Source organism: Tachypleus tridentatus, chromosome 10 (assembly GCF_004210375.1).
Source record: "Tachypleus tridentatus isolate NWPU-2018 chromosome 10, ASM421037v1, whole genome shotgun sequence".
In the NCBI taxonomy this organism is placed as follows: domain Eukaryota; kingdom Metazoa; phylum Arthropoda; class Merostomata; order Xiphosura; family Limulidae; genus Tachypleus; species Tachypleus tridentatus.
In genome coordinates this window covers 102,238,020-102,310,108 of record NC_134834.1, presented here as the reverse complement: position 1 = coordinate 102,310,108, position 72,089 = coordinate 102,238,020, and the positions used below count along the sequence as shown (strand labels likewise).

Genomic DNA, 72,089 nt, shown 5'->3' with positions numbered 1-72,089 from the left:
GTTGAATGACTTTATAACTGTGTATTATATGATTCTCTAAACAATTAACTATAATTTAAGTGAATAGCTATATTAATATGTTTGTGATCAAGAATGTTCAATATTTATTTGTCTGAGTATTAGATGAAAAATTTTTGGTTTTAAATAGTCCATACAGTTATACTTTTGTTGTTTATGCTAATTAAATATATTAAAAATATTCACCTCCATACAGAAAAAAACATTTTGAGTATATAAACTTGGTTGGCTAAATATTGAACTTTACTTTGGAGGTCTATGTTAGACTAATAAATATATATATGTGTTTTTTTTTCATAGATAGTACATTCAGTAAGTTTTTGGGTTCAACTTTAATTCAAAATTTTTAAAATGAAGACTGTTAGCCGAAAAATAATAAAACAAAGCTTACTCACATTGTAATCAGCATCCAAACATAATAATTTAAAATAATTTGTTAAACTGATTTAACTAAATCAAAGTTCTCGGATCATGTGACAACACATGTATTACTTTTGGAGCGATCAACCCTACTTAGCTTCTCCTTTATCTGGGCATGAATGAGATCAAAATGTGACTTTAATGACACTATTGTTTTTAGTCAAATGTTATTGGTTTTTTTTTGTAGTAAACTGATCTGACAAAATACAACATACAGAGACATTTACATATAAAAAGATGACAGCAAAAGATTTTCCTTTCAACAGTGATACAAAAGCTTACATCATTCATATAAGAAATGAATCAAACCAGACGGGTATAAGATCTGAAGTACAAAAATACAACCTGTACGCAAAATATGTTACCACGTTTGTACTGGAATTAATTCACATTTAACAGAAATGCTTTCTAAAAAGAGGTATGGTCAACTGTCATTTGAAAATGTTAAGCACATGGCAACTTTGTTTCTTTATCTTGTGTTTTTAATGTGCCATCAGTACCATGGCCAGACTGAAAAAAAAATTGATTTCATTTTGAGATAAGAAAGCCATGTAACCTTGTCTGTGGCGAGCACAGTATCAAATCAAATTTGGACACTTATTAATTTTGATTAAAGTTAAAAAAAAATACCTTTACATTCTGAAGAAGCCATAAATGTATTTCATTGGTTTGAATAAAAATATATTCTTTTATAGTCATCTGGAGTTTAAAGGTCATTTTTTCATAACTTTTATTAAAATGTTTTAATTCTTTTAGACAGTTGTAGCTATTTAGACAAAACAGCCCAAAATAAATTGCATTTATATATCCATGTATCACAGTTTAATTTACTAAAAAAATGTGAATCCAAGTAACGCTATGCAAAAGCAGTTTTATATCACAATGTAAATGAAAAATGTAAAATTAGGAACATCCCAAACACCCTCACTTGTACATAAAATATATTATGAACTCATATGTTACATCTAAAAATGAAAGATGCAATTTTTTTTGTATTCTACAAATGTATAAAGAATACATATATAAAAATTACTATACCACAGTTTCTTCATTTAGTACACAACATTCTGAGTCTTGAATTAAGCCCAAATGCCAATCTATGATGCAACATACACCTTTTATTAGTAGCATGCAAACTTCTAGATATAAAATACACAGCTTCTATCTTCAGCAAATCTTTGAAAATATCAAATTGAACAATCTATAGTATAATTACTAATATGAAAATACAATGAATAGTTTTAGGACTTTATAAAACATGATAACGTAGTCTTGTCATTTCTGCCAACATGAAGAAATAAAGTTGAAATAACAAAGGAAGGAGCAGTTTACTACAGCTTGAAGCATGTTAGCAGATCTTCAAAACTACTTCCTGAAATAACTTCAACACCTTCCACAATAGTATTAACTCTGAATTCTATATTTTAAACATACAAAAACTCTATACACTATCTCTCTCTGTTCATCCTGATTTTTAACCTAAGTGATGTTGTACATCATGAAACCTACAACATGCAGCTAGAGATCTAAACTTCTACTTTAAATTACCTCTAAATGTTAGAATCCCAACCTGTATTAAACAGTACCAGCACATTTGATGTTGGTAATGTTATTAAAACTATAATAAAAACAATGTTGCTTTATCATCTGTCTACAAGTTTAACTGTCACAGGACTCTCTTTCCTTTGTCAAGAGAAGAATTCTTAACTCTTAAAAGAACTAGCTAGCAATAAGGATAACATAGTTACTTCACCTGATAAAATTGCTGGATATGTATTTATAGACAAAGAGGGCAATTCTAAGTTTTGTCTTGTAAAGGAGATGCTAGTTATTTGGGAGTTGGCAAGGTTTGGAATAGGTTTTATTCTGTCTGAAAATCAATCAGAAACAAGAACTGAAAACTACTTTAAAGAATATAAGGATCTTAAAAGAAGTAAGACACTGAACTAGAAAACAAAACAAAAAACATTTTTTCAGAATACTCTCTCACATACCTGGACAAAGCAGACAAATCATTTGACATTGGGACCAAAGATACAGTTCAAATAATAAAAGTGCAGCTTCAGATCCAGTGATGATAAGGAAGAACATATTCTTTATTTACAATATTGCAGAAGGAAAAAGTAGTGATGTTGGAATGTTACAAAAATATGAGGGAAAGATAAAAATAATAAAAATATTGGAGGAAAGGATGAAACAGTATAAACAGGAGCAAACAGCAAGTCTAATTTTTGAAAATGGAAAAGAAGAGCAAGAGACCAGTTTAAGTGAACACCAGACAAAAGATGATGTTTACATCACACATGATGAAAATAAAGGTACTGATCAAAGTGACAGTTCCAGCAAGTAAAGTGTGGCCCTCAAGTAAGAACATGTAATCCTAGAAGTAGCTTAGTGTAATCTGTAGTATGCCAGATAACACACAACATACGCTGATAGAAGCATTTAATAATACATGCATGTGATTTGTTCTGATGGAGAAGCAAATCATAAACAGTGGATTATAAAATTTAAAAAAATAAATGAATATGGCATCCAGTAAGGATAAAGTAAATTACTTGTAGGCATTAATCACATTTAAGTACTTCCAATTAAATATAAAAAGATGACATATTTGGCTACTTACTTTATTTAAATGTTAATTCCATCCTACTTTCCTTTTGACTAAACAAGTTTTTTACATCTTCATAGAAACTATCAGTCTTAATTTCCAGGTCATTCTGGATTCTGTTTGACAGGACAGAAAAAACACTCGATTTCTTCAAATGAGATTTCAATAATCGATCATATTTCTTGCACAAATTTACCTTATCCATATTATTTAAATAACCAAATCTACTTGAATTCCATGTCCCAAATTCACTGTTAAATAATAAACATCGCCAGCACAAAAGCTTTTGCAAGTTAAAACAAACAGTTAACCAAGTTGTCCTGTCATATTGCTTTACAATGAATTTTCGAACCCACTGCTTTGTTCTTAGTTATGCTTAGATCTGACATCAGTCACCCTTTACTGATTATGTTTTTTTTTTCACTAAAACTTGTTCACTAATAGGCTTTCAGTTATACAGTTACATTTTGAAGGGTGACAACAAAAAATTGTACACACAAACCATAACAGTATCATTTAATACAATGCCCGAAGCCCTTGCACATCACGTGACATCACAGAGGTAACAAACAGCTATGACGCAAGGTGCTGGTCGTGAAATGTTTGTTTTGAATTTCATACAAAGCTATCTGCTAGCCGTCCCTAATTTAGCAATGTTAGACTAGAAGGAAGACTAGTTAGTCATCACCACCCACCGCCAACTCTTTTACCAATGAATAGTTGGATTGACCGTCACATAATAAAGACCGCATAGCTGAAAGGGCAAGCATGTTTGATGTAACAGAAATTTGAACCAGCAACCCTTGGATTACAAGTCGAATGCCTGAACCACCTGGCCATTTGCTGATGAAAAGCTAGAGAAATCATGAGTAATTGGTAAATGTGTAAATCATTAATTTTGTAGTTAATTTAGATTCATGATTTGTAGAAATATATTTATCTTTTAAGTGCAAAACTCTTTAAACAATTCTCATGAAAAAATAAATTCTTAAGTTTCCAAATTAAGTAAAAAAGGTTTTTTCCTATTTGATTTGTTTATTGTAGAGTTTAATTTATAAAATAATAATTACAAAACGACAACTTTTCACAATTTTTTTATTTCGCTTAAATTTTTAGTGATTTAAATAATTTAATATATAGTATAAACAGTCAGTAAGTTCCAATTTTGCATGTATTTTGAAGGAAGATTTGTTTGTTTGTTTTGAATTTCATGCAAAGCTACTCGAAGGCTATCTGCGCTAGCCGTCCCTAATTTAGCAGTGTAAGACTAGAGGGAAGGCAGCTAGTCATCACCACCCACCGCCAACTATTGGTCTACTCTTTTACCAATGAACAGTGGGTTGATTGATTGATTGATTTAGTGTTTTATGGCACAAAGCAGCGAGGCTATCTGCGCCAGACATTCGGTAAGAATGTAAAAAAAATAATAAAATAAAATAAATAAATGTAGTAATAGACATAAATGGAAATGAAGGTAAAACAAAAAAGTATAAAACCAATGTTGAGACCTAGTCTACAATGTTAAGATAGAAGGCAGAGTATAAGAAGTTGTAAGGTATTTACTCTAGCAAAAAGGTAATGATCATAACCCACCAGGAAGATTAACAGGTAAGTTCAAGAACCACTGTCAGTCACCTGAAGTTGGTCTTTCCAGTCCTGGTTCTGGGTTATGTGTCATAGCAACTAGTATAAAAATGTAAAAGAATAGAAGTTTTAAAAGATACATAGCAAAATTGTAACAATGAGTAGCCAAATGTCCAGTAAAAAGATAAAGTCAAGTAAATGGAGTAAAATTTGTAAAAGTAAATGAAGGTAAACACAAAACAGCAATTAAAACAGAAAATGGTGTAAAAACCAATGGTGACATCCAGTCTTCAAAGTTGTAAAATATTTACTCTAGCAAAATGGTAATGATCATAACCCGCCAGGAAGACTAACAGGTAAGTTCAAGAACCACCGTCAATCACCTGAAGTTGGCCTTTCCAGTCCTGGTTCCGGGTTATGTGTCATAGCAGCTATTATCAAAATGTAAAAGAATAAAAGTTTTAAAAGACACTCTGCAAAATCGTAATAATGAGTAGCCAAATGTCCAGTAAAAAGATAAAAGTCAAGCAAATGGAGTAAAATTTGTAAAAGTAATTGAAGATAAAAGCAAAACGGCAATTAAAACAGAAAATGGCGTAAAACCAATGTTGACATCCAGTCAACAAAGATGTAAGGACTACCTGTAGCAGAATGGTAATGATCATAACCCACCAGGAAGACTAACAGGTAAGTATAAAAACCACCGTCAGTCACCTGAAGTTGGTCTTTCCAGTCCTGGTTCCGGGTTATGAGTCAATATGGCCAGTACTAAAAAGTAAAATAATAAAAGTGTGAAATGATATGCAGCAAAAGTATAATAACAACTCGCCAGGACGACTAACAAGTAGTTCAAACGGATAGTTCAAACAGTAGCGTTAGTCACCTGAAGTTGGCCTTTCCAGTCCTGGTGTCGAGTTATTTAATGTTCTGGCCATTGTCCAATGTCAAATTGAATGAGAGAGATTAAAACTGTAAAAAAGGAACCACAATTAAAAAGGTGTAATTAATAAATATGCAACACTTAAATGAGATTAAAGGCCATTAAAAAATTAAAAACATTATCAAGGTGGACAGAGTCACCATCACCAATAACTCTGTCCAATGTTACAGACTGACCCTGGGAAAAAATATGTTTAAAATATTGCCGTCGTTGAGAATTGTAACGATGGCGAGAGAGTAAAACGTGGCTGATAGTGATTTGAGTGTTACACAAACTACACATTGGTGCATCAATTCCAGATAAAAGAAAATGATGAGTTAAAACTGTGACCAATCGTAGCCTAGTGAGAACAACTTCCTCCTTCCAAACTTTACAGAAGCTAGATGGCCAAAGTCCAATTTTGGGTTTGATTTGAAAAAGTTTGTTGTCGCGTTGCTCACTCCAAGTGGACTGCCAGCTGGCACAGAGCCGAGCCTTGAAGATAACACCATAGTCATAATGAATATCATCAGGTCCAACAGACGTACTGGCAGACCGATGAAGGCCAATTTTTGTTCCAATTGGGTAAAGGGACAATTATAGTCAAAGAAACAGTCAGTTTGAAAGGAAAGAGGTGATCGCTCTGCCCGAGTCTTGATGGCCAGGAAGGTGGAGGAACAAGCAGAAGTGCTAGATACCCGGCAAAAGCTTTCACCTAGAGTGTTAGCGATGTTCCGAACATCAGTCACCTCCTGACCATCAGAGAGTAAGATCGAGAGGGGGACAGAATTGTAGTGCCCATTAACCTTTCGAATCCTGTCCCATATGATCTTGGAACTGGTGGTAGAAGATATGCTGGTTGTGAACTTAATCCAAGATTCCTTCTGGCTTTGACGTCTTACCCACCTAGCATGTGCATGGGCCCGTTGGAAAGCAACCCGGTTTGAAAGTGTGGGATATCTACGAAAAGTATCCCAGGCCCGCTTTGAGCCTTCGTGCTAAGTGGCAAGCAGGATTCCACCATGGACGAGGATATCATGGAAAACGTGTCGAGGTTTTAGGAATACACTGAGCAGCTGCATGTGTAATACAGTCAGTTACCACTGCTACACAGTCGTCTATTGATGGCTGATTTACGATGGCAGGATCAAGTTCTGCGAGAGCAGTGAAAGTGGACCAGTCTGCCTGATCCAGCTTCCACCGGGCACGCTGGGTAGGGTGGCATCAACTACGGCCAGTCTCTCTCAAAGGATCGGAAAATGATCACTGCCTAGTAGATTACTGTCAACCCTTCATGAAAAATGAGAGAATAATGAAGGGGAGCAAACTGAGAGATTAATAGCGGTAAAGGACTGACTAGGTGCATGAAAGTAAGTGGAAGAACCAGTATTGAAAAGAGAAAGATTGTGATCAGAGAACATCCGCTCTACAGATCGGCCTCCCATCAATAATAGCACTTCCCCAGAGGGATGATGTCCATTAAAATCCCTAGGATTAGAAATGGAGATGGCAACTGTTCAACGAGAGCATCATGATCTGATTGATCATATGTATCTCCAGGGACAGGTACAGAGAACAAACAGTGATGGTATGACCCAAGGAAACACGGATGGCTACAGCCTCCAAGGGTGTGTTGAGTGACAAAGACAGGGTGGGCACGTGTTGATCAACCAACAGTGCCACCCCTCCATGTACTCGACCATCACACAACCTGTCATTTCTGTACAGAGAAAACTGCCGAATGGAGACAGTATCAGCAGTTTTGAGAAATGTTTCTTGTAAAGAAAGACAAACAGGATGGTAGGAAGCAATCAGCGTTTTGATATCATCCAGATTAGAACGTAAACCTCGACAGTTCCATTGTATCAAGGTGGCCATTTTTAAGAACGGGTAGGTGAAGTGGCTGGAGAACCCTTCAGTTTATGACCACGTCTTTTTTCTTTACTGTCTTTAGTCGGAGGAGGTCTATCAACCTCCATGGATCCTGCTCTGGGTGGGTGGGCAGGTTTTGTTATTGGAAGGGGAATCCAGTGACTGAGGACGCGAACGAATAATTGTTTTGTCTCTTGTGGTGGGAGAAAAAGATATATCAGAAGAAATGCCTGTATTTGAAACTGAAGGATGTGGATCTTGAGGTTTGTTGGAAGGTATGGGAGGAACAGAGATGGGTGTGGAAGTCGATTCATCAACCTTTTTAACCATGGAGGTCAAAAGGCTTTTCATTTGTTTTGAAAACGATTCTCTTGGAGGCACAGAGATCTGTCTGCACTCCCACTATAGTTGTGGAATGAAGTGCAGCAGCATATGTCGAGATGGAGTTGTGGACAGCAATTTCGAGCCTCAGGATAACTAATGTTATGTGTCGTTTTCAACGCTGCACCTCTTTTCCTCCTACCATTTTAGGCAAGAATGAAAGTAAGAGGGGTGAGAACCATTGCAGTTTACGCAACGTGGGTTCATGTCACAGTCATAGGCATCATGGTCCTTGCCTCCACAATGAGCACATGTCAGGGAACCATGACAAGATGTCTTTGAGTGGCAGAATCTCTGACATTGGAAACATCGAAGAGGGTTTGGTATGTATGGCCGAACCCTGCAAATGAGATAACCTGCCTTGATGGTGGCAGGTGCACGTGGTGAAGTAAATGTTAAAACGAGGGTATTTGTTGGCAGTGTAACTCCATCTTTGCAGTGGAGATGCCTCACTGCAGAAACTCCTTGAGTGGAGAGACCAGCGAGAATCTCTGACTTGGGAACGTTCTTCAAATCCCTTTCAACAATAACTCCTCGTGAAGAATTCAAGGTAGCATGGGGTGTAACCTCAATAGGTATATCCCCAATTGCCTTTGAATTCAAGAGGAGTTCACTGTGTTGGGATGTGGATGTTTCAACCAATATGTCACCAGATCGAAGTTTCTTTACTGACTTTGGAGAGCCACAAGTCCCTCTAGTCCTTTTGAATAAAAGGGGACATTTGCCTAAAGGTTTTTCCGAAAGAGAATGTAATATAAGAAAATGAGGTACGTGTGTTACTGATGCTGAAGATTGCTGTTCTGAGTATTCAAGACGTGGTCACTTACCCATTGACTGTTTTTTTACAATTTTATTTAAATTTTTGGAGGATCCATAGGAAAAGAAAAATTTCGGTACCCACTGACCCCACCCACCATGGAGCCCTACAAGGGGCCTACAAAGTCATGCAAGGACAATGCAGCAACGCCAGGGTTTTGTGAGCACTATACCAAAACACCAGCATCAGGCACAATGTCCACAACACCCGTTGAGAACTTCCAACACTGGTACTTGGTTGACTCTAGCCCAAGTGGACCAGCTGATTGACCAAAGGGGGGCCACCCAAAGGCCGCCCGTCTACAGGAATTTGAGGCCAAAGTGGTGTGTTAGGGTTGGACCCCTCAATCACCAGGATCCACTCCTCCCCTTCACGGGTCGCCACGCACGGCAAACACGTGGGTGGATGTTTAGATCCCAGAGAAGGTAACCAGATAGAACAGAACCTTCCATGGGAGGTCCCCTCACCACGTAAAGGAATCCACACCGAGGGGACGAATAGTGGGATTGACCGTCACATTATAACATCCCCATGGCTGAAAGGGCGAGCATGTTTGGTGCGATCGGGATTCAAACCCAAGACCCTCGGATTACAAGTCGGACGCCTTAACAAGCTTGGCCATGCCCGGGCCCTTTGAAGTAAGAAGAAATGGTAATTGCTTCCTTTATGCTATAAAAATAACCAATATAGTGTTCAATATATGTTATTTTAAAAAATACAGGTATGAATTTGAAATTGTTTATTCAGAAAATTATTCATGTAAAAAGTATTTTATAGTTTAAATAATATATGTAACAAAAATATTTTTAGTTAAAAATAAAGCCTTTTTTAGTAGGAAAAAAACTAAAATGAACTCGACTTTTACGGTAAGAAGTAGAAAAACAGAGTTGACTAAATTAGTACAAACACTGTATGTGGCAGCAAATAGGCAATTCAGGTCATATTTTTACCTTCTAGTAAATTGTAGAAAGTATTGAGTAAAATTGAATGAAGACTGTCTTCACACTTTACGTGTGTTTTATATATGTGGTGACTAGATTTATATGTATTATACATAAGCTACAGTAATAAATATCCTATGAATGTTTGTAAGGATACTATTTGAAAGCAACACACAGAATGTTTAACTATATGGAATAATGCATTATTATTGGCATTAAAGAACTCATTGGCATTAACTGTGGAGAACAAGAGTCTTGCATAGTTAATTAGCACACAGAACTGACAGAAGACGTATGAAAGTGTATAAAGGGACCTGTTAGAGTATGTGAGCCTAATTCAGGAACTTATTCAATTCAAATAGTGTCTTATAATTATGTGATATTTGTAGGCATCCAAAATAAAATAATAGAGTTATGCGAGAAGAGAGTAATCATTCCAAAACTATGATGACGAGAAAACCCACTTCTAGAGAAAATATATCTGTAAAAAGGCTCCTCTATATAAAAATTAGTAACACTTTATTTAGTAACATTCCTAACAAACATATTGTTTTATAGGGCACCAGATAAACTCTGATTAGGATACTAAGATTAGATGGATTATTAAACGAAATTAGAAAGATATAAAAAAACAACATTGAATTTGATGACAGTGAGACAACAAATTTCAATTAGGTTATAAAGAAATTACTAATGGCGAATCTAAGAACGTAGAAGATGAGAAAATGTTAGTAACATAAATTTATAGGCAATATGAACATGATTTTTATATACTTGATTCTAGATGCTTACATAATCTTATATTTTCTTTTTTCATTATTTTATGCACAATTTGAATGTTTATATCTTCAACTTCCTATTGGCACAGCAGTATATCTGCTAGATAACTGGTTTTCGACACCCATTGTGAGCAGAGTTCAGAGCCCTATTCTGTAGCTTTGTGCTTAACTTCGAAGAAACAAATAACCTTCTCTAATTTTCCTTCTAAAGCTTGGGGATAAACTTACATCTTGTCTATGCACTGAACAATTTGTCATTAATTTTAAATAAATACCACATTTAATTGTATTGTCATAGTTTCATGTGGGTACTGACATATTATGGATAATGATATCTCATCTTTGATAGTAGAGAACCATGTACCACATGTCCGACTTCTGTACAAGTAAAACGGTCTTGGGGTAATGATTCCATTTTCATATAACCCTGACTTCTTATTCTGAATTCCTGAAAATATCTAATTATATGATCGTGCAGGTACAAAACAAATTTTCGAATCTGGATTACACACTGGTACAATTATATATCTTAGGATATTTTTTTTCAGTTATTTCTAGACAAGTGTGTTGGTCATTTCAAATGGATATGTTTAATTTAACTCATCTGTTTGTTACTCCAAGGAATATCTCTGTCATAACATTTTCTTATCCTCAGCAGTCTTTACCACCGTGCCCATGTATAGCAAATGTAGTTCATGATAAATAGTGGTCAAATTTATAAGTTTGATGGAAGTCTTCTCTCTCTCATTGAGGTAAAACTTAAAAGGATAAAAAATATAAATTTAGTTTCATATCAACAACCAAATTTAGTGCTCAAACTGACTTGGTTAATTCTGTTATGCTATTTCCTACTGTAATTGTTGTAAATTATTCGAAAAGATCAGGTGGTTGGCAATGCTTGATTTGTCTGTGCTTAACTTTTCTGCAAGCTCATGTACTGTTGTGCGAGGGTCTCTCTCAACTGCTTCCTTTAATCTCCATGTTGAAATATTTGGAACCAGCTCTAAACTGTACATTCAGTAACAGATCAACAGCCGAATGCTTGGTTGATGTTTCGTCTAGCTTCGATAGTTTTTTGTTAAAGTTTGAAATCATAGAGAGAAATCAGACAAAAGTCCTTCTTGTCCAGGCTGCCTTGGGGGATGTGAAACTTATTCTGAGTAGAGTTGAAACAGCAGACAGTTATGATACATTGTAAGTGACAAATGTTGGATTAAACCAACCAAACAATAATAAGTTCCTCAATATTCAGCTTCTAAGTATCATTGTAAGAATTCTGACATTTATTTCGGACAACCTAATACATTATTTTCTAGTTACTACTATTACATTATCTGTATCTGTCGAGCATATTGTTAACTAGTTGGATTATTCCATCTTCTTAACAAAACTTATGTAAATTTGTGATAAATGAAAGGTTATCAGAGAACATGAAAAAATTGCTTCCCTTATATTTCATTGTAAAAATGTTAAAATTGTAAAACACAAAGTGTGAGACTGCAAGTTTGCCTGCATCTCCGCATGGATCCAATAAATATTCATGCTAAATTTGCTGAAGACCCATCGACAGTGAGCGAAGTACTGATTAAAAATCTCAAAAACACTTTTAAAAACTACAAAACACAAAACCAACAACTTGCATGTATCTCTCCATGAACCAAATGAACCTCCATACAAATTTTGGTGAAGATCCACCCACACCTTGCAAAATGGCTATGTGGATGTACAATAGACAACAAATTGTACTATTATATTTATATTATGTGTTTTATATACTTCTTCGACTAGTGTATTACTTGTTTGTACTTACTGACTTTATATTTTCTATATCAGTTATATGAAAGCAATCAGGTCAAATCTGATCTGTCCTAGTCTCCTAATAAGTGGGTCCGAGTCCCATGGCTGATCTGTTATGGACTGACATAACCTCATGTTATACTCGTGTGTTATTCTAGTTAGTGTTGTCTCTGTTGTGCCTATACTAAGGGTCATTCCTTAGATGTTGACTTATTTTATTCTTTTGTCATTCAATTGGTTACAAAAAAAATATATTATTTCTCCCCGCTTTGTGGGTTGTTTTCTATCACTGAGTACTGTAACAAACAAAATTTATATCGCAGTATGTTGACCCTCTGGGCAGTAAACAGTGGGGAAACAAATCAGAGAGTTCAGGGTAAGAAGTTTTCGATTATTCTTGTCTTAAGAAACTTCCAATATGATAGCATCAATCTAATTATAATTCTTTCTAAACAGATATTATTTCTTCAGAAATATATGAACAATAGGTAAACATAGAGGAAGTAACCATGTTGTTTAATTTTATAGAATTATTGTTTCAATTACATTTAGATTATGAATCATCATAACAAATACAAGAAATATATTTATTATTTTATGACTTACATAATAGTCACTGTATGGTATATATTTTTTCTTAGTATAGATAGGTTTTTTTTTCTTTGAAATTAACTTTTTATACAACTTGGGATACTTTTGAGGAAATATATTTTCATTAACCTTAGAGATGGATAAAATGGAAAAACCTTAAAACATAGACAGAAGTAGAAAAACAGAAATCTATGAGAAACAGTGTTCCAAATAACATAGAATCTGGAGTAGTAGATATAGAGATTTCCCCATTGCCCAGCAAAAACAAAAACAGACTTTCCTGCTAAACAATGTTTCAACAACATGATAAACACAAGTTTGATTTTAAAAAAATGGGATAACTGAGATTTATTTCATAATTTTAAGTGGTGGTTACTGAGCCAGTCTAATCCAGTGTAGAGTGATGACAGACAAAATAACAGATACAATGTAAAGTGTTTCTGAAGAAAAACATTTTGTATTTATTTAGGAAATTTTAATGGTCATGCAAATATAGTTTGAACATTTTGAGAGCAAGGAAAGTATTCTTATTTTAACATGAAAATCACTTTGTATCATAAGCAGTCAATTCTTTTACTTCCTGTATTTATGACAAATTTTTATTAAAAATCCTTTTGCTTTCTGGCATCAGATAAAAACCATATCAGCCAATATGGCATGATGCTTTATCAGATGGCACTAAGTAAACAGTTTTTTTTCTTAATTGTAAAATTTCTATTTTGGACTTTTTTACTAGAATCATTTAATTGAGATAATGAAGTTATTTAAACAGTATCAAAATGTGTTATAAACTTTAAAGACATGTGGAATTACAAAGTAAATAGGTCCCAGTAGTTTATCTTTCTTGTTTGTCTGTAGGACACCCAGTTCAAAATCCTTTTCAATTGTTTCTCTATTCAAAAACAAACTATTTGAAACTGTCTATGGTCTGTTATCTTGTGGATCAACTATATTCAAGCCTTAGAACAGTTGAAACAACCCTGTGATAAGGTCAAAGGTCAGTAATACACGCAAGTTATAAGCCAATAAACTTTTATATAAAAAGTAGGATAAATGCTGTAAAATGCAACAAAATATAAAAAAGGAAAATGTGTCACATATAATTTTTATAGATAATAAAATCATATGTTTTTGGTATGATACCTCTTCATAACCAATAACTGTAAAATTATTCTCTACATCCATGTTTTGTTGAATAATTATAAAGCAAATTTTTGTTATAACTAAAATAATGAACCAATCAGTTGAGGCTATATACAGAAATAAATGAATTGAAATTATTAATGTGAATAAGTCAGTGAAATTCTATCACGGTAAATCCGTCAGTTAATACCACAGTGTAAATAAGTTGGTTGATTACTTACTATAAACCAGCTGGTTAATTCCATTTTTTAACATTTTGGTTACTTCTTTAATATAAACCTGACTATTAAGTGTATATTAGAAACCAGTTGGTTAATTCTTTACTAAAAACCAGTCAGTGCATTCTATATTATAAACCAGTCAGTTAATTTTATACTATAAACCAATAAGTTAATTGTGTAATATAAACAAGTTTCTTCAGAGTAGCTTTAGAATCTGTAAAATAACAGGTTAATTTGAGTGTTTTCTTTCATGAAGCATATCCCAAATTTTCTCTGTCCTATTACTGAGTTACAATAAATACAATAACAGTCAAAAAATTCTTAGAATCTACAGTAAACACCATTTTAACTTGGAGTTAACACTGCTGTCATGTGCTATATTAAGGATTTATCAGACTGTGGAAATGTTCCTGCAGTCCAAGGTTTTATTATTCTAGAGAAAGACACCAGTGAAATGTGTTAAAAAATTAGTGGATATACACATTGTAGTATAGTCAGATATTAGTAAATATATATAAAAATAGAACTTATGTGTATATAACTGAGATCCCATCTTTATTAGTGTACGTAGTTGTTTGGTATGATGTTAATATTATAAATATTCAGTAAATACATGTAGTGTACATTAAACGTTATTAAGTTTTCACTTTTTACCAAGTTGTGTGTTATTGTAAATACATGTTCATTATACTCCAGTATACATTCCAAAAAAATCAAAATGTTTGTACAGAACAAAAATTACAGGAAACATTATTTACAACCAAAACAAACAACTAAGCACTCTGCTATTGTTCATATCGGTTTGTATTCTCTTCACAGCCCCCATGAATGAAACTCACATACTGGTGGCTATCTGGATCGTAGTAATACACAGGTATACAAGCTTTACAAGGATCTAGGTCGGGTGTAGATTTGCAGTCTTGACCAGTGAAAATATGAAGCAGTCATTAACAGGTGAAAAGTGTGATTAACCTCAGAAACATAAATATATGGTATAAAAAGTGTTTCATATCCTGTAGTTATAGTTTATAATTATAAGCCTATCATTAGTTGGTATTTCAGCTAGGGTATTATTAAACAGAGATATTTTTCAGGGTAATTATGATATAAAACATTTCTATTGTAGATAACATTGTAGACAATACAATTAAACATTGTTACAATGTGTATAGTTGATATATCCATATCAAAACAAAACATAAAAAGAATTTCTTCGTCACAGATACCATAATCGAAGGATATTAATACCATGCAGAAAATGTGGAAAAAAAATTATCCCATTGTGTTTTCAATCCCACGGTTCTTTTATTATTTTATTTTATTTTATTTTGTGATATGAATATGTTGTCGTGTTCTTGTATTTTCTTTTTTTGCACGAATGGTTTCTAGTTTTTCTTCATTAACTTTCGGTAAGTGTTAAAAATACCGCTAAGAGGGTTACATTATACACTGCTGCATGTGTTAGGTTCTGAAATTAAAGAGTACATGATTGACATTAAATCGAGTAAAACACATTTGCTTAACTTATTGCGATTAGTGGCAACAAACAATTATGGATAAGATTATGTAAAGTTAGACTGACAAACAGCTAAATTCAGACACCTATAAATAGCTTCCTTTTTGGGAAAACTATGCTATTTATGAATGAACAAACGTACAGTATGTTCGACTGAGTACAACACGACAGACCCCTTGTTTCCTGAAGCCACACCCACAAATAGTCATGAGTTTCAATATTTTCCAACTAACATATATCTTTAGTCAGATATTTTTATGTAATATTTTTCTAAATTTCCCTCCAGTTTCTGAGTGTAATTTTGACATTCTTGTTGACGGATGTGCTAATCGTTCTAAACATGTAAAACATAAATACTACAACCTTTGTTTTAACTCTGAAACAAGACTGGGTTTTCTATAAACTTTAGGAAAGCAGCCTATTGAAAAGACAATACAGAAACCAGTACTACCATGTCGGCCATTGGTTAAAACGTGTAACTTGTGGACATCTTACTTTTTTTTGTTTCACTAGAGCAGTAGTTTCCAACTCTTTTAGTCTGATGCTCTCTTGATATGAATAAAGAAGATTTGAGGCCCCATCAACCTATACCCACAGCATGAAGATTGAAAAACAATGCCGTAATAAAAACAATAACATTTCATTTCAACATGCTATATCATATAATTAATAAAATATCACAACTTTTATTGACTCTTTATTTGCCTAAAATTAAAACTAAATCAGCGTCTTTGTTTTTTGTTTCCGGCCCATTATTTGGTGCTCCATCACTGAATTTATTAGCTCTGGTTACCATGGTGTTAATGTGACTGATGAAAATGAGTTGTCTATCAAAGTTTAGTATTTCTAAAGTACTTTAGTGTTTCTTTCAGAAGGATGCCACTGCTTTAAATGGTTGCTAATGGTTTATCTTTAACAGTACGTCTGTTACTGAGTGTCCAAAACTGTGGCTTTTGAAGGATTGGTGACTATTCCTGGGTCACTGAACCACTTGCTCACCTTGCTAGTTCAGATGTTGAAGAAGACTAGCAATATTGGTGATCTATGAAGCATACTGGCATTGATAGTGATCTGTCTGATTACCAGATTTCATGATTCAGGGTACATATTACAGTAAATAGTGAGGCTACGACCAATCTTAAATATGCTGCATGATGCACCTTCTGAATATTTTATCAGCAAAAATGGGCAGCTGGAGTTTATTGTAAGCATCTTCTAAATCTAAAACCACTGCCAAGATACTTGACCATATTTCAAGCCTTCCTATATATATCATTTTCAAATTCTTTTCTGTCGCAATAATCATCTGATAATGAGACTAAAAGTAATTCAATCTGAAAGGACAATCTAGCTACAGCCCTCTCTGGAATATTAGCAATAATGTTTTGTAAGATGATATTTTGATTACTTTTAAAGCAACAGTGATCCTTCAAGGGCTGGGATAAGGATATGATAAAGCCATCAGTCCATATCTCACAGATGATACCTGTTGCCTAGCTACATTGATACTCTCTGACACTAATTTCAACAGGTTGGTGTCTTACTTGAGATTTATGACTGAGTATCTAGAATAAGCTAAGGATGCTTATATATATGCTTGTAGTTTTAATTTAATCCACTTCTGCATATCATCATGGTGAAATCAGTTAATGTATCAGTGCAACTAGGCCTTCCTTTGCCTTTATGTATACAGAATGGAGTACTGTCATTATCTTAAATGAATGTTTGACATTATCATGTATTTGAATATTGTGTTATCTATGAGCTTGTGAAAGTGTCAGAAGAGTCAGGTTCTATATTTTGTAACCATTGACTCCTTTGCACAATGTGGGTCTTACCTATTCAATATAAACTAAGTTTGAGCTTAATTGTTTGTTTTTTGTTGGGTTTTTTTTTAATTTCTCGCAAAGCTACTTGAAGGCTATCTGCGCTAACCATCCCTAATTTAGCAGTGCAAGACTAGAGGGAAGGCATCTAGTCATCACCACCCACCGCCAACTCTTGGGGTACTCTTCTACCAATGAAAATAGAGGGATTGACAGTCACATTATAACGCACCCATGGCTGAAATGGCTGGTTGCATGTTTGGTGCGACCGGGATTCGAACAAGCGACCCTCAGATTACGAGTTAAACACCTTAACACGCTTGGCCATGCTAGGCCCTTGAGTTTAATTACAATTAAATTCAATGTTTGTTTCTTTTGTTTCTGAATTTCATGCAAAGCTACTCGAGGGCTATCTGCACTAGCCATCCCTAATTTAGCAGCGTAAGACTAGTGCAGCGGTGTACAAACTTTTTGAATCAGGGGCCACAAACAGACTTCTCGTAACCGTTGGGGGCCACAAAAAAGTGAAGATTAAAATCGTCCCACAGTTGTTTCATACAAGATGGACATCACATTTAAGAACACACAAATAACGATTACATCAAAGAGTTTGGACATTATTCTAAGAAATGTTATGATACGTCAACTGTCACAAATTCAGTGTGATGGATGGTGCTGCATGTCATCTATGAGCTTAGAAATGTCTGGCTTGATGTTCGACGTTGAAAGACGCAAGACTGCTTCTAGATGATCATCAGTCAGCTGATTGCGAGTGTTGTTTATGTTCAGTTTCATATGCGAGAAAGCCTGTTTGCAGCAGTACATGCTGCCAAATATGCTGGTTGGACAAGTGCGTTCTCTTTCAGATTAGCAAATGTATCAGGCAACGTTTTGTAGAAGTCAAGAAAACTGTTTTCTCGGTAAATAGCACACAGTTCATCAGATGCCTGGAGATCAATAAGTTCGAGCTGATATTCTGCTGACAAATCATCCACTGACACACTGAACGGATCAGCAGAAAGTTTCATCAACAATCTGCATTGGTCAAAATCATGAAACTGTGAGTTGAAGGATTGAATCAAGGTATCTAGCTTCCCAACATAAACTTGTGTGTCAATGTCCTGATTCTTCTGTAGTTGTGACTGAAAAGTGGGAAAGTGCTCACTTGGAGATTAGATGCTAGAAAGAAAAATACTACATGGGAAAGAAGGATGTAAAGTGTGAAAAGTGGTAAGTATCAATCAGAAATACATTTTATTGGTAAGAAAATTATAAGTTCCAATATGATTCCTCACCTTTGCTGAAAGCTACAATCCTACACATTGACCTGGTGAAGGGAGTGGTGTAACATTACGAAGATTATCCCTTTTCAAAATACATCTAAAAAAAGGCCATGGAGTTTATCAACATCTCTGTTTAGTAAACACACTAAAGGGAGATTGAACCACATCTGAATCAGTTTTACTCTTCACTCTTGATGAAAAACATCATCACTGAATGGACAACAAAGAGAAACATACGATAAACAGCAGTAAGTAAAAGTGTCTGAGACTTTTAAAAGATAGGGCAAGCCCACTCAAAGCTGTGTTACCAATTCCATCCTCAAACCATTGGAACTGTGAATAATATATCCAGTTCACAAAAGAAGGTCACTGACCAACTGTGACTTGACCTGCCATTGATACAGCGTGGTTGAGGCACGTCAGACCACAATTGAGAGATCAACTATAGCTTCATACTATCTGAACCAATAGTGATACATCTAGTCCTAGAAGAATGATGTCCTCAACCAATCAGATTGAGATGCACACCTAATATAACATGATGATGAAGCTTCAGACTGCAATCAGAAAATCAACTCAATAACCATACCATAAACACCCTGAATGTTTCATGTTGTTTCTGCTGCACTATTGCCTTTTTTAAACTCAAAGCCTTATATGCCTAAAGTGCTCCTCAGACACATCCATCTTCATAAAAGTTTATTTGATTTATGATCTGAAAAAGTGGAGTTGGGTTAGTTTATTTTATTTGTCTGAACATTTTTATATATGCCCTACTACATATTTTAGTCATTAAAGCCTTCTACAAAAAGGGAAATGAAGATGCACTTTCTGTATTAAATTTTTGGGCATTACTTATGGGATGACGTGATACAAATACAGTTAAAAAAAAGCCTTAACAACAAACTGTGTGATAAGTAAATTTTTATTGTTGAGTTACAGAAACTGACATGACTGTCATGATACCTAGATCTGTCAGTAGACATGTGGTATCTGAAGATGTAATTTCAACACTTTATTGTTTCAAACTTCCTTTTTTAACTACTGTTTTATCAAACAATATTTAAATAAACCTAAGTCATTGATGTTTACAAAACAAATTATAAGTCAATGTGACAAACCTCATTACTCAATTATTGCAAAGATATACAGTCTATATAAAACAAGGCCAAACTAAGAATGAACAATAAAAAGAAGCAATCAGCTTTTTTATAAATATTATAAAATCAATATGTATACTAAATAATTGTCTTTTTAAATTATTAATTGATAGCAGACTCTCAAGTTAATTTATAATCATGTATCTTTATATATATTTTGAACAATGTTACAGTGCTTGTTCATTCCAGCAGACAATGTTGTAGTCATTTATTTGTTCAAACAAGTTTCTGTATATCTCACAACACTAACAATATTTATATCAAAGGATATCACATCACCTCAAACAACACGGAAAGTGTAATTAAAAGTACAGTATATAAAAACTTTTTATTCCTTATACACTTACTATTATTCTAGTCTTACCTTCTCCACAAATAATCCAGAGTGAGACACAACTATCTGAATGACTCCTCTTAAAGGAAACCAGCCTGAAGAGCTCAATTACTTTCTGGCATATTTTGTGTTATGAATCTTTTATATTAACAAATGATGTATCATATAAGTGTTTCATAAATAAAAGTTGAAAGTTTACTGTTTGAAGCACTATAGTAACCCAGTTTATTTTAATCAATACCAGCAATACTTAACTCTGTCATACATTTAAAGATAAACAGGTCAGTTACCTTTGTGAACCTGACGATGACCGAAGAAGGTCGAAACGTTGTTCGCTCTTCTATGTAAAATATTTTCTCAACCCAAACGAGCCGTTTTTGCATATAAATTTCTCAACAAGTGGGTTTCTCGACATCACTGATTTGTGTACTTTAATCGAACCATAAAATATTTGTAATTCTCTCTATTTTTATATTTCATATAACACATACATACAGTATATATGTAAAAGGTTAAAGTTGTATGTATAGAATAAATCTACAGACGACAAATAAACGTTGTCACATCAAAAAACTTGTTGCTTTAAGATCTACACCAACAAATCATCATTCCTGTGATCGCGAGAAACAAACCTTTATTTATATTCTATGTACACTTTGTTAACTATATTTAAAGGATAAATTTTCGTTTTCATCACTCAACTATGAATATCATCTGACTTTTCCCGCTGTTATCCCCACTTATCAGTTTTATTTTTCTGTTATTTTCCTTCTCTTTTGCTTACGTCATTTCATTACAACAACTGATTCAAGCGTATTGTTACACTGTCAACCAATGTGAAGAAAGACAACAATGAAATGGGACCACAATAATACTGAATATTTGCACATAGTAACTATAGAGACGAGACATTAAATTAAGCGGGCGTACTTTGAGAAGAAAGAACAAAATTTTACAACAAAAAATTACCCACCTTGCATTCCACGGGTATTTCGACCAGTACAATTTGTTGGTATAAAGTTTTGTATAAATATTTTAGTTGCATATTCACATAAGGTCATTTTATAAAAATGAATTAAATTCTTGAAATGAGAAACAAAAGTCAGATAAATAGTAAGAAATACTCACTTTACAACCTGTTTTAAAAAGCGTCGTACTAAAAAAATTGGAAAAGGGACTATTTTCTAAGATAAATATATTCTTTTTTACGGTAATTAATGCAGTGCAAAACTGTTTTTATTGTGATAACACAAATACTATTTTTGATCTATTAAGTGTGGTACCGTTTATTCAAAAATCAACAGTTTTTGTAACTGCATTCCTTAAAAGTATATTGATAAATTACATCAATAAAGATATAATCAAACCTTTAGATTTAGTCTCAGTGAAAGTAGAGTTCTTGTGAAAAAGACAGTACTTTAAAATTCTGTTCTTTGATAAACAAAGGCTTGTCGAACGTATCGTAGTTATTTTTTATAATTGTATGAATTTAGAATACCAAAGTGGGAATTTTATTATAGATTTTTGTTTGTGGTGCAACTAAATAGGTAGTGACACAATGTATTTATTATTTCGGTCACATAGATACAGATACGCAATCCATGTCCTTTTTATAACAGTAAGATAAGAAAATATCACCTAATTAATTCTTTATATGGGATTTACCAAAAATATATGTCTTCAACATTACACAGCAGGCCAAAATCTTAAGGCCAATGAACATAAAAACAAAATATGCATTTTGCGTCGTAAGACTCAACTATTTATTTGAGTAGAGCTTCGAAAGATGAACGCCCGCGTGGCGCTAAACATGCTCGCCCTCCCAGCCGTGGGGGTGTATAATGTGACGGTCAATCCCACTATTCGTTGGTAAAAGTGTAGCCCAAGAGTTGGCGGTGGGTGGTGATGACTAGCTGCCTTCCCTCTAGTCTTACACTGCTAAATTAGGGACGGCTAGCACAGATAGTCCTCGAGTAGCTTTGTGCGAAATTCCAAAAACAAACAAACAAGAAAGATGAAAATAAGAAAAGGGAAAATAAAATTTAAAAAAATTAGCATTTAATGAAGAAAATGTGAACACTATGAAATTAACCTAAATACTAGCTGATCAAAAGTTTAAGACCATAGCAAAGGGAATTCCTAAACGCCTAACAAGAGGTCTCAGTCACGAGTTGCATGGTCGTCATTGCAAATAACTTCAAACATTTCCTTTTAATACCTAGTGGTTGAACTAATAAAATACAGAAATAGTCACGAAAAGTTATTTAATGTTTGAGAAAATAGAACATGACTGTTTAACTCTATAAACAGGGGAAAATTACTGTCTACAGTACCATGTATTGAAGCGTCATAAATCACGAGTAAGTCTTCTTCCCAATTTTAGCTAACATATATTAAATAGAAAGGCCGAACTTTCTAGCTATAGATTATAGCTGAAATGAGCTTGATCGATGTTTACAGATGTCCTAGACACACGCTTCCAAAACTACTGCTTTAATATTTTTCTGGTCTTTTATCATTGTGAATTTCTTTTGCTGCTCAAGAGTTTTACATCCAAAGTAAAATTTGCTTTGCATATAACATTTTTTATTACAGAAATAAAGACAAAAGGTACAACACAATGTTCATCTTTTTTTTTTTTTCATATTAACTGTCAGGAGAAATATACTCTTCAAAAAAAAGAAACGCAAAAGGCAAAATATGAGATTAATTGTTAACAAGTTTATTCCGGGTAGTTCTCTATGACATGTGTGAAACTTTGCACATTCACTGCTGAACATCCAAAGTCTGCAAAGGCGAAGTCCACGCTCACTGATGAAGTTTAACGTCACTCAACGTCAATAACGAGTATGCCCTCCGTGAGCATCAATAACTGCTTGGCATCTCTTGCCCATGGAAGCGATGAGATGACGAATCACATCCTGTTGAATGGCTGTCCACTCATCCTGCAAAGCTACTGCAAGCTGAGGTAGAGTCTGCGGTTGAGGTTGTCGCCGTCGCAGACGTCGGTCCAACTCGTCCCAAAGATGTTCGATGGGGTTTAAATCTGGTGATCTGGAGGGCCAGGGAAGAACATTGATGTTGTGGTGTCTCACGAAGACAGTGGTGAGTCGGGCTGTGTGAAGACGGGCGTTGTCATGTTGAAAAACGTCGTTGACGTTTACCGTGATGGGTTGCACATGGGGCCTAAGAATCTCGTCGACGGTTGCGTACGGTCTGATCGGAAATCCTACGCCGCCCTGGTATGGTTGAGGCAGTAGACGTCGCAGTGGTGGTCCTATCCCGAAGGTGACGTAACCGGATGTTGCGATCTTGTGCGGACGTGGTCACACGAGGTCTGCCAGATCGTGGACAGTCACGAGTTGATCCATGTTGTTGGTGACGATTCCATAGCCTTGTGATGGTGCTTGGGTAGACATTTATAGCTCTGGCAACATCTGATCGAGATTTGCCTGCTTCCAAACGACCAATGGCGTTGTTGCGTTGTGCTTCAGTCACTCTTGGCGTAACTGTATTGCGTGTCGGTGGCTTAACACTGAGCTATGGAAACCGAGAACCCGTCACTTTTATAGGGATTTTGCACACGTTGCACTTGCAAAACATGCAGATCTCTCAAACAAATTTATTGGACACGCATGCGTTTTGGCGAAAAATCCGATGTTTTCCTCCGTTTTCAAAGTACACAACTTTTATTGTCATTTTGGTCTGACAATCAGTGCCTTAACACGTGTAACATTACATACTCTGAGCTTGTAACGTTATTACATATATTTCTCTTTAAAATAACAAAAATATCCCTTTTGCGTTTCTTGTTTTGAAGAGTATACTTATAACGTGTACTGAGAGTTTGCAAAATGTCACAGACATACATAAGACCTATTGATACAGTACTCTCGATGTCGTCATGGTAAAGTGTTTTACGTCAGTATTTTATAACCTTGTTTTAATACCTAGTGGTTTAATTAATTAAATACAAAAGTAGTCAGAAAAGTTATTTAATTATTAAGAAAATAAAATGACTATTTAACTCTATAAACAAGGAAAAACTGCTGTTTTCAGTATCATGTATTGAAGTGTCATAAACAACGAGAAGGTCTTTCCAAATTTTAGCTAACCTACACCAAATAGAAAGACTGAATGTACACCCTGAACTGCCCTCAAGGAAGACTGTAGTTTTGATTTGGGGTACTTAACTGTGCGATTAGGCATAGTGAATACTTACTAAAGAGTAAGTAAGAGGCACAAACATTGAACACCCATTACAAAAGCTACTATTTACTTACTAAGAAGAAAGTAAGAGGTACAAACTTTGAACACGCCTTAAAACAACTACTGTTCACTTACTAACAACTAAGTAAGAGGTGCAAACATTGAACACGCTTTACAACAACTACTGTTTACTTACTGACAAGTTAGAGGTACAAACATTGAACACGCTTTACAAAAAATACTGTTCACTTATTAAGAATTAAGTAAGAGGTACAAACATTGAACACACTTTACAACAACTACTGTTTACTTACTAACAAGTAAGAGGTACAAACACTGAACACGCTTTTACAAAAAGCTTGATCGATGTTTACAGATGTCCCAGACACAAGCTTCCAAAATTACAGCTTTAATATTTTTCTGGTCTTTTATCATTGTGAATTTGTTTTGTTACTCAATAGTGTTACATGGAAAGTAAAAATTACTTTGTATGTAACATTTTCATCACAGAAATGAAGACAACAGGTAGTATACAATGGCCATCTTCCTTTGATGAATTTAACTGTTAGCAGAAATACTTATAACGTATAGTGAGGGTTTTCAAAATGTCAGACATGCACAAAACCTTTCGATACAGTCCTCTCGATGTCTTCATGGTAAGTACTTTTACGACAATCTTTTATCAATTTTCTTTTAATACCTAGTGGTTGAATTAATTAAATACAGAAGAAGTCACAAAAAGTTTTTTAGTGATTGAGAAAATAAAACATGACTATCTAACTCTATAAACAAGGGAAAACTGCTGTCTGCAGTACCATGTGTGGAAGCGTCATAAACCACGAGAAGATCTTTCCAAATTTCGCTAATCTATACCAAATAGAAAGGCCGAACTTCATCCTGAACTGCCCTCATGGCAGACTGTAATTTTGCCTTGGGGCACTTAACTGTGCGATTAGGCATCGGGAATGCATTGTTTCTCCTTTCAAGCAAGAAGATGAAGAATAAAGATGTGGGTGGGAAGTGGTGGTTAATACAACGAAAAATAGGTATTTGGGTATCAGATATGTAGGAGAAAAATAGATATTTGGTTGTCATATAGTTAGCAAGACCACTGGATGTCAAGTAGTTGGTAAGAAAATGTAAAATGGAGATATGAGGAATAGATGCTTAGAAAAAAATTTGAATAGAGATTTGGAACTCAAATTCTTGGCAAGGCATTGAAGAATAGTGATATGGATGTGAAACAGTTAAAAGGTAGGTGAAAAATAAAGATTGGATGCCTGATTTTTATAAAATATGAAAAATAGATACATGGATTTCAAAGAGCAAAACGAAGAAAAGTAGAGATGTGGGTGGAAGTGGTGGGTAATACATAGAAATATAGAGATTTGAGTGTCAAATAGTTGGGAAGAGGTTGGAATATAGAGACTGGATGTCAAGCAGTTGGTAAGAAAATGTAAAATGGAGATCTCAGGAATAAATACTAAGAAATAAAAGGTATAAATAGAGATTTGGATATCAAATACTTAGCAACGTGATGAAGAACAGAGATATGGATGTGAAACAGTTAAAAGGTTGGTGAAGAAAAAGATGTGGATTCACATTTTTATAAAAATATCAAGGATATATGACTTTCAAATAGCAAGACAAAAAAGAATAGAGATGTGGGTGGGAAGTGGTGGATAATACAATGAAGAATAGATATTTGGGTGTTACATATATAGAATGGCAAGAATAGAGATTTGAGTGTCAAATAGTTAGTAAGACGATGAAAATGAAAGACCTGGATGTCAAGCGTTGGGTAAGATGATACAAAATGAAGATCAGAGGAATAAATGCTTAGAAAAAAAGGTTTGAATAGAGATTTGGATATCAAATACTTAGAAAAGGCATTGAACAATAGTGATATGAATGTGGAACAGTTAAAAGGTAGGTGAAAAATAAAGATGTGGATTCCAGATTTTTATACAATATGAAGAATAGATACATGAATTTCAAATAGCAGACAAAGAAACATAGAGATGTGGGTGGATGTGGTGGGTAATACAAGGGAGAAGAGAGATTTGGGTGTTAGATATATTAAATGTCAAGAAGAGAGATTTGAGTGTCAAATAATTAGGAAGAGGATGGAATATAGAGACCTGGATGTTAAGCAGTGGGAAAGATAATGCAAAGTGAAGATCTGAGAAAGAAATACTTAGAAATGGTATGAATAAAGATTTGGATCTCAAACACTTAGCATGGCAATAAAGAATAGAGATATGGATGTCAAAGAGTTAAAAGGTAGTTGAATAATAAAGATCTGGATGTCAGGTTTTGTAAAAATATGAAGAATAGATATATGATTTTCAAATAGCAAGACGAAGAAGAACAGAGATGTGGGTGAGAAGTAGTGGGTAATTCAACAAATAATACAGATTTGGGTGTGAGATATATTGAATGTGAAGAATAGAGATCTACCGGGTAAACAAGCGGTTCATGCATCACATTTTTCTGTCCTGGAACTAACTTTTTTACGGAGTGGCCAGCTCTGTTTAGAATAATATGACTCTTTGACACGACTGTCCCATTCACAGATGAAACAATAGTACTTTGTATAGCCGAGCTGCAGTCCCAGTAACAGAGCAACGACTTTCAGATCTCCACAGATATTCCAGTTGTACTTGCTGAACTGGATGTGCTACAGCAACATGTAGCACATGTTCTTGTAGGTTTCTTTCGTGTGTGCTGTATAGCCAACACATATTGAAGGGTGAATGTTGTCATTGTGTAACAGAACAGCTTTGAGGCTTAACATTGAATCAATAAAGAGATGCCACTCTTGCGGGTCATGGTCACAACTCAAAGCAGAGAACAATTCTTCGATGTCAACACAGAAACAGAGACTGTCAACTTGTGCAAAGAATTTGGTTATATCATCTTGGCGGCTTCGAAAAAACAAATTTTCGTACCTGGTGACAGCAAACACTATTCCTGCAGTCTCAAACCCAGCAATTCGGCTTTTGCTGTTGAGAGACCCAAATCTCTGACCAGATCGTTTAATTCTGACTGTGTTATGAGATGTGGATCACCTGAGGAGCACGGTTCAAAATCTAGATCAATGTCACTGGCAGTTCCCTACATTGCAGTTTCTTCATCTGGTTCATCTAAGGTCCATTCCTCTGGTAGTTTGAATTGAAAGACTATCGTCATGTGGCATGGGCCTCATTGCTGAAGGCAGATTAGGGTATTCAACTGATTTCTTGTTTTTGGCAGAGAAACCAGATACATTAGTCAAACAGAAGTAACAGTCCATCACATGGTCTTTCTGTTCTCGCCATATCATCGGGACAGCAAGCAGCATTGTCTTTTGAGTGCCTCTGAGCCAAGCTCTCAGATAGACAGCACATGTCGCACAACAAATGTGAGGTACCCATACCTGGTCTTGATCACCAATTTTACAGCCGCAGTACAGATGATATGCTTTCTTCACAAGAGCAGTCTTTGAGCATCTCTGATGAACAAGCGTATACTCGCCACAAATATAGCAGAATGTATTGCAGCTGTTATGACATTGACGAGACATACTGACCGACGCCAATCATCCTGTAAAACGTCTATAACACCAAACTTACTTGTTACAGTGCTTATGAGGCAATGCTATATTCTGAAACAATATGTACACACTATAAGGTCTATATTAATCCAATGAGCAGCATTGTGTATGCAAGCCACTTTTATAGCCTGCTGAGACAGTGTCAAGCTGGCTCCGGCCTGCCCAGGAATGCCCGGACTGCAACTTCCACAGAACAGCTTCCAACCTGGCTTGATTTCATGCCTGGACATGCCCAGACTGCACAAAACATTGTTCATAGGTCTCTTACAGGAACGAAAATTTTTGGACATAAAAATATACAAAAAAACATTACAAAACTGAAGATATTGATGAAATGGTATATGATGGGCAAATTTTAATTTGATTTTTGTGATCAGCAGCCAAAAATCTATCAGTAACACCCAACAGTGTTCAAGAAGCAAAAACTTTGTTGTGCAGTATTATCAGCCACTGGTTATTCTGATATTAGTATAAGCATGATACATTTGTAGAAAAGGTTTTTACTTTCTTGTATAGGTAACAACAGAAATTGTAATTATCAGAATATCAAAATTCCTACTCATTCCTTCATGATATGATTTATAAAAAAGAGGTGATTTATATATTTATGCAAGTGATGTAAACATTTAAACAACAACAAAATTAGGAGAAAAGTGGTTCTTTTAATAAAATACTTTTGGCTACATTCTTAAAAATATACAAATTGTGAAGGTGAATTAACAAAATAAAATAACATAAAAGCAATCACAAGTAACAGTAATGTTAAAAACTGTTAATATTAACTTTAAAAAAACCAGCAAAAACAATTTCCATTTACATGATCCATTCAGGAATAGATTTAATCTGTGTTTAACATGATTCATGTTTTCTTCGGCTCAAACAATAATGTGAGGTGACAATGTTTTCTTTATGATCTACATATGATCCAAGTTTAACACCCAGGCTTTACTTCAACAAAACTCCTGTAAAATACATCAATAAAATAATAAGTTTAGCTCTCAGCATACAATAATTCAGTCTATCTCATACGTACCTACCACTGAATCTTATGATCAAGGAAAATAAACACGTTATCCTAATTATTTTAAAATGACACTGGTTTAACATATGATAAAAGTAATAAACAAAAAATAGACTACATAACATTTCCTCACTTAATAAAGTCGAATAACTTATACAATATAAAAATATTGAAGCAAAGTTTCACTAAGCAGTCTAAGTAATTATATGTCATACAGTCATCTTCATACATAAACACAAGACTACATTTACCAGAATCTTTCAATACAAGTTTAACATTTCTTCAAAAAATTATTACCATTTGCAACTCCAAATATCTAAATAAACAAACTCTTGCTGTATTGACCTAAACATAATTACTAACTATAAAATATGTTTAATAAACAAACTCCTGCTGTATTGACCTAAACAGACATACTGACTATAAAGCATGTCAAAATAAACAAACTCATGCTATATTCACCTAAACAGAGCTACAAACAATAAGGTATGTCTAAATAAACAAACTCCTGTTGTATTTACAAAACAAAAACTACTAACAATAAAGTACGTCTCAATAAACAAACTCCTGCTGTACTTACCTAATCAGAACTACTAATTACAAAGTACATCTAAATAAAGAAACTCCTGCTGTATTTATTTTAACATAACTACTATCTATAAAGTATATCTAAATGAACAAACTACTTCTGTATTTACCTATAAAAGAACAACTAAGTATAAAATATGTACAAATAAACTCCTGCGCTATTCAGCTAAACACAGCTAAAAACCATAAAGTACATCTTAATTAAAGAAACTCCTGCTGTCTTTATCTGATCAGAACTACTAACTATAAAGTATGTCAAAATAAACAAATTGCTTCCGTATTTACCTGTGACAGAACAACTAAATATAAAGTATGTATTAATAAACTCCTGTGCTATTTACCTAAACAGAGCTCCAAACTATAAGGTACATCTAAAATAAACTCGTGCTGCATTTACCTGAATGGAAATACTAACTATAAAATAAGTCTAAATGAACAGAGCTGGTGCTGCATTTACCAAAACAAAACTACTAAGTATAAAGTATGTCAAAATCAACAAACTCCTGCTATATTCACCTAAACAGAACTCCAAACTATAAAGTACATCTAAAATACACTCGTGCTGCATTTACCTGAATGGAAATACTAACTATAAAATAAGTCTAAATGAACAGAGCTGGTGCTGCATTTACCAAAACAAAACTACTAACTATAAAGTATGTCAAAATCAACAAACTCCTGCTATATTCACCTAAACAGAGCTACAAACAATAAGGTACGTCTAAATAAACAAACTCCTCCTATATTTACCTAAACAGAACTACTATGTATAAAGTATATCTAAATAAACAAACTCCTATTGTATTTACCTAAAGAGAACTACAAACAATAAAATATGTCTAAATAAAGAAACTCCTGTTGTATTTACCTAAAGAGAACTACTAAGTATAAAGTATGTATAAACAAACTCCTGCTGTATTGACCTAAACAGACATACTGACTATAAAGCATGTCAAAACAAACAAACTCATGCTATATTTACCTAAACAGAAATACTATACATACAATCTATATAAATAATAAAAAAAAAAGAGTGCTGCATTAACCTCAGCAGAACTACTAAGTACAAGGTATGTCAAAATAAACAAACTGCTGCTGAATTTACCTAAACAGAACTACACACTACAGAGTATATCTAAATAAACAAACTGCTGCTGAATTTACCTAAACAGAACTACACACTACAGAGTATATCTAAATAAACAAACTCCTGCTGTATTTACCTAAAAAGGAACTACTAACTATAAGGTATGTCTAAATAAACAAACACCTGCTGTAATTACCTATAAAACAACAACTTAGCATAAAATATGTACAAATAAACTCCTGCACTATTTACCAAAACACAGCTACAAACTATAAAGTACATCTAAATAAACAAAGTCATGCTGTATTTACTTAAATAGAACTACTAACTGTAAAAAGTATCTAAATAAATAAACTCCTACTGTATTTATCTAAATAGAACTTCAAACTACAAAGTATGTCTAAATAAACAAACTCCTGCTGTACTTACCTAATCAGAACTACTAACTACAAAGTATGTCTAAATAAACAAACTCCTGCTGTATTTACCTAATCAGAACTACTAATTACAAAGTACATCTAAATAAAGAAACTCCTACTGTATTTATTTTAACATAACTACTATCTATAAAGTATATCTAAATGAACAAACTACTTCTGTATTTACCTATAAAAGAACAACTAAGTATAAAATATGTACAAATAAACTCCTGCGCTATTCAGCTAAACACAGCTAAAAACCATAAAGTACATCTTAATTAAAGAAACTCCTGCTGTCTTTATCTGATCAGAACTACTAACTATAAAGTATGTCAAAATAAACAAACTGCTCCTGTATTTACCTGTGACAGAACAACTAAGTATAAAGTATGTATTAATAAACTCCTGTGCTATTTACCTAAACAGAGCTCCAAACTATAAGGTACATCTAAAATAAACTCGTGCTGCATTTACCTGAATGGAAATACTAACTATAAAATAAGTCTAGATGAACAGAGCTGGTGCTGCATTTACGAAAACAAAACTACTAACTATAAAGTATGTCAAAATCAACAAACCCCTGCTATATTCACCTAAACAGAGCTACAAACAATAAGGTATGTCTAAATAAACAAACTCCTGCTGTATTTATCTAAAAAAGAACTACTAAGAATAACTTACGTCTAAATAAAAAAACTCCTCCTAAATTTACCTAAACAGAACTATAAACTATACATTGTCTAAATATACAAAGTCATGTTGTATATACCTAAACAGAACTACTATGTATAAAGTATATCTAAATAAACAAACTCCTACTGTATTTACCTAAACAGAACTACAAACAATAAAATATGTCTAAATAAACAAACTCCTGTTGTATTTAACGAAAGAGAACTACTAAGTGTAAAGTATGTATAAATAAACTCCTGCTGTATTGACCTAAACAGAGCTATAAACTATGAAGTACATCTAAACAAACAAACTCCTGCTGTATGTACCTAAACAAGAACTACAAAGAAGAAATAATGACTGAATAAACAAACTCCTGCTGTATTTACCTAAACACAGCTACAAACTATAAAGTATGTCTAAATAAACAAACTCCTGCTGTATTTACCTAAACATAGCTACAAACTATAAAGTAAGTCTAAATAAGAAAACTCCTGCTGTGTTTTCCTTAAACAGAAAAACTAACTACACAATATATATAAATAAACAAACTCCTGCTGTATTTACCTAAACAAAACTACTAACTATAAAATATGTACATATAAAGAAACTCCTACTGTATTTACTTTAACATTACTACTAACTATAAAGTTTGTATATAGTTGTGGTTGTTGAACTTGATGTTTGTCTTCATCATGTTGAATTCTATGAGGGTTGCTAATTGGTTGCTGGGAATGTCTATAGATGGGTTAGGGTCTCAGATATGGAGTTCCAAGGCTATCTTGCAGGCCTCAGCAGTTGGAACTTCTGCAAAGAGGAATATAACATCGAAACTGGCCATTAAGGCTTTATGATTAAGTTGATTAAGACTAGACTTGAAATTACAAGTCTTTGATGAATGAGCAAATATGTTACATATTTGGAGAATGCTATGCTATGTATTTACTAAGATTGTAATTAAACGATTCAATTAGCAACCCTCATAGAATTCACCACGATGAAGACAAACTTCATGTTCAACAACCACAACTATATACAAACAAATGGCCTAAGCATGGGCAACCCAGTATCACCAGTTCTAGCCAATATTTTTATGACAAAAGTTGAAACACAAGCAATTAACACATCATTACATCCACCACTATACTGGTACAGATATGTAGACGACACGATTGCGGGATTCACATCTACAGAACACACACTTAATTTTTTCAATCACATTAACGCTACACATCCCAACATCAACTTCACATGCGAACAAGCAGGAAGCAATCAAATATAATTTCTTAATCTCAAAATTACAACAACCGATACACAATTTAAAATAGAAATCCACTGAAAAATCACCCATACTGGACTATACATTCCTTGGGACTCAGCACATGAAACAAAACAAAAACGCAACATGCTAAGAAACCAAATAAACACAGCCATAAAACTATGCTCACCAGATAAAATTAACGATGAATTAGACAAAATAAAACAATACTTCATCAACATCAATAAGTTTCCTCCACAAACCGTAGAAAACATTATACACACACACCTAGACATAAAGCAAAATCAACCAACAAAAGTAAATATATCTCACGAATCAAAAAAACCACGAAACCATATACTGTTCTATACCATGTATTCCTGACATTAGCAGAAAAATAACCAACATTTGGCAAACACTTGTAACAAAATATGACATTCCAGTTAATACTAAATTTATTCAAAAACCAGGCACAAAACTGATGTCTATACTATGTAAAAACAACACTGACAAACACAACACCAACATTATTTATAAAATACAATGTGATAACTGCCACGACTTCTATATTGGAGAAACAAGTAGAATAATGGAAACCAGATTCAAAGAACAAAAAGTCACCTTCGCACGTTTTCGAACACTGCAAGTCAAATAAACACAACATAACCACAGAAAACACTCAAATACTAAATAAAGAAACAAACATAAACAAATGCAAAATTAAAGAATCCTTACTTATATAACTCAAGACCAAAGTAAACCAATACAAAGGAACTCCTTTGTACCAATATTAAACATAATATAACAAATAACAATAATACAATAAATTTAAAATTATATATTCAAACATCTAAGCACGCCCTCTACATTCTGACACTCAGTTACACAACCCCTTTCAAACATGTGGTCAGCTGCCAGTCAGTTACCTTTTCCTTACTTTGTGAACCTGACGATATCCAAAGAAGGTCGAAACGTTGTATGCTCCTCTACGTAAAAAATTTTCTCAATGCATACGAGCCATTTTTACATATATATTTTTCTCTGCCAGTGGGTTTTCTCGAAATCACTGAGAACTACAAAGTATAAAGTATCTCTAAATAAAAAAACTGTTGTATTTACCTAATAATAACTACTAACTCTAAAGTATGTCAAAATAAACAAACTCCTACTATATTCACCTATAAAAGAACTACTAACTATAAAGTATGTCTAAATAAACAAACTCTTGCTGTATTTACATGAACAGAACTACAAACAATAAAGTACATCTAAATAAACACACTCCTGCTGTATTTACCTAAACAGAACTATGAACCATAAAGTATATCTAAATGAACACACTCCTGTTGTATTTAACTATTCAGAACTATTAACAATAAAGTATGTCTAAATAAACAAACTCAGGCTGTATTTACCTAAACAGAACCAATAACTACAAAGTATGTCTGTATAAACAAACTCCTGTTGTATACACCTAAACAGAAGTAAGAAGTGTAAAGTATGTCTGAATAAACAAGAAACTCCTTCTGTATTTACCTACAAATGAACAACTAAGAATGAAATATGTATAAATAAACTCCTGCGCTATTTACCTAAACAGACCAACACTCAATATTGTACATCTACATAAACAAACACCTACTACATTTACCTGAACAGAACTACTAACTATAAAGTATGTCTAAATAAACAAACTCTTGTTATATTTACCTGAACAGAACTACTAACAATAACATATGTCTAAATAAACAAACTCCTGCTGTATTTACCTAAAAAAGAACTACAAACAATAAAGTATGTCTAAATAAACAAACTCCTGCTGTATTTATCTAAACAGAACTATAAACTATACATTGTCTAAATATACAAAGTCATGTTATATATACCTAAACAGAACTACTATGTATAAAGTATATCTAAATTAACAAACTCCTACTGTATTTACATATAAAGAAATACAAACTATAAAGTATATCTAAATAAACAAACTCCTATTGTATTTACCTAAACAGAACTACAAACAATAAAATATGTCTAAATAAACAAACTCCTGTTGTATTTAACGAAAGAGAACTACTAAGTGTAAAGTATGTATAAATAAACTCCTGCTGTATTTACCCAAATAGAAATACAAAGAATAAAGTATGTATAAATAAATAAACTCCTGCTGTAGTTACCTTAACAGAGCTATAAACTATGAAGTACATCTAAACAAACAAACTCCTGCTATATTTACCTGAACAGAACTACTAAACATAAATATAAAGTATGTCTAAATAAAAAAACTCCTGTTGTATTTACCTCAGCAGAACTACTAAATATAAAGAATGTATAAATAAACTCCTGCTGTATTTACCTAAACAAGAACTACAAAGAAGAAAGTATGACTAAATAAACAAACTCCTGCTGTATTTACCTAAACAAAACTACTAACTATAAAATATGTACATATAAAGAAACTCCTACTGTATTTACTTTAACATTACTACTAACTATAAAGTTTGTATATAGTTGTGGTTGTTGAACTTGAAGTTTGTCTTCATCATGCTGAATTCTATGAGGGTTGCTAATTGGATGCTGGAATGTCTATAGATGGGTTAGGGTCTCGGATATAGAGTTCCAAGGCTATCTTGCAGGCCTCAGCAGTTGGAACTTCTGTAAAGAGGGATATAACATCGAAACTGGCCATTAAGGCTTTATGATTAAGTTGGTTTAGACTAGACTTGAAATTACAAGTCTTTGATGAATGAGCAAATATGTTACATATTTGGAGAATGCTATGCTCTGTATTTACCAAGATTGTAATTAAACAATTCAATTAGCAACCCTCATAGAATTCACCATGATGAAGACAAACTTCATGTTCAACAACCATAACTATATACAAACAAATGGGCAACCCAGTATCACCAGTTCTAGCCAATATTTTTATGACAAAAGTTGAAACACAAGCAATTAACACATCATTACATCCACCACTATACTGGTACAGATATGTAGACGACACGATTGCGGGATTCACATCTACAGAACACACACTTAATTTTTTCAATCACATTAATGCTACACATCCCAACATCAACTTCACATGCGAACAAGCAGGAAGCAATCAAATATAATTTCTTAACCTCACAATTACAAGAACCGACACACAATTTAAAATAGAAATCCACTAAAAAATCACCCATACTGGACTATACATTCCTTGGGACTCAGCACATGAAACAAAACAAAACTCAACATGCTAAGAAACCAAATAAACACAGCCATGAAACTATGCTCACCAGATAAAATTAACGATGAATTAGACAAAATAAAACAATACTTCAATCAAATATAATTTCTTAACCTCACAATTACAAGAACCGACACACAATTTAAAATAGAAATCCACTAAAAAATCACCCATACTGGACTATACATTCCTTGGGACTCAGCACATGAAACAAAACAAAAACTCAACATGCTAAGAAACCAAATAATCACAGCCATGAAACTATGCTCACCAGATAAAATTAACGATGAATTAGACAAAATAAAACAATACTTCAATCAAATATAATTTATTAACCTCACAATTACAAGAACCGACACACAATTTAAAATAGAAATCCACTAAAAAATCACCCATACTGGACTATACATTCCTTGGGACTCAGCACATGAAACAAAACAAAAACTCAACATGCTAAGAAACCAAATAAACACAGCCATGAAACTATGCTCACCAGATAAAATTAACGATGAATTAGACAAAATAAAACAATACTTCATCAACATCAATAAGTTTCCTCCACAAACCGTAGAAAACATTATACACACACACCTAGACATAAAGAAAAATCAATCAACAAAAGTAAATATATCTCACGAATCAAAAAAACCACGAAACCATATACTGCTCTATACCATGTATTCCCGACATCAGCAGAAAAATAACCAACATTTGGCAAACACTTGTAACAAAATATGACATTCCAGTTAATACCAAATTTATTCAAAAACCAGGCACAAAACTGATGTCTATACTATGTAAAAACAACACTGACAAACACAACACCAACATTATTTATAAAATACAATGTGATAACTGCCACGACTTCTATATTGGAGAAACAAGTAGAATAATGGAAACCAGATTCAAAAAAAAAAAGTCACCTTCATGACGTTTTCAACACTGCAAGTCAAATAAACACAACATAACCACAGAAAACACTCTAATACTAAATAAAGAAACAAACATAAACAAGTGCAAAATTAAAAAATCCTTACTTATATAACTCAAGCCCAAAGTAAACCAATACAAAGGAACTCCTTTGTACCAATATTAAACATAATATAACAAATAACAATAATAAAATAAATTTAAAATTATATATTCAAACATCTAAGCACGCCCTCTACATTCTGACACTCAGTTACACAACCCCTTTCAAACATGTGGTCAGCTGCCAGTCAGTTACCTTTTCCTTTCTTTGTGAACCTGACGATATCCAAAGAAGGTCGAACGTTGTATGCTCCTCTACGTAAAAAATTTTCTCAATGCATACGAGCCATTTTTACATATATATTTTTCTCTGCCAGTGGGTTTTCTCGAAATCACTGAGAACTACAAAGTATAAAGTATCTCTAAATAAAAAAACTGTTGTATTTACCTAATAATAACTACTAACTCTAAAGTATGTCAAAATAAACAAACTCCTACTATATTCACCTATAAAAGAACTACTAACTATAAAGTATGTCTAAATAAACAAACTCTTGCTGTATTTACATGAACAGAACTACAAACAATAAAGTACATCTAAATAAACACACTCCTGCTGTATTTACCTAAACAGAACTATGAACCATAAAGTATATCTAAATGAACACACTCCTGTTGTATTTAACTATTCAGAACTATTAACAATAAAGTATGTCTAAATAAACAAACTCAGGCTGTATTTACCTAAACAGAACCAATAACTACAAAGTATGTCTGTATAAACAAACTCCTGTTGTATACACCTAAACAGAAGTAAGAAGTGTAAAGTATGTCTGAATAAACAAGAAACTCCTTCTGTATTTACCTACAAATGAACAACTAAGAATGAAATATGTATAAATAAACTCCTGCGCTATTTACCTAAACAGACCAACACTCAATATTGTACATCTACATAAACAAACTCTTGCTATATTTACCTGAACAGAACTACTAACAATAACATATGTCTAAATAAACAAACTCCTGCTGTATTTATCTAAAAAAGAACTTCAAACAATAAAGTGTGTCTAAATAAACAAACTCCTGCTGTATTTATCTAAACAGAACTATAAACTATACATTGTCTAAATATACAAAGTCATGTTATATATACCTAAACAGAACTACTATGTATAAAGTATATCTAAATAAACAAACTCCTACTGTATTTACATATAAAGAAATACAAACTATAAAGTATATCTAAATAAACAAACTCCTATTGTATTTACCTAAACAGAACTACAAACAATAAAATATGTCTAAATAAACAAACTCCTGTTGTATTTAACGAAAGAGAACTACTAAGTGTAAAGTATGTATAAATAAACTCCTGCTGTATTTACCCAAATAGAAATACAAAGAATAAAGTATGTATAAATAAATAAACTCCTGCTGTAGTTACCTTAACAGAGCTATAAACTATGAAGTACATCTAAACAAACAAACTCCTGCTATATTTACCTGAACAGAACTACTAAACATAAATATAAAGTATGTCTAAATAAAAAAACTCCTGTTGTATTTACCTCAGCAGAACTACTAAATATAAAGAATGTATAAATAAACTCCTGCTGTATTTACCTAAACAAGAACTACAAAGAAGAAAGTATGACTAAATAAACAAACTCCTGCTGTATTTACCTAAACAAAACTACTAACTATAAAATATGTACATATAAAGAAACTCCTACTGTATTTACTTTAACATTACTACTAACTATAAAGTTTGTATATAGTTGTGGTTGTTGAACTTGAAGTTTGTCTTCATCATGCTGAATTCTATGAGGGTTGCTAATTGGATGCTGGAATGTCTATAGATGGGTTAGGGTCTCGGATATAGAGTTCCAAGGCTATCTTGCAGGCCTCAGCAGTTGGAACTTCTGTAAAGAGGGATATAACATCGAAACTGGCCATTAAGGCTTTATGATTAAGTTGGTTTAGACTAGACTTGAAATTACAAGTCTTTGATGAATGAGCAAATATGTTACATATTTGGAGAATGCTATGCTCTGTATTTACCAAGATTGTAATTAAACAATTCAATTAGCAACCCTCATAGAATTCACCATGATGAAGACAAACTTCATGTTCAACAACCATAACTATATACAAACAAATGGGCAACCCAGTATCACCAGTTCTAGCCAATATTTTATGACAAAAGTTGAAACACAAGCAATTAACACATCATTACATCCACCACTATACTGGTACAGATATGTAGGCGACACGATTGCATGGGATTCACATCTACAGAACACACACTTAATTTTTTCAATCACATTAATGCTACACATCCCAACATCAACTTCACATGCGAACAAGCAGGAAGCAATCAAATATAATTTCTTAACCTCACAATTACAAGAACCGACACACAATTTAAAATAGAAATCCACTAAAAATCACCCATACTGGACTATACATTCCTTGGGACTCAGCACATGAAACAAAACAAAACTCAACATGCTAAGAAACCAAATAAACACAGCCATGAAACTATGCTCACCAGATAAAATTAACGATGAATTAGACAAAATAAAACAATACTTCAATCAAATATAATTTCTTAACCTCACAATTACAAGAACCGACACACAATTTAAAATAGAAATCCACTAAAAAAATCACCCATACTGGACTATACATTCCTTGGGACTCAGCACATGAAACAAAACAAAAACTCAACATGCTAAGAAACCAAATAATCACAGCCATGAAACTATGCTCACCAGATAAAATTAACGATGAATTAGACAAAATAAAACAATACTTCAATCAAATATAATTTATTAACCTCACAATTACAAGAACCGACACACAATTTAAAATAGAAATCCACTAAAAAATCACCCATACTGGACTATACATTCCTTGGGACTCAGCACATGAAACAAAACAAAAACTCAACATGCTAAGAAACCAAATAAACACAGCCATGAAACTATGCTCACCAGATAAAATTAACGATGAATTAGACAAAATAAAACAATACTTCATCAACATCAATAAGTTTCCTCCACAAACCGTAGAAAACATTATACACACACACCTAGACATAAAGAAAAATCAATCAACAAAAGTAAATATATCTCACGAATCAAAAAAACCACGAAACCATATACTGCTCTATACCATGTATTCCCGACATCAGCAGAAAAATAACCAACATTTGGCAAACACTTGTAACAAAATATGACATTCCAGTTAATACCAAATTTATTCAAAAACCAGGCACAAAACTGATGTCTATACTATGTAAAAACAACACTGACAAACACAACACCAACATTATTTATAAAATACAATGTGATAACTGCCACGACTTCTATATTGGAGAAACAAGTAGAATAATGGAAACCAGATTCAAAAAACAAAAAGTCACCTTCGCACGTTTTCGAACACTGCAAGTCAAATAAACACAACATAACCACAGAAAACACTCTAATACTAAATAAAGAAACAAACATAAACAAATGCAAAATTAAAGAATCCTTACTTATATAACTCAAGCCCAAAGTAAACCAATACAAAGGAACTCCTTTGTACCAATATTAAACATAATATAACAAATAACAATAATAAAATAAATTTAAAATTATATATTCAAACATCTAAGCACGCCCTCTACATTCTGACACTCAGTTACACAACCCCTTTCAAACATGTGGTCAGCTGCCAGTCAGTTACCTTTTCCTTTCTTTGTGAACCTGACGATATCCGAAGAAGGTCGAAACGTTGTATGCTCCTCTACGTAAAAAATTTTCTCAATGCATACGAGCCATTTTTACATATATATTTTTCTCTGCCAGTGGGTTTTCTCGAAATCACTGAGAACTACAAAGTATAAAGTATCTCTAAATAAAAAAACTGTTGTATTTACCTAATAATAACTACTAACTCTAAAGTATGTCTAAATAATCAAACTCCTGCTATATTCACCTAAACAGAGCTACAAACAATAAAGTATGTCTAAATAAACAAACTCCTGCTGTAATTACCTAAACAGAGCTACAAACAATAAAGTATGTCTAAATAAACAAACTCCTGCTGTAATTACCTAAACAGAACTACTAACTATACACTTTCTAAATAAAGGAACTCCTGCTGTATTTACCTAAGCAGACCTACTAACTATAAAGTATGTCTAAATAAAGAAACCCAGTGCTGCATTTACCAAAACAGAACTACTTAGTATAAAGTATGTCTAAATAAACAAACTCCTACTGTATTCACCTATAAAAGAACTACTAACTATAAAGTGTGTCTAAATAAACAAACTCTTGCTGTATTTACATGAACAGAACTACAAACAATAAAGTAAATCTAAATAAACAAACTCCTGCTATATTTACCTCAACAGAACTACTAACTATAAAGTATATCTAAATAAACAAACTCCTGCTGTATTTACATGTAAAACAACTGATAAGTATAACGTATGTCTAAATAAACAAACTCAGGCTGTATTTACCTAAACAGAACCAATAACTACAAAGTATGTCTGTATAAACAAACTCCTGTTGTATACACCTAAACAGAAGTAAGAAGTATAAAGCATGTCTGAATAAACAAAGAAACTCCTTCTGTATTTACCTACAAATGAACAACTAAGAATGAAATATGTATAAATAAACTCCTGCGCTATTTACCTAAACAGACCTACACTCAATATTGTACATCTACATAAACAAACTCCTACTATATTTACCTGAACAGAACTACTAACTATAAAGTATGTCTGAATAAACAAACTCTTGTTATATTTACCTGAACAGAACTACTAACAATAACATATGTCTAAATAAACAAACTCCTGCTGTATTTACCTAAAAAAGAACTACAAACAATAAAGTATGTCTAAATAAAGAAACTCATGCTGTACTTACCAAAACAGAACCAATAACTATATAGTATGTCTGAATAAAAAACTCCTTCTCTTATTACATTAAAAAACAACTAAGAATTAAATATCTATAAATAAACTCCAGCACTATTTACCTAAACAGAGCTACAAACTATAAAGTACATCTAAATAAACAAACTCATGTTCTATTTACCTAATCAGAACTATTAACAATAAAGTATGTCTCAATTAATAAACTCCTGATATATTTACCCATAAAAGAACAACTAAGAATAAAATATGTATAAATAAACTCCTGCATTATGTACCTAAACAGAGCTCCAAACTATAAAGTACATCTCAATATACTCCTGCTGTATTTCCCTAAACAGAACTATTAACTATAAAGTAAATCTAAATAAACAAACTCATGCTGTATTTACCTAAAGAGAACCACTAAGTATAAAGTATGTCTAAATAAAGAAATTCCTGCTGTGTTTACGTAAACAGAAGGACTAACTATAAAGTGTGTCTGCATAAACAAACTCCTACTGTATTTACCTAAACACAACTACTAACTATAAAGTAAGTCTAAATAAACAAACCTCTGCTGTATTTACCTAAACAGAACTACTGACTATAAAATGTGATCAGCAACACCTCTGTTGATGTTGTTACGGGTAGTTTTGCGTCCAATTGTTTCTACTTGAAAACCAATATCAAGTAGTTCTTCTACATTTAGCATTTTTCTTCCATCAAATAGAAAAGCAGGTTTCAACATGGAGTGATAAATTTTCCTGTAATCTAAATGCTATATATAGAGAGAAAAAAATAAATTTCAAGATTTTCTAATTTGTATATGAAAGAAAATGTTATTCTTTTTAGAGATAAGTCACAGAAAAGTAAAACAAACAAACTATGAATAATCCTTTGAAAAAATTAAAATTTATATAAAATATAGTGCTGTATATAAACACTTGCCTGAAGATTTATTACCATGAAAACTTGATGCATATCACAAACATTAACCTTCTCTACATAGGCCTAGAAGTTATAAACAACAGCATTGTGAAAGGCTTACTGATTTAATAACCAAAATAATTTTAATCATGATAAGAATGTTTATTCTTTAGCAAGGTGCAGGTTTTAAAATTATGGACATTCACAGGTTAGTCAAATGTTTTCCTTCTAAAACACTCACTGTGAGATTAAGTTTTATGTCGAATATTGTTTGCTTCTTTGTCGAACTTTGTGCAAACAACCTCAGGGCTTTCAGTGGTTGCCATTTCTAATGTTGAAGTGATAGAAAGAGAGCTAGCTTACATCAACCACTGCCAACTAATGGGCTCCTTTTTACCAAAATATAGTGGGCTTAATTGCCACATCATAGTACCTTCCCACAGCTGAAAGGATGAATGCATTCTCTGACAGACTTACACCTGTTTATGTGATTTGAGTACCACCATGGAAGCACTCCTTGTAATAAATGTCTACTGGAAAGCAAAGAAAGAGTAAGTGTCAAAGTTAGGGTTAAAAAATCAGTTTTTAAGGGATTAATAATATTTATTTGGCAGTAAGACACACCCATGCTGTTTACCCACTGTCTGTCTTATCACAATAAACCACAAAAACTCATGGATGAAATGTGGTTTAAATTCTTGTATTATTCCATATGAACAGCTTTTATATAATGTTTTCATCGTAACTAACTTGTTCAGCCACCTAATCAGATTACTAATTAACTGTTTTTTTTTTACTATTTAGATATTAATTACTAACTAAAACAGATGTTTATTTTTAGAACTTTCCTCAAGCTGACAGTTGATTATCAGCTACATTTTAAGACAAAACTCGGCAAAACACAGATATGCCACTGTGTAACTTTGTACTTAAAATCACACAAACAAACTGAGCTATTGTGTAGATACTTTTAAATGCTTGATACATATTTATCACACTGCTAACTATCAGAACCATAAACATAACAGTATTATATTTTATTACTTTTCTTTGTACTTTGTATAAAACAGAAAAGTACTTATTTATTTGGTCTATATATTTCCTTTAATGAATATGAACTCTCACAATTAATTTTTGATTAACTTATACAAAGAAATTTTGATTTAATGGTGATTTTCTTAACATAAACTAAAGATTACATGTGTGACAAGAGACTGACTATTTCTTCAAGTGTTTTTTCTCAAAACTTTATCAGTAAACTCATTTAATTTTTAACTCGATCAGAAATTAACTTTGCAGCCCTGTTATGATTTAAAGAAAGTAAAATTGGCAGAACTGCTTCTCACTTTCAAAGTAATTCAGTATTTTGCATATAAGCCCATCTGGATTATCTTACAAAGACCAGCATTATGCATGGGCAACACTGTTGCTTCCTATCTTGATTTTTAATTGATGGTGATTTCAAGTCCATAAAAGGAAATAAGATAATGGTTTGTAACTCCTGCTATTGCAGAAAAAAATCTCTTCCTTGGTAAAAAAAAATAATTCTGCTCTCAAATTCAGCTTTGAAGTGTGCAACAGAACCAACCATCCACTCCTCCATTTTTTTTTCACATTTTGAAACCACAGGCCACAATATTTCATTTAATGATTTCATTATCATCATCATAGGATCTTCAGACTTTACATTAAAAAAGTTTACTAAAGTCCAACTCTAAACAAAGTTTTTTAGATCTAAGATTGTTCTAAATTTTCACATTTTCTAAACTTTTATACAAACATTGTTTTATCTGTCCACTTACTGCTTTTCATAGTAATTAACTAAACAAATGATTATGTTATTATACTATTTCAGTAATAATCATCTTTGTAACACAATTTACAGATTTTGCTGAAGATGGAATAAGTTTTAATGAAATGTTTGAATCTTGTAAATAAAATGTTTTATTAACTGTCTACAGTTTCATCATTAAACTGGAAATAAACCTAATAATCAATTGTAGCATATGATAAGCAAATAATTTACATTTAACTGATTTGAATTAATTTTACAATGGTTAGTTTTAACCAGAAGACAAATATCAACAAACATCTAGATGTGGACATAATTTTTTTTGTTCTCTTCTTGTGCACATACACATACAGTAATTAAATTAAAATTTTAATAAAGGTACCTTATGAGCTTACCAAAAATTCATCCCACTCTGTGCAGATAACAACAGCATGAGCTCCCTCTGAGGCAGAATATGGAGTCTGATGAAATGACAACAGTTGCAACACTGTGACATAAACCCAGCAGGAATATGAGAAAAGATACTTCAGAACAAAATCTACACTTTTTAATGAGCGTATTATTTGAACTAGTTTTATAAACTGTTAACGGACTTTCTTTTGAAAAGAATATTTATATTTGAAATGTTATAAAAAAATTTAAAAAGTAAGTGTACAGATGAGAGAAATTAAATCATACTAAATAAGTAATACTTCTTTCTTAAGTAAACAAAAAAAAGATAAATCACATATTTTCTGGGCTATATTTTAAATATTTTAATTCAGATACTAACTCGAGAGCACACAATATTAAGATAAAGTAAATTTGGGGGAAAAGGCCTAGATAGTAATATTAAAGTCTAGTAAATTTGCAAAATATTTGGAAACAATGCTATATCATAAATATCAAAATCAGTATTTTGTTTTCAGCATACACTGAATAGTGAATGATTATTGAATCCGTAAGTTTAGTTATCACATGTGTTATTTACTTGATCACTTGGCCGTGAAACTGTAGAAGGTTACTTTAACCACAGCCCTATTACTATTAGCAGAATATTTGCCATTTAATCATCGTATATAAACATAGACTTACAAGTTACAAAAAATGTAAGCACTTACAGAAATGTTAAGGAAGAAATATATTAATTTGTTATCATTTCATGGACTGAACTACAAATTATTTGGGGAAAAAAAACTGACCATCCATCCAAAAAATAACATTGCAACACTTCATTTAGAAGTGAGATTATTTTGGTGAAAACAATCAAGTAAACTTCAGCTTTCAATGTTACTTCACAACATTTGTTTCTTTTGAATTTTAAGCAAAGCTACATGATGGCTATCTGTGCTACTTCTCAATGCAACATCAGGGAATTACTGAAGTCAATGAAACAATTAAAAGATGTTACAACTTTCACTGTAACAAGTTTCTACAAAAAGAACAGCAAGGTCAGTTTTTTTATTAACATGGACTTTCAAATGCATGTAGATGTCAGTTTCAAATAACACATAAATAAATAAAGCCCAAATATCTACTGGAACAGCATTACTGGACTTTCTAGAGATATACAGTCAAATGTGATTTCTATTATTCAAGTTTCTTCAGCTATCTCCATCGTGAGAAATTAAAGATGTGGCTAAAATCTTGCAAACCTTCATCAACTTCTAATCTTTATTATTGATAGCACAAAATATAATAAATATCATCAGAATGGCTTTTGTAATCCTTGCAGATGAGAAAATTGACTTTGGATGTTGTTTCAGAATCCCATATTATCCTAAAATTTCTACTATGCGAGTTTTCCATTTCCACAGAGAACACTTAAAGCTTTCTTATTGAAAATGTTGTGTCCTTTAACCACCTTACTGTGAAAAAAAATATCCTCCAGTTCCAAGCCTAGCCATGGTGAAATGCTAAATAGTTGAAGATCCACTGTAATCTAAATGTGTAGATGTTAAGTATGCAACCTTAGCCAACCTGCAGCAACATCGGTAATTATTCAAATACTGTGTGACTTCCTCTCTCTTTATATTGTCTTCCAATTTTAAATGACAGCAGTTGAAAACCACAGAGAAAAACTCATGAAATGAGGAAATTAAATAAATCATAGTTAGAGAGGGAGAATTTGATCCATCAGTTCAGAATAAACTAGATCTCTTTAACTACAAATATGAAGATACACTAAACATTAAGAGTATCAGATATATAAATAAAGCCTATTTTTTCAACAAACACTTTTCTAAAACTTTTTTCTCACCAAATGTTTGGGCAATATCTGACAAAGATTCTGAAACTTTCCACTTTCCTCTACTGTCCTCCTAAAGACTACTTTATTCAATAATGTTCTTTTAAACCCTATTTTTTCAACAATTTTTTTAAGTCCTACTTTTATTCAGCAAATCTTCTGCTAATAATTGAAAGTATAGAAGTCTACATCACACTTTTTCAACAATTTTATTTTTTAAACCCTACTTTTTCAACAAATCCTGAGATATTAACTGAAAGCACAGGAGTCTATATCACACTTTTTCATTGAATTTTCTTCTAAAGTTATAATTTTCCTATACTGAAAATGTATTTCCAATAGGTATTTACTTCTCTCCACATAAGATAATCTATTCTCGTCCAGTGCTGTCCTCTAGATGCAAACCTTTTCTTTACAGATGGCACAGTCCTTCTGCTTCCCCCTATTGGAATGATTCCAATGTGTATCTCCTGCAAATCATCATTAGGAATGTGACATGTGATGCATGTGATTGCCTCTATAAGCTGCTATTGAAATATCACTTTGAAGTTTGACAGAAGGCATAAGAATCAAAGGAAAGTGGGGAAGAAGGGTGGAAAGTGTGAAAGTAATGGAAGTACCCATTGGAAATACATTTTGAGTTTAGGAAAACTATAAGTTTGGATATGGTACTTGCCTCCACTCATAAGATTAGTTACAATCCCACAGGCAGAAATGGTGGAAGGAAATGACAAAAGTAATCGTTGAAAGCATCCAAAGGATACCCCTGGAAATAAGAGAGTTAGATCAGAAGAACGGATGAATGAAACTACACCAGTTCTGAAGCAAACATACTCTACCTATCTGTGAAATGTGTTGTAGATAAGGGTGGATAAAGAGAGAAGCCCATCCAAGTGGGAGAGAACTAAAGCAAGATAGTGATTCCACCCATTAAATTTATATAGAATCCCACAGGGTATATAAGTAGGTAAATCAATCGATGTGCCCCTAGATGTAGAGTAGCTTGGGTACAACAAACAATAATTGGTAAGTCAACTAAATCCAAAATCTATATTACTGGGAACTGAAATTAACATGGGGGTGGGATGAGGGAGTCTAGAATCACTCCGACTCCTAAGCATGGCACTTGAGATCTTTCATCTATCGATCTGTAAACCAAACATCTGATATTGATAGGATGTCTATAAAACAGAAATCAACTCCCCAAACAGCAAAACTGACAGGAACCATACAAAAAGCAATAAAGTCCTTGGCATAAGATAAAAAGAGGAATAGCAAAAAGGACAGAACTGGAACAATACCCATTTACCTCTGCTATGACCCACAGCAAAGAAGTATAATTGAAGAAGGAATATAAACAACTATAAGCATGTGTGAGGACATATGTTGATTAGTCCTGCAAAACCCAGCCACAGGATATTCACATCCACATGGGGGTAGTATGAGGATTCCCAATCAAGGAGGTGCATTGCAATTTGATATCTCACTCCTTTGTGAATGTCTAACAAACATCGGAGGTTATCATGTCACCTACATCTGCTGAAAACCACTGCCTTACTCTGTATGATTATACCCATCTCTGTGTGGAACCCATTCAGGAGGGTGCCTTCACGGTTGACCACACAAGAGTTTTGGAAATGCAAAGTAATAAGGACTCCTGTATTCCACTTGAAGAAAAAGAATGTGAGAATGCATTGAAGAATCTGGAGGAATGTCATCACCTGATGCAATGCAATGGATAACCATAAAATCCTATTTTTAAAAGCAGACCAAATTGATTTATTCAGTACAAGATGGTAGTTACCCTTTCTGCTTTTATCAATGCAGTGAATGGGTGGTATGGATGAGTGTATGAAATAAGTATATTGAGAGGTTATTTACCTGCACACAATCTTGTGGAACATCCCAACTCATTACTGAGCACTGCAAAGCCATGGAAGTAAAAGCATGAGTCAATATGGCTATACAGAGCAAATTTCAAATTGAAGCATTCCCAGTCAGGCACTACTTACCACAGAGTGGGATCCAGATAAATAATAAATGAAACAAGGGCCTCTGAAAGGAAAATGTGAATATAAATTGATCCTGTAAAAGTTGCATCAAGGCTTGTAGAATGGGCATAAATGGAAGACAAAAACCTGAAGAGGAAAAAACCTCAATATTAAGATGAATATATTAAGTGTAGGCTGCATGCTTAACTGTAGAATTTCTTCCAATAGCCTGTGAAGATGAGAAGACACACTGAACATATTCTGGTGGGAAGAAGACAAGTATGAATAATCCAAATGAATCAAAAGTCAAATCCAACTGGTGAGGGTAGAAGGGAAGATCAAAACAGAAAAATACTGCCAAGGTCAAAAGAGTTTGGAATTAGTACCACAGAAGGAAGCCATTCAGGGAATATAACAATGAAGGGTATGGACCAGACATAGAAGTCTATCTGTACTGGGATGAGGGTAAAGATGAGAAATAGAAGGGAAACAGCCAAAAATGAAGAGTTATCATCCCTAACTGTCAAGGTCTTTGAAAAAAAAGAATGATCTGAATAAAGCAGAAGATAAGTATGGTGGTAAATGTTACATGCAGCATCACTGGCAAACAAATCAGACCTTCACTGACCATAGGCTAAGAAGAGAAGGAAATATATTTTAAGGAAAGAGTGAAACATGGAGAACAAGGAAATAGGTTCAAATATAGGTAAAGTGAGGAAATGGAGGACAACATTAAGATCCTAGTCCAGAAGACTAGGCTGTCTGGTTGAAAATCCATGATAGAAATTCAGTTACATTAGGTTAGTCAGCAAGGAATCCCTGAGATGCAGAACAATTGGGGAATACCTTCCATTTGCACTGACACACCTCCAATGAAGGAGGATATGGAATGAGCCAAAAGCAAAGCTACTCTGTGTGAGAAACCAGATCTCCTCACCAAGGGCCAGAGAAAAGCCAAGATAAAGGATGTGAATGGATAGATTTTGAACTAGTGACTTGAGGATTACAAGGAATGGAGGGAGACAAGGAATGGGAAAGTGGAAAGAAAAGGTGCAGTTGTTGAAATAATAAAAACCACAGTGGAACTAGCCAATAAAGAGCAATCAGAAGTACTTGACAGGGAGTGGGGTATGGATGAGAGACACCACTTAAAAGTGTAATCAAAAAGGTGAACAAACAAAAAGGAACTTGTGAGACCATTCCTAGTTGAAGGCACAAACAGCCATAGTCAGAGAAACTGGATGCCAAAAGAGGGGTAATTTGTGATTGAAGGCTGTGACAAATGTAACTACATGGGGAAAACCCACAGACAGGAAAACCACTAGAATCCAAGGGGATCTGAAGACTGCTCTGTTGAACAAATTTTGTTGGCTGGAAAAGTCAATCCTTTACTACATTGAAATCACCCACAACATGACATGCAACGAGATGAACGTGGTAATTGTGGGCTCAATATAGGAGATCCTGTGTTTGAAACAGAGTGATCTTGACTGGATGTTTCTTTAATGATTAGTATGTGCTACCATCATAGAATTATTGGAATAAATCATCACCTGACAATGTCTGGCAAGAGAAAGGAAGCAATTCAAAGCCTGACAGACCATGAGAAGCTTGAGCATGTTAATATGCAAGAACTTCTTTTTGACAGATTAATGACCCAAGGCCTCTTGTTGATTGACCAATACACTCCAGTCCTATAGGGATGCATCCATGAACAAATATAAATTTCAATGTCCATCCATGTATTAGCCTTGTCCAACTACCAAAGTAGATTGTCTATCATGTTATAAAATAGGATAATTGGAGCTACTAAAGGATCCCAAGCAGGGTACCACTCATTTGAAGATCTCACTGAAGGGATCACACACATACTAGGAATGCCACTGAAGACCACATCCCCAAAAGCAACATAACCTCATGAACAGAAAGTGATGGACCAGAGAAAATGTGGAGAACTGACAATTCCATTGAACAAAGCTGCAGAGGTGAAGGTTGGGCCCCACTGAGATGAGTGTCAAAAAGGACACCTAAATGGATAAGGTATGGGTAGGACAGAGAAAGGATTTTTTCCAGTTTGATTAATCAGCCCACCTGAGAAGTCAATTGGAGGAGCTGATGGGTATGGCTGACCAATTCTAGTTCAGAATGAGTCCAAAGAATCCAGTTGTTCATACAGTAATGGAATCACAGCCCCAAAGCATGAACATAATAAGCAAATGGTCTGTCCACCCAACAGGAAACATAAGGGATGGAAGCAAGTTCGAAGGTTAAAGTGTAAAATTGGTAAACCATTCCATGATGGACAAATAGATATGGATGAAACTGTGTTTGATAGGGATGTGTAGATGGGCATTGGTGATGTCCAACTTGATAATTCAAATGCTTGGAGAAAATGTCCACTATAGGATGAGAAAGGACTACATAGTAATACTGGGCAGTTGAACAATTTAACAAACAAATGGCTGGCCTCCAAGTCCCAGGTTTTCTTGAGAAAGGCAATAAGTCTTGAAAAGAAACCTGGAGAATTATGTAGAACAAGTTTGATGATCTACTGAGATAGTTGGTCCTGAACTATTTCTGATAGACACATGCATGTCAATGGATCTCAAGGTGAAGGGAAGGAAATGAGTATAGGAAGCATGGGAAGTGGGAAAGAAATGAGATCAGGAATCCTTCCAGTAACATTTGAAAAACTTGAAAAGAAGACAGTGATGAAAAAATTAGTCAGTTAAGCTCCTGTAGGAGGAACCATCACGTAAGCACCAATACTGTTAGTAACATAACATGCATTGTCAAAGTAAATGGTAAGAAAAGGTACCTCGAGAAGGAGGGACAAGTAAGGGTTAGGAAGGGGAAGAATGGAAGTGAGAAAAGGTGCCATATTGGGCTTTGACAGAGACAAACAGGTAACTTGTGGATCAAAGGACTCTGGGGATCATGTGAAATATGTAATGTGTAACAAATAGTTATACGTAAATCCTGAAAATGCTGGTAAACAGACATGAGTTAAGACCACATCATAACTTAAAAGGTCCCAGTTACAGAGTATTCATGTATGCAAAATCAGCACTGAAAACGATAAATGAGCCAACATAGAGGAAAAATGGAGAGGACTTCACCAGAAAACCCCTCAGAATTTTGATGGATAGCCTCAGAGATGAGATGGATGATAAAGAGATACCTTGAAAGAAATGTGAGGGTAAAATAAAGGAAAAAAATCTGGGGATGGGTCAGAATTACTGGAGATTCAGTGACAGCCCCACAAACAGGTAAAACAGAAACTAACAACTGTTGGTCAGGAACAGGACAGTCTGCACAATGATATGCAAAAGGAAACTGACCTGAAGCTTGTGCAGGCCGAGCCATGCTAATCCTGTCACTTAATTTTGAGGCAAACCGGTCATCGTGTACCCAAATATCTGAAAGGGGGAAAAACTAAACAGAGATAAAACATCTCATACCTGAGAAGTGAAATCCAAAATGACTTTAGTAGGCCTAACTGAATCTTCAGGAGGGGCATGGGAAGGCATGCAAAATCAGAGTGTGGAAAGGGCCAATCCAAGTCCTTGTCAGTCTGAACAGACTTAGCATATTCGGGAGGAAATGGGGGACAAGGTTCGAAGACAAAGGTTGACCCAAGTAGTGTTTAATCTTCCTGCAAATAAATGCAGATAAATCTTCCACCAGACTGCTTGCACCTGAGGCATATGACATAGCACTAGTTACAGATGTTATCCTCAAAGTGGTAACATAAACTTCAAAATTCATAATCAAAAAATGTTAGCCAAAACTGGAATTATAAATAATAATGCAACTATAATAAACTGGGATTAAATTAAAGTGAAGAAACTGTCTGAATAAATTTAGAAGTAATATAAATGAAAACCACTTTGCAAATATTGAAACAAACAAAAACGACATCCAAGCACAAGTGCTGCCAAACAAGAAGTGAAAGTTTGGTAAAGATATCCAGAAGGAATCACACATATCATGTGAGTATGTCATGCTCCTACTGGCAGAGAAGTGAGGCATGATAGATAGGTTGGTAAAGATATCCAGAAGGAATTACACATATCATGTGAGTATGTCATGCTCCTACTGGCAGAGAAGTGAGGCATGATAGATAGGTTGGTAAAGATATCCAGAAGGAATCACACATGTCATGTGAGTATGTCATGCTCCTACTGGCAGAGAAGTGGGGCATGATAGATAGGTTGGTAAAGATATCCAGAAGGAATCACACATATCATGTGAGTATGTCATGCTCCTACTGGCAGAGAAGTGAGGCATGATAGATAGGTTGGTAAAGATATCCAGAAGGAATCACACATATCATGTGAGTATGTCATGCTCCTACTGGCAGAGAAGTGAGGCATGATAGATAGGTTGGTAAAGATATCCAGAAGGAATCACACATGTCATGTGAGTATGTCATGCTCCTACTGGCAGAGAAGTGGGGCATGATAGATAGGTTGGTAAAGATATCCAGAAGGAATCACACATGTCATGTGAGTATGTCATGCTCCTACTGGCAGAGAAGTGGGGCATGATAGATAGGTTGGTAAAGATATCCAGAAGGAATCACACATGTCATGTGAGTATGTCATGCTCCTACTGGCAGAGAAGTGGGGCATGATAGATAGGTTGGTAAAGATATCCAGAAGGAATCACACATGTCATGTGAGTATGTCATGCTCCTACTGGCAGAGAAGTGGGGCATGATAGATAGGTTGGTAAAGATATCCAGAAGGAATCACACATGTCATGTATGTCATGCTCCTACTGGCAGAGAAGTGAGGCATGATAGATAGGTTGGTAAAGATATCCAGAAGGAATCACACATGTCATGTATATGTCATGCTCCTACTGGCAGAGAAGTGAGGCATGATAGATAGGTTGGTAAAGATATCCAGAAGGAATCACACATATCATGTGAGTATGTCATGCTCCTACTGGCAGAGAAGTGGGGCATGATAGATAGGTTGGTAAAGATATCCAGAAGGAATCACACATGTCATGTGAGTATGTCATGCTCCTACTGGCAGAGAAGTGGGGCATGATAGATAGGTTGGTAAAGATATCCAGAAGGAATCACACATGTCATGTGAGTATGTCATGCTCCTACTGGCAGAGAAGTGGGGCATGATAGATAGGTTGGTAAAGATATCCAGAAGGAATCACACATATCATGTGAGTATGTCATGCTCCTACTGGCAGAGAAGTGAGGCATGATAGATAGGTTGGTAAAGATATCCAGAAGGAATCACACATGTCATGTGAGTATGTCATGCTCCTACTGGCAGAGAAGTGGGGCATGATAGATAGGTTGGTAAAGATATCCAGAAGGAATCACACATGTCATGTGAGTATGTCATGCTCCTACTGGCAGAGAAGTGAGGCATGATAGATAGGTTGGTAAAGATATCCAGAAGGAATCACACATGTCATGTATGTCATGCTCCTACTGGCAGAGAAGTGAGGCATGATAGATAGGTTGGTAAAGATATCCAGAAGGAATCACACATGTCATAGTATGTCATGCTCCTACTGGCAGAGAAGTGGGGCATGATAGATAGGTTGGTAAAGATATCCAGAAGGAATCACACATATCATGTGAGTATGTCATGCTCCTACTGGCAGAGAAGTGAGGCATGATAGATAGGTTGGTAAAGATATCCAGAAGGAATCACACATGTCATGTGAGTATGTCATGCTCCTACTGGCAGAGAAGTGAGGCATGATAGATAGGTTGGTAAAGATATCCAGAAGGAATCACACATATCATGTATGTCATGCTCCTACTGGCAGAGAAGTGGGGCATGATAGATAGGTTGGTAAAGATATCCAGAAGGAATCACACATGTCATGTGAGAATGTCATGCTCCTACTGGCAGAGAAGTGGGGCATGATAGATAGGTTGGTAAAGATATCCAGAAGGAATCACACATATCATGTATGTCATGCTCCTACTGGCAGAGAAGTGAGGCATGATAGATAGGTTGGTAAAGATATCCAGAAGGAATCACACATGTCATGTGAGTATGTCATGCTCCTACTGGCAGAGAAGTGGGGCATGATAGATAGGTTGGTAAAGATATCCAGAAGGAATCACACATGTCATGTGAGTATGTCATGCTCCTACTGGCAGAGAAGTGGGGCATGATAGATAGGTTGGTAAAGATATCCAGAAGGAATCACACATATCATGTGAGTATGTCATGCTCCTACTGGCAGAGAAGTGGGGCATGATAGATAGGTTGGTAAAGATATCCAGAAGGAATCACACATATCATGTGAGTATGTCATGCTCCTACTGGCAGAGAAGTGGGGCATGATAGATAGGTTGGTAAAGATATCCAGAAGGAATCACACATATCATGTATGTCATGCTCCTACTGGCAGAGAAGTGAGGCATGATAGATAGGTTGGTAAAGATATCCAGAAGGAATCACACATGTCATGTGAGTATGTCATGCTCCTACTGGCAGAGAAGTGGGGCATGATAGATAGGTTGGTAAAGATATCCAGAAGGAATCACACATATCATGTGAGTATGTCATGCTCCTACTGGCAGAGAAGTGAGGCATGATAGATAGGTTGGTAAAGATATCCAGAAGGAATCACACATATCATGTGAGTATGTCATGCTCCTACTGGCAGAGAAGTGGGGCATGATAAATAGGTTGGTAAAGATATCCAGAAGGAATCACACATATCATGTGAGTATGTCATGCTCCTACTGGCAGAGAAGTGGGGCATGATAGATAGGTTGGTAAAGATATCCAGAAGGAATCACACATATCATGTATGTCATGCTCCTACTGGCAGAGAAGTGAGGCATGATAGATAGGTTGGTAAAGATATCCAGAAGGAATCACACATGTCATGTGAGTATGTCATGCTCCTACTGGCAGAGAAGTGGGGCATGATAGATAGGTTGGTAAAGATATCCAGAAGGAATCACACATATCATGTGAGTATGCCATGCTCCTACTGGCAGAGAAGTGAGGCATGATAGATAGGTTGGTAAAGATATCCAGAAGGAATCACACATATCATGTGAGTATGTCATGCTCCTACTGGCAGAGAAGTGGGGCATGATAGATAGGTTGGTAAAGATATCCAGAAGGAATCACACATATCATGTGAGTATGTCATGCTCCTACTGGCAGAGAAGTGGGGCATGATAGATAGGTTGGTAAAGATATCCAGAAGGAATCACACATATCATGTGAGTATGTCATGCTCCTACTGGCAGAGAAGTGGGGCATGATAGATAGGTTGGTAAAGATATCCAGAAGGAATTACACATACCATGTGAGTATGTCATGCTCCTACTGGCAGAGAAGTGGGGCATGATAGATAGGTTGGTAAAGATATCCAGAAGGAATCACACATATCATGTGAGTATGTCATGCTCCTACTGGCAGAGAAGTGGGGCATGATAGATAGGTTGGTAAAGATATCCAGAAGGAATCACACATATCATGTGAGTATGTCATGCTCCTACTGGCAGAGAAGTGAGGCATGATAGATAGGTTGGTAAAGATATCCAGAAGGAATCACACATATCATGTGAGTATGTCATGCTCCTACTGGCAGAGAAGTGAGGCATGATAGATAGGTTGGAACTGAGAAGTGGGGCATGATAGATAGGTTGGAACTGAGAAGTGGGGCATGATAGATAGGTTGGAACTGAGAAGTGGGGCATGATAGATAGGTTGGAACTGAGAAGTGGGGCATGATAGATAGGTTAGAACTGAGAAGTGGGGCATGATAGATAGGTTAGAACTATTTGATTCCAGTGGGAGGAGTAGAAAGCTTGTAAAATTGGCAAAAAAACCTTCACATCGAAAGGGCAGTACTGGACAAGAGTAGCTGATCTAAAAAAAACCTTCACATCGAGAGGGCAGTACTGGACAAGAGTAGCTGATCTAAAAAAAACCTTCACATCAAGAGGGCAGTACTGGACAAGAGTAGCTGATCTAAAAAAAACCTTCACATCAAGAGGGTATTACTGGACAAGAGTAGCTGATCTAAAAAAAAACCTTCACATCAAAAGGGCAGTACTGGACAAGAGTAGCTGATCTAAAAAAACCTTCACATCAAAACGGCAGTACTGGACAAGTGTAGCTGATCTAAAAAAAACCTTCACATCAAAACGGCAGTACTGGACAAGAGTAGCTGATCTAAAAAAACCTTCACATCAAAAGGGCAGTACTGGACAAGAGTAGCTGATCTAAAAAAACCTTCACATCAAAACGGCAGTACTGGACAAGAGTAGCTGATCTAAAAAAACCTTCACATCAAAAGGGCAGTACTGGACAAGAGTAGCTGATCTAAAAAACCTTCACATCAAAACGGCAGTACTGGACAAGTGTAGCTGATCTAAAAAAAACCTTCACATCAAAACGGCAGTACTGGACAAGAGTAGCTGATCTAAAAAAAACCTTCACATCAAAAGGGCAGTACTGGACAAGAGTAGCTGATCTAAAAAAAACCTTCACATCGAGAGGGCAGTACTGGACAAGAGTAGCTGATCTAAAAAAAACCTTCACATCAAAACGGCAGTACTGGACAAGAGTAGCTGATCTAAAAAAACCTTCACATCAAAAGGGCAGTACTGGACAAGTGTAGCTGATCTAAAAAAACCTTCACATCGAAAGGGCAGTACTGGACAAGAGTAGCTGATCTAAAAAAAACCTTCACATCGAAAGGGCAGTACTGGACAAGTGTAGCTGATCTAAAAAAAACCTTCACATCGAAAGGGCAGTACTGGACAAGAGTAGCTGATCTTGTGAAAAGAGGTAAGAACCTTTTCAGAAATCTACTTTTTCAACAAATGTTCCGTCAATATTTGACAGTAAAAGAGCCTGAAGCCTTCTACTTTCAACTAGTTTCCTTTTAAAGTTTATTTTTTTAATGATATTCTCCTAACCCTTATTTTTACAACAAATCTTCTCCAAACTCTACTCAACAAATCTTGTTGTATAGAAATAAAGTATAGAAATCTACATCAGTCATTTTAAACAAATGTTCATCTGAAGGATGTTTTTTCAATTGGTGAATCAAGGTCATTTTCTCTAACTTTATTGTCAAAATCTCTTCTTAAGCCTATTTTTTTAACAAATATTTTTCTGATACCTACTTTTTCAACTAATATTCTTCTGAGTCTAATTTCTTCAACAAATGCTCTGACAACATACGAAAGGAGTTTAGAGCAGGCTTATTTCATCCACTTTTTGAGTTAATATTTAAAAGTAAGAAGAAATATGTATACTTGTTCTATTTCACATATTACAATTTCACTGTAAGTCACTTACTTCCTCATTAAATGAGTTAATAAAAAATACTCTTAGAAGCAATGAATAAAGGCTTAGAAATATTGAAACTACAGTATTTCAAAATAATGTTCAATAATTTTTCCCACGTTAAACAAAACATAGTAAAAGAAATACTCAACTACAATGAAGCCTTGAAAGAATATCAAAATAACAGTAAATCACAGAGAAGCAGCAAAGCTGGCTTAAAGAACCATTAAAAGTAATTACAAATAAATAAAGCAACTTGGCATTTTTGTTTTTAAGTGCTTACATAAACATTAATATATATTATTTTTAACATTTTTCTTAACAATAAAACCTACTATTACATTGGTTAAACAAACTATTGCTTTTAGTAAGCAGATCTTTTAAAAATACTTTAAATAAATAGGTTTTATTTTACACTGCCAACATATTTTACATATCCTTCTGCATCTAGAATATTAAATATTTGTTAATATTACTTCCAACTTGAGCCAAGCATAACACAGTGGTTAGCATGCTGAATGGTAAATCAAATGTTCCACAGTTTGTAGCCCATTAACACACACATACACAAAGTCATGGATGTGTTATAGGAGTGATAGCCTAATCCTACACTTTCATTAGGTAGCCCAAGATTTGGTAGTGAGTGTTGTTGACTTGTTGCCTTCCCTATGGGTTATAATTAGAGGAACAGCTAACATAGACAGACCTCAAGCAGCATTGTGCAAAACTCAACACAAACAGTTCCTATTAGAATAAACTGTAACATCTCTCAGATTAAAGTAATCCTGGTATAATGCTAATGTATATGATACTGAAGGGTAGTGGTTGTAAGTAAGCACATCTGTGTAGGGTTCCTATTAGAATAAACTGTAACATCTCTCAGACTAAAGTAATCCTGGTATAATGCTAATGTATATGATACTGAAGGGTAGTGGTTGTAAGTAAGCACATCTGTGTAGGGTTCCTATTAGAATAAACTGTAACATCTCTCAGACTAAAGTAATCCTGGTATAATGCTAATGTATATGATACTGAAGGGTAGTGGTTGTAAGTAAGCAAATCTGTGTAGGGTTCCTATTAGAATAAACTGTAACATCTCTCAGACTAAAGTAATCCTGGTATAATGCTAATGTATATGATACTGAAGGGTAGTGGTTGTAAGTAAGCACATCTGTGTAGGGTTCCTATTAGAATAAACTGTAACATCTCTCAGACTAAAGTAATCCTGGTATAATGCTAATGTATATGATACTGAAGGGTAGTGGTTGTAAGTAAGCACATCTGTGTAGGGTTCCTGTTAGAATAAACTGTAACATCTCTCAGACTAAAGTAATCCTGGAATAATGCTAATGTATATGATACTGAAGGGTAGTGGTTGTAAGTAAGCACATCTGTGTAGGGTTCCTATTAGAATAAACTGTAACATCTCTCAGACTAAAGTAATCCTGGTATAATGCTAATGTATATGATACTGAAGGGTAGTGGTTGTAAGTAAGCACATCTGTGTAGGGTTCCTATTAGAATAAACTGTAACATCTCTCAGACTAAAGTAATCCTGGTATAATGCTAATGTATATGATACTGAAGGGTAGTGGTTGTAAGTAAGCACATCTGTGTAGGGTTCCTATTAGAATAAACTGTAACATCTCTCAGACTAAAGTAATCCTGGTATAATGCTAATGTATATGATACTGAAGGGTAGTGGTTGTAAGTAAGCACATCTGTGTAGGGTTCCTATTAGAATAAACTGTAACATCTCTCAGACTAAAGTAATCCTGGTATAATGCTAATGTATATGATACTGAAGGGTAGTGGTTGTAAGTAAGCACATCTGTGTAGGGTTCCTATTAGAATAAACTGTAACATCTCTCAGACTAAAGTAATCCTGGTATAATGCTAATGTATATGACACTGAAGGGTAGTGGTTGTAAGTAAGCACATCTGTGTAGGGTTCCTATTAGAATAAACTGTAACATCTCTCAGACTAAAGTAATCCTGGTATAATGCTAATGTATATAATACTGAAGGGTAGTGGTTGTAAGTAAGCACATCTGTGTAGGGTTCCTATTAGAATAAACTGTAACATCTCTCAGACTAAAGTAATCCTGGTATAATGCTAATGTATATGATACTGAAGGGTAGTGGTTGTAAGTAAGCACATCTGTGTAGGGTTCCTATTAGAATAAACTGTAACATCTCTCAGACTAAAGTAATCCTGGTATAATGCTAATGTATATGATACTGAAGGGTAGTGGTTGTAAGTAAGCACATCTGTGTAGGGTCACTTAATTATATAATGTAAAGTGAAAGATTCACTCTGAAAATTGTAGGAATGTTTTTAATTTAATTGGTACAGTCTGTTGTATATCAAACAAAATAATAAAAGTTCATGTCTTACTGATTATTCTTAGTTCATAACTAGTCACAGCTCACTCATAGAACACAAATATTTAATATCTAAGCACTTTTATTTTTCTAAACTTCTAACTTGGAACACACTTACTCTGCTCAAGGTTATGTGCTAATTGAACACTGGGTGCTACTTTCTGTAACCAGTCCAGTTAAGAAACTTATCTACTCTTTCATGAGATAATCAAACTGTATTTAACTTTTCCTCTGAGTAGGCATGCTTTAAAATGGTTACCTGGAGCAGAGATACTTCCAGGTAACTATAATCCTACTTGTGGTTGGTCAGCTACAAGCTATATAGAAGATGTAGATAATAAGAGTACTTTCCAACAGTTTATTTTCCATTTTAAAAGGTTCACAACTTGGATTTTCATGTAGGCTACTTATTGTATGGGCTGACCATACACTTCTGTATATTAATTTTATTTTACTTTAATTTTAATTTTTCAACCTGGAAGAAAAACAATTACACAGTATTAAGTTGTGTTTTTAAACTGATATGTTTTTGTCTTCTTCATTTGTTCTCACACTAGCTTCCAACCAACCACATCTAGCGTGTGTGTGTGTGCCATTATTACCCCTCTAAACCAGGAATACCACATTTCTCTAATTTAATTTCAAATATTGAACTGTTTATATATTAATTCTTGAAGAAACACATCATTAGAACATCCATCTTTAAAGCTCAAAAGTTGATAACAGGGTTTGAAAATAAAAATAACTTGTTGGAAACACAGTTTTGTCTCAACATCAAAATGACCTTGTCCTACATAAACATCATTTTATCAACTTCCATCTAATGAGTGAAGAATTCTCACAAGACAAGATTGTAAAAAAATTAGAAATGACAGCTACAGCTACTAGTCCTTTACTTCCACTAGCATGGATATAATAGTTGTTTTTATTAAAATAAAACTCTCTGTTTCTAATATAAAATCATAAAAACCTTTTTCAGGTTCCTCAGTAACATCTGGGCATGTAAGATCACTACAGAATAAAAAAAACAAAGTTCATATATCAATCTGTTCATTCAAAGAATCAGAAATTATATAATATTTTATATCTAGAAAATTACACAAGAAAAACATGTGATACAAAATTTCCATTTTGATACAATGAAAACTAATATAAGAATATACATCTTCAAGTTAGTTATTTCAAAAATATTGTTTACAATTTATATAGAATTATTTAATAATAACCACATACACAGGTTAATTAGAAAAATTAATGAGTTTAGCAGCTCAATATTATTATGAATTACAGATCATTGAAAATCATAGATAATTACTCAGTATTTAACTATTATATATATTTATTTACTATATACATTTATTAACTATTATATGTATTTATTAACTGCTGTATATATTTATTAACTATATGTATTTATTAATTATTACATGTATTTATTAACTATTACTTACATTTCAGGAACTGTTGAATACTAATGATATTTAATTAGTCACTATTAAATTAAATTAATTAATTTATAAAATGCTTTTTTTTATAAATTAGACAATACTAATCACTCATATATTTATAATTATTCAATGACTAAAAACTAGCACAAAAATTTCTTGGGAAAGGTTTCTATGTATAAGCCTAGAAAATACTGTTGTTTAGAGCAACTCAAGCATAAAATGAGTTAAGCCTATCTTTCTTAACGTAGTAAAGGTTTTTGTGATTAACTTGACTGGAAACATTTCCAGTTGCTTGATTCACAATTAAAAATAATAATTAGAACACTATTAACTAACTAGTTAATGTTAATTCAATCGTCACCTTTCAATAATGTGGAATATAGAACTTACTGAATTATTTGCTGGTCATTTACTTTGGGATCGTAAATAGACAAGTGAGCTCCTTCTTCTAAAAGATGTTTGCATATGTAAATTGCAGCAGATTCTCTAGATGTAACATGTACAGTTTTGATTGTTATTACAGTTCATTTACTGGAGAGCTTTAGTTTTAAGTCTGTGTATCAATATAAATGGATACTTATAATTAATAGATACATATGTACAATAGCATTTCTAAACAAACAGTTATTAAAAACAAAAGTTACATTATGAGAATATTTAGTGAAAAGTTACTTAACATGGACTTGGTCGATTTGACCAACCACGTGACCTCTTTATACTCAATTAAAGTACAGTTTTGACACAACTAACTTTTAATATAGTACATATATCTACACAAAATTTAATAGACTTTCAATAAATATCATGTCTTTTATATACAAAAAGTCATTTTTTCAGTGAAGTATTTTTAATAAACTAAAGATCTGTCAGTGATATACCAAGTAATTTTTTTTAACAGTCTGAGTGCAAAGTGATTTTCATGTTACGATTAAAAATACCTTTCTTCATCTCAGAAATCTCAAATTTCACTTGCATAATCTCTAAAACCTTTTAAATACATTTCAAATGTTTCTTTTCAATAAAACATTATATTTCACCTCTTATTTTCTCTACCCTAACTCTATAGAAGGTTGGTCTATTTGACAGAACTCAGAAACACCAAAAAGGAGAAAATTGAAATAAATCTCAATCACCCTTTATTCTTTCTAGAATTACATCAAATTGTAACATGAAACAACATTTGTTCATCGTAAATATGTTTAAACTCATAATAGTATACATATATTTATACTTCAGTTTTATTGTTTTATTGCTCTTTGAACTGTGTCTTACTACTGCTATTCATGCCATATAAATTTAAATCACTTGGTGAACATGGAGTTCATGTGAAACTATCAAATTATGTTACCCATAAGCTGCTAGCATGCATGCCTTGTGAAACATTTTTATTGTACTATTATTATTCATTTTACTTAATCTAACCTTAACTAGCTTAAAGAGATCCATATTTACACAATTTAGTTACTTTTATAATAATAAATAATAAGATAAACATGAAAACCAAGAAATAAACTGCTTATCCCTGTCTTCTCTTTTTTTGCCTGTCAAGTAAGCCTACTTTTTTTACATTAATTGTATTAATGCACTAAATAATCTTTATTTAATTAAATAATGCACCAAAGAACATAAAATAATAAAATGTAAAAAGCAGACAATTTCCCCTACCTATCACAATTTTTCCAACTTTTGAACAATGTGACTAAAGTTATTACAAATTCATTCAAGTTAGTCATTGTCTTTGATGTGAAAATAATGCTGTACTTACATAGAAACCGGCATTTCTTCATTCAGAAAACAATGTAATACAATACATTATTTGATAGATGAAAGTATTGTCTTTTTATTAGTTATACATAATATATAATTAAATGTAAAACAGAACTATTAATAAAGCCCGAGAGTGAAAATGTGACAGGTGGGTGTGGCATGGCAGGTCTGATTTTTCTATTTGATAGTTCTGTAACCAAACAAAATTGAAGGCAATAAAAATTATGATTCGTCTAAGTAATAATGATTTTATAATCAAAAATTTACATTAAATTTTGTACTTATTGGAGAGGTAGTAAATAAAATAGAGAAGATGTAACATCTACAGAAAACGCCACCTTTCTCACATTAGGGAAAATTAAGGATTTTTTATAATACTGCCTTTTAAATTAAAAACATAAAACTTGTATACTGTTAAAATATTGAGTATTAGCTATGATTTTATGTTATACTAACAGATACTAAACAAAAAGTAGTTTAATAAAATTTGAAATGTAAGTCACAAGAACCTTGTGAAATAATGTCCAGACAGAGTTCTAAAACCATTAAAATGTAAACAAAAACATAAAATAATCTTCAAGAAGCAATTCAAATGAGCACAGAAATGTAACCCCTCTACTACACAGTAGTTCAATTCATATTATTTTTTGGAAGAAAAGAATTTCCAAAATTAGAACTAGACTCTTTCAAAACCCAAAAGTTTTTCATTTAAACAATAAACAGTTGCATACTTTTAATTATAATAAATGGACAGGCATAAATAGGGGATTGAAATGGCTGATGTCAAATTTGAATTAAAAATGTCCACAAATGCAGTGATATAAAAGATAAACCAGAAATACAGTAGTAAACATAAATGAGTAGTGATGATCTCTGGAAGAATGGTTAACTCTCAGAATATGGTTACCCTGTTTACTAATTATTTAGAAATTAAGAAAATCATTACCAGAAGTAATATACTCTCATAAAGCAGCAGTACATGCAAGATAGGAGAACTTTCAGCTAACAATACAAATCGTGCCATACGAGACAGGTCTACACTACTGCTTAGAACAACAATTAACATAAACTTATATATTAAGCAGCATATTATTTTAATGTTTCTAATGTAAACACAGATAAATGTTACATATTTATTAATCACATAATACACATTCTCTCATACAACAAAACAGGTTAATACTAGACTGCTGTAAGTATCTAATGTAAACACAGATGTTATATATTTATTAATCACATAATACACATTCTCTCATACAACAAAACAGGTTAATACTAGACTGCTGTAAGTATCTAATGTAAACACAGATGTTATATATTTATTAATCACATAATACACATTCTCTCATACAACAAAATAGGTTAATAATAGACTGCTGTAAGCATTAAATGGCCTTAATAATCCTGATTGCCTGACTAGACTGTTGTTAGTACCTATTAATACAGTTATGACACGTTATAATGCTTGGTTCAACAAAATACATATCAACGTATTTATGAGACATTATTTCTCATTTCTAACATTTCAGACTCTATTTCTAACAGTGTAATTTAACAAGATTCCAACAACAAAGAATTTGCCAAAGGTTGATATATGTCTCCAAACAAAACATTTTATTTAACCAACCCTCAGATAACTAATGCTAAAATAAAAGTGGGTTAAATCTATCAAACCAGAAAAAGCTATTTAACTATCATTCCAAATTATAAAGTAAAACAAGTGAAATAAAAAACATTAATTTCATCACATGTACAAGTGTTCATGGTTAGGCTATGCGTGGAATATTATGTTTAGCCTTACCTTCTGAAATACATTGAATTGTTGAAAAGGGTTCAGAGTAGGACTACTGGGATGGAAAAGTTTTCGTATGATTAAGATCTCTGATATTGTTTCCTTTTGAAGAGTTACACAGGATGTGATTGAGGTGTTTAAGACTGTTAAGAGAATTGATAGTGTTGATGCATCAACGGTAAGAAAGCTAGGAGTAGGGGACACAAATATAAATGTGATTGAGGTGTTTAAGACTGTTAAGAGAATTGATAGTGTTGATGCATCAACGGTAAGAAAGCTAGGAGTAGGGGACACAAATATAAATTTTGCCAGCATAGGAGTTATCTTCAGTTAGGACAATTTTATTTTTAGTTTTAGAGGAGTGGTTTGTCTTTGGAACAGACAACTTTCAGATGAGGTAAATGCAGTTATTTAAGAGATTTTAAATGAAGGCTTCATAAACATTTGAACGATAATGGTTAGATGTGACTTTTTTAAACATTTAGTTTAGATTAATAGATGGCATGGCAGAGATGGACTAACAGTTCCTTTACTGTCCTTGAATTTTATTCAAGTTATAACAGAGAAAATGTTTTATTCCATTAACTTAGAAGTGAAGCTCAACACTACAGAAAAGTCTTGTACTGATATACCTTGTGTCAGCAGTATTCTTCTTGAATGCAAATCCAAAGATTGTTATTTTTTTATCTGTAACAGTATTGAATAGTTTTTCAGTAATCCTTCAACAAATCGAGTCCTCTGAAACTGGTTCATTTCAATAACCTGTTTACAGACACAAAACTGAAATCAATTGATGTGAAATAGTTCTTTAAATAAGAACAAACTAGTATTATTCCCAAGATATACAAATTTTAGTTTTACAATGCTTAAATGTCTTAATTTAGTTGTTTGCTAGAAACAGCTATTAACAATATGTTTATGCTAGCTTTAGAAATAGAAGTCCTAAAATGTCTAGAATGTTTGTGAACATTACTGATTAAGCAGCTTTTTAAATGAATATACTATGAATATGAAAATCAGTGAAGCACTGACTATGTTAGTTTGCAGTTCATTCACTAGTTGAGAAGTTAAAGAACTATTCAAATTAATGTTAGCTAATATTCAGATTCAGTTAATCAAACAGTTAAACATGAAATTATACAAGTACATTTATGTGTATGTCAGTCATAACACAATTAATGAATAGATTTCTGTTGAAAGTGAAATATTATTTCTGAATTTAGGTCTACAATTCTGTACAAGTGATAACAGCCTGTGGCAAATGTTGAGAAAGAAATCTGCTATTATTACATGGACTTGACATGTCCTTATTTTCACTAAATAACTTGAAATAACTCAACAAATGATAAAACTAACAGGAAACAATACAAAAATACTTTTATGCCCAAAACAAGTAACACAAGTATAATTTTACTTGAAAAGTGCTATTAATGGACTGCATCTACTAAAATATCATCCAAATATCTTTCTATACAAATGGTGTTTATTATTAATATAAAACATTGTAACATGTGAAAAGTTTAGTTTCACAAAAGATAATTTTATGTTTAAAATAAGTAAACAAAATTGCTTTATGAAATACTTCTATGCATAAAATGTTAAAAAATATAGTTTTAGAAAAGTATTTAACATTAAAACATGGAAAAAAGTTTAATTTTACAGAGTTATAACTAGTAATAAAACTATTTAAATTAGTTAGTCAATCCAAAAAAAATACTGATTCATGCTACAGCAGCAATTGAGTTTTGTTCTTCTAATATTATGTGGTGTTCTTTGTGCCTAATGCCCAGCTTTGTCATATGAATGTAGCAGTGATTGAAACTTTGTACCTTGTACTAAAACCAAATCTGCTTTATACTAAAAGCTGTAACTTGTAATGTAATAATATTTATGATAACACAGTACACTCTAATAAATCGTATGAAATATTAACAGTAAAAGTGCCCAAATTACACAGTACATTCTACTGAACATTGTGAATAGCAAAAATACCAAAAGAACACTCTAATCACTACAGTTTTTAAACTTTCTAATATATTATATTTCCATCACATTTGTAAACGAATCACGAATGCAAGTTAGATTACAAAATTTTGATTTTTATTGTTTTAATCAAAAGCTCTTAATAATAACAAAAAAGTCTACTGGTGTTAAAACTAAAACACCATTTAGGACAAGCTGTATCATATACATTTTCTCTTCTTATAGTTCAATAACATTGTCTCTGTAGTACTTTAAAGAATGAATTCAATAAGCATTTTTATGTGTTTTGGGTGTTGATCAAACAGCATATATTAAATGTGTGTGTGTGTATATATAACCTTACAACAAAGTACCAATACATTGGGGAAAGGTAACAAAACACTTTAAACCTTAAAGACTATTCTGCATCCACAAAACTGCACTAATTATTTTATGACAATAAACAACTGGAGTTGAAAGTACTTCGATCCACATTACCTGGTACCAGTAATTGGCCACCTCAGGAAGATTCAAACACTCACACAAATACACAAGGTTAAGAACATCTTTCTGAAAACAACTTCCTCCAAAACCTGAAACAAAAACAATTAATAATGACCATAGCAAAAAAAGGTTTCCATCTGTTAACCAATGCTGCATTATATCCTTAATGTAAGAATTGTAAATATGACAAAATAGCTGAGAATTCTTAAAAAAATGTAATAAAAAAGCACAATAAAAAATACATGCATTATAAAATAGCATAGCTATTAGGTTATATGTTACAGTCACTAGTTCTGAACAACTGAACACAAAAAGGTATAACCCTACCATCCATGCTAAGAGATTGACTGTCACACTTATAATGCATCTACAGATGAAAGTGTTGAGAAAATTTTGTGGTTTTTATAAAGATTCAAACTTGGATCTCCAGCAAATAACAAGTATCATTCCCAATCAGGTGAGGTAAGGCAAGCTCAATGTACTGATCCACTTAGAAATAAAAAGGTGTGCCAGTCACTCTTCAGTCTGTGCTGTTGTCTTTAGTTAAAATTAGGGCACATAAAATCTATCTAAGTATCACTGATCCTGAAGACCACAAAGTTAGATGCCAATACTTTATTAAACTCTTTTATGTGAGGCTGTGTTTGCAAAAGGCTTTAAAAAAGTCAGTTTTATATTTCACTTTTTGACAGTCTATAACTTATATATTATTGAAACAAAAGTTATTTTATGATCTGTTATTATATTTCTGTACAAATCATACTTTACAATTAAATGTCATGTATCTGGATTTATATGAGACATGTATTATTTTAATAAAACTACAATAAGGAATAAAAACGCTTTTCTCCCATGTTTCTGATAGAGGTCACCACAAATAGCATTTTCAATTCCAGCTAACGAGCAGTGACTGTAATACACAATACCATACAAGTTTGGGCAAATAATTAAAAATATATGAGGAATGGCTTGCCCAAATTTTTCATGACATATAGAGAGCTCTGAGTAGCCTTGGGTAACTCACAGAAAGAGCTAAGGATATCTGACAGATCATACAATAAAACACACTCAATGATAATCTTATTGTAGCACATATTTCAAAACTCACCAATATTAACTTTTAAAGTTCTGATAAAGCTTGTATTAAAAAAATTACTAACCAGTGGTGGAGACTTCTGAAATTATTATAGATGTAAACATGGGTGCCCAGTTTGAAAGGTCATGACAGTAAGAAACTAATAATGGTGTACCAGGGGACAGTTTAATCCATATGGCATTATATGATGTATAACTAATGTTTAGTATGGACATTTTATTTTTTTCATTAAATGAGCCATGTGACTTAGGTCTTTTAAATCTATATCCAAATAGTTTTATGGGGTACAAAAGTTAATGGCCATTGCATACCAATCTCACACTCCTAAGGTCTGCCACTGTCACAACAAGCATTAGAGGTCCTAACTAACTGCAGGTTTAACATTCAATAAACATTAATGTTAGGAGTTCTCAGCCTGATGGAGCATATACTTTGAGCTTGTGAGCAAAAACTAAACTGACTAAGATCACTCTTTCCATATAAAATGAACACATACATGGAATGGGTACCATAAACACTATTTAATGGGAATAAGTTAACATCCCAGTGAGTAGGGAAGATGGCATGAGAGAAAGATGATATAAAATGAGGCTGTTGAAGCAAATGAGTTTGAGACACGGTAACACTCTGGTACATCAGCAGGACATAATCCACCCAGATTCAACTGGACAGGACTTTGTGCTGCAGGAACTCAATCCAAGATATTACAAGATCCATTGGTCATGTGGCATACAAAAGTCACTAGTATATGGAATCCACTTGAAGAAATTAACAAAGTATGAGCTTAGTAAACAGCATAGAGATTTATTTTTGACACAGTTTTCAACAGTGTTACATGGAGTTATTTTATAAGAAAGATAACTACTGTTTCACAGTAGTCAGAAAAAATGGGTGGTCATCAGAGCAGCCAATATCCTCAAACACATGATCACAGTAGCAACATCAACATCCTAAGTCATTACACAACTGGTAGCAAGAATCTACGCTGTAAAGATGGTTGTAACCTGCAGTCAAATGTGAAATAAACAACTGAAAACATGCAACTTTCTCATTCTAAACTAATAGTTGGAACTTCTTTATAAAAACATCTTTCAGACATTTAGAAATAGTCCATGTCAATAGCTAAAGATCTACAATGTTTTTGGCTGCCAAGCTATAATCATAGCTAGAATACATTGAACACAGTTCAGAAATATTATATTTATAGCAAAAATTATTAATGAACATAAATTCCCACTTTACGTAAGGAACACCTATATTTACAGTTTGAAGGCATTAGGACAAAAGCCTACATACAGGACACAGGATATATATGCAGTGATGACAATAAACAAGCCAAAAAAGTTTTATAGTGAAGAAAGAATTAAAATTGAGGGATATCACAACAACAGTGTAGAACAATGTTTACATTTCCATGACTATATCAGGCACTAATTGTATTTTCTGCTAGAAAGAAGTACAGAGTTATGGTATTTTTTTACTAATTTTATCCACTAAAAATTTCTAGTGTACTGAATTGTGTGTTAATAGAACTGGATGCGTATGTCCATTAATGTAGGTGTGGTAAAGAACTTGATCCATAAATTTGGGCAGTTAAAATGTGAGTGGTCTTCTACTTTTATTTTTTTAAATGGGTTGTAAATTCTTAAACCTATAGTTATTATGACAGAGGCACCTTTTTTATTGTATTTTTAAATAATCTAACTATTTCAAGGTGTCACAACCACAGGCCTTCAAATAATATAACAAACTCACCACAATATGGCTTTGAGTAATATAATAGCATCATGATGATATGGCTTCAAAAATCTCACTATATTATGATGATATGGTTTCTTCATTTTGTTGAAGTCATTAATTTAGAAGCTGTTCCTTTTCTCATCACAAACCCTTAGAAGTAATTTGAAACACAGAATCCAACTGATTACTTTGCCCCAACACAATTTAGTTTGTGATTTACTAAGTTTTACTGAATGAAAAATCAGAAGTGGTCATTTTAATACCACTGGATTAAGTGATCAGTATAATACCATTGCATTGAATGTTCATTATAATACCACTGAATTAAACAGTCAATATAATGTCACTGGATTAACCTTTTCCATCATTTCATCATTTCCATCATCATCATTTCTTGTGTACATACATTAAACATTTTATTAAATTATTATTTTATGAATAAATTTGGAATCAAACTGTAGTTTTCAGTTCAAATTTTAATATTATACATTAATTCTGGAGTTCAACAGTAAATATAAAGAGCAAACTATTGAATATCTAATATTTTTGGTGGTACATGGTGCATCATCTCCTACTTTTGCTCAGACTGTCTTGTGGGTGTCCTAACATTTAAAGTCTACTGAATTAAAAACTCAAATTACCAATACTAACAATCTAGAACACAAAATAAAAACTTCCTAACATTTTTATTTGCTGAAATATGATATTAAAAACCCTATAACATTTGAAAATACCTGTTTGTTTATGCCTGCTTCTCTTAATTATATATTTATAAAAATCAAAAGCACCTGTCAAAGTAAGTAAATTATCCTGTCAGTCTTTCTGAAATTTTCATTATTAAAATAATCATTAAAGAGTTTGAAGAGAGATGATCAAAGTGATATTCTAATTGGGAATGAGGTTTTTTTAGTCCTAAATATAGCCTAATTAGGAAGCCTGATGAATTACAGTATT

At 33.4% G+C, this 72,089-nt stretch overlaps 1 long non-coding RNA gene and 1 pseudogene across 2 annotated transcripts; one reads left to right on the top strand and one right to left on the bottom strand.

Annotated features, from left to right (window-relative positions):
* The first annotated feature begins 9,805 nt into the window (after window positions 1–9,805).
* LOC143229989 (uncharacterized) lies at window positions 9,806–16,178 on the top strand. The gene is made up of 4 exons (XR_013016152.1): window positions 9,806–9,885; window positions 13,589–13,727; window positions 14,914–15,048; window positions 16,020–16,178. It is a non-coding gene; the product is annotated as an uncharacterized LOC143229989 (long non-coding RNA).
* A 12,487-nt stretch (window positions 16,179–28,665) lies between these two features.
* On the bottom strand, window positions 28,666–68,470 carry LOC143229988 (UDP-glucose 6-dehydrogenase-like; annotated as a pseudogene). Its single transcript, XR_013016151.1, has 7 exons — window positions 68,294–68,470; window positions 66,466–66,595; window positions 62,665–62,760; window positions 61,797–61,837; window positions 45,308–45,399; window positions 42,781–42,971; window positions 28,666–28,979 (listed from the first exon to the last, which is right to left on the bottom strand). The product of XR_013016151.1 is annotated as a UDP-glucose 6-dehydrogenase-like (transcript).
* Window positions 68,471–72,089: the final 3,619 nt, after the last annotated feature.